This window comes from Sprattus sprattus (genome assembly GCF_963457725.1).
Source record: "Sprattus sprattus genome assembly, chromosome: 4".
NCBI classification, from domain to species: domain Eukaryota; kingdom Metazoa; phylum Chordata; class Actinopteri; order Clupeiformes; family Clupeidae; genus Sprattus; species Sprattus sprattus.
The window spans coordinates 3,263,275-3,334,204 of record NC_137923.1 but is presented as its reverse complement, the minus strand read 5'-3'; the positions used below and the strand labels follow the sequence as shown (position 1 = coordinate 3,334,204).

At 42.9% G+C, this 70,930-nt stretch overlaps 6 protein-coding genes across 10 annotated transcripts in view; 3 read left to right on the top strand and 3 right to left on the bottom strand.

Annotated features, from left to right (window-relative positions):
- Positions 1–4,919, bottom strand: part of wnt9a (wingless-type MMTV integration site family, member 9A) — a gene marked incomplete at its 3' end in the record, with an annotated part of 18,617 nt that extends 13,698 nt beyond the window's left edge. Inside the window, exon 1 of the mRNA XM_080836632.1 lies at positions 4,804–4,919. Coding sequence (XP_080692758.1) covers positions 4,804–4,895 — 92 coding nt within the window. The 5' untranslated portion in view covers positions 4,896–4,919. The remainder of the gene's footprint in view (positions 1–4,803) is intronic.
- Positions 4,920–15,640: 10,721 nt separating this feature from the next.
- Positions 15,641–28,397, top strand: wnt3a (wingless-type MMTV integration site family, member 3A; the record flags this gene model as incomplete). The annotated part of the gene is made up of 4 exons (XM_080836502.1): positions 15,641–15,725; positions 21,198–21,439; positions 27,427–27,692; positions 27,918–28,397. Exons 1-4 carry the CDS (start codon positions 15,655–15,657, stop codon positions 28,395–28,397), a joined length of 1,059 nt encoding a protein of 352 aa, XP_080692628.1. The 5' UTR covers positions 15,641–15,654.
- Positions 28,398–45,952: 17,555 nt separating this feature from the next.
- arf1 (ADP-ribosylation factor 1) lies at positions 45,953–49,413 on the top strand. Of its 3 annotated transcripts, none has more exons than XM_080837330.1 (5): positions 45,953–45,998; positions 46,986–47,169; positions 47,331–47,441; positions 47,526–47,650; positions 47,755–49,413. In XM_080837330.1, exons 2-5 carry the CDS (start codon positions 47,025–47,027, stop codon positions 47,914–47,916), a joined length of 543 nt encoding a protein of 180 aa, XP_080693456.1. In that variant the 5' UTR covers positions 45,953–45,998; positions 46,986–47,024; the 3' UTR covers positions 47,917–49,413. The 3 variants fall into 3 exon arrangements, with proteins under 3 accessions (XP_080693456.1, XP_080693458.1, XP_080693457.1); XM_080837332.1 differs by having other exon boundaries at positions 45,960–45,998; positions 46,989–47,169; XM_080837331.1 differs by lacking the exon at positions 45,953–45,998 and adding an exon at positions 46,009–46,084.
- A 1,038-nt stretch (positions 49,414–50,451) lies between these two features.
- Positions 50,452–57,798, bottom strand: cUnh1orf35 (chromosome Un C1orf35 homolog). Its single transcript, XM_080837324.1, has 8 exons — positions 57,376–57,798; positions 56,089–56,239; positions 55,932–55,977; positions 55,748–55,833; positions 55,173–55,245; positions 54,912–54,997; positions 53,495–53,626; positions 50,452–53,019 (listed from the first exon to the last, which is right to left on the bottom strand). Exons 1-8 carry the CDS (start codon positions 57,470–57,472, stop codon positions 52,755–52,757), a joined length of 936 nt encoding a protein of 311 aa, XP_080693450.1. The 5' UTR covers positions 57,473–57,798; the 3' UTR covers positions 50,452–52,754.
- guk1a (guanylate kinase 1a) lies at positions 56,754–64,804 on the top strand. 3 transcript variants are annotated; one of them, XM_080837327.1, is made up of 9 exons: positions 58,614–59,037; positions 59,358–59,381; positions 60,790–60,903; positions 61,001–61,042; positions 61,665–61,761; positions 62,067–62,205; positions 62,298–62,382; positions 62,507–62,592; positions 62,709–64,804. In XM_080837327.1, exons 3-9 carry the CDS (start codon positions 60,792–60,794, stop codon positions 62,742–62,744), a joined length of 597 nt encoding a protein of 198 aa, XP_080693453.1. In that variant the 5' UTR covers positions 58,614–59,037; positions 59,358–59,381; positions 60,790–60,791; the 3' UTR covers positions 62,745–64,804. The 3 variants fall into 3 exon arrangements, with proteins under 3 accessions (XP_080693452.1, XP_080693453.1, XP_080693454.1); XM_080837326.1 differs by lacking the exons at positions 58,614–59,037; positions 59,358–59,381 and adding an exon at positions 56,754–56,821; XM_080837328.1 differs by lacking the exon at positions 58,614–59,037 and having other exon boundaries at positions 59,251–59,381.
- Positions 64,805–65,667: 863 nt separating this feature from the next.
- On the bottom strand, positions 65,668–70,226 carry ipp (intracisternal A particle-promoted polypeptide; the record flags this gene model as incomplete). The annotated part of the gene is given in 10 exon segments (XM_080837321.1): positions 65,668–66,117; positions 66,686–66,906; positions 67,471–67,593; positions 67,727–67,864; positions 68,100–68,267; positions 68,606–68,761; positions 69,013–69,232; positions 69,459–69,670; positions 69,859–70,213; positions 70,215–70,226. Coding segments are annotated over 10 exon segments (1,830 nt in total). The 3' UTR covers positions 65,668–65,892.
- Positions 70,227–70,930: the final 704 nt, after the last annotated feature.

Genomic DNA, 70,930 nt, shown 5'->3' with positions numbered 1-70,930 from the left:
ACTGCGGTCTCCATGGCCTCCACCGATACCAGAACCTCAAGCCTTTCGGATGTGAGTGGGCCAAACACATTTTAAAGACATTCCTCGAAGCAATAATAGCATATAATCAGGCTGGGTTGCATACAGCTACACGGCATGCCCATTCACACACAGTTTGTCTAAAGCGATTGTGTAAATGGGGTAAACAAGCTTGAGTCAATCAGATATGTGGTTAGATGTTTTGGAATATGTATGAAGCCATGCAATTAAAGGCTACCATTATACTTGAAAGTATGTGTGTGACTGTGATGCCGTGAAACCTAGGAACCAGCTAACCTCTGTGGGCGCTGTGAAGGAGCTCAAGAGTCAGGAGACTCTATACAGTTCAGTAGGATTGTGCCACTTCAATTTGAGGTATCTGTGAACGTCTCAAACCAGCTGAAAGCAGGAAATGTAGAGTGGTAAATGATTTATGTTTTGTTTTAGGTTGTTTTGTTGGACAGCTGTGATGCCACTGCATGTTGTTATACATCTGAGGAGAGGATGAAATTCCACAAAATCTCATTTCATGAGACAATATGTCTCTTTGGTATTCTGTGTAGTGCATTGTCTAATTTGAAGAATTAACTCCAGAAGTCCTCTCTTGTGGATCCTTTTTATGGGGTTTTCCTTTGAGCTGAAGCCAAAATAATCGCACATGGAAGTAAATCAAAAGCATACTGTACAAAAATGCCCTCAACCACAACTAACGTGAGACCAAACTATTTTTTCCTGCACTGTATTCTATTGACACAGTGTCCGGTGCCTTTGGATATGGCTGTTTTTGCTGCTCATTTCCCACTCTCCTAGGGTTACATAAAGGCCCAGAAAGTGCTGATTGAGGACCAGCCTGTGCTGGCAATAGTGACTGCACCCCCCAGTGGAGGCTGCACACATTGCACGTGTGTGTTCCCAAACAGCTGAATGACTGTCTCAAACCTCAGACGGGTCAAAACCTACGGCCTTCAGTTCACACACAGCAGCGCATGAATCTTAACACGGGCCTAACAGACTGCTGCGTCTCGCCCTGCTGTGTGATAGAGCCGGGGTCCGACCCGAACAGCTCGATCTGAGCGTGCACACCGGGTGTCCAGCCCATCATCAGCACCTAGGGAATATTATCATCAGAGGGCAGGGGGGCTGAAGGATCCTCTTTCAGGGGTTGCTTTTGCTACAGGATATCCTGTGGAGTTAAGTTTGGGAAGTCCCTCCATCGTTGCCCCTCCCTGCCCTGTGTGTCAGGGAGAGTAATGACGCCTTAAGACCTCGTAATGAGCCACTCGCCACCACCGTCTGCCAGGCAACACCAGCCCACACCAGCTCTGCCTCCGCGCTAATCACACAGTCATTATACTCAAAACCGCCAGCCTGCTACCAGCTTCGACATGAAGGAGAGGGCGTTCTAAGATCCGAAAAATGTTAGCGTGGGGATCACTGGTGTGTCCTCGGGGCGATTCAAGGGCTCGCTAAGTATCTCTAAGTGAAAACAGCCAAGCCCGCCGCCCGTCTCAGAGAAGAGGTTTAAATCTTAAGTTAATAACAGTGCAAAAGTTGAAAGGGCGCACACAAGTTCATTTGGACGAGATTGAGAGTCTGACACATTACAGACATGACAGCAACCACTCTGAGAAAACAGGTCACATAGGAATGTTTCACACCCAAAATTAAAACTGAGTGCCATCACTCAAGCAGCAGTAACAAGAATTACTGACAAAATCCATTAGTCTTAACTCCCACCCTGATTCTCTCATCCCCACCTCAATGCACTTGCCATGTGCAGATCCACATGTGTGAGTGATCCCCAGCTGGCCCCAGAGCGATCCACATAGGCATGCCAGCGCAAGACCCCAAAAAGAATCTCCTTTCACAGCAGCATGTGCCTAAAAAAGTGGAGCCGTTCTCAGCAAGTTTCATCTGTTCCCGTCATCCCCGAGCCAGCTGAGGTGTGCGCTCTTGCGGGGCCAGACAGAAAGCAAGCGGCCGTGATTTCTTCCTTGAACACTTCCAGGAATTTCTCAATTACGCCTTTTATGTGCTATTCCACCCCAACCTGCTGTGCTTCCCATAAGGAACGGCGCTCCGCTTCCAGAGACGTAACCCCCCCCAACGTTACGGGACCGGGACCGAGGGTGAGCACCTGCCACAACAGGCAGCCGCGGGGGGAAAAAAGAGCGCTCGCATTCTTGTGGCCGGGATGACAATTTGAGTGGCTGCTTGACTACGCAAGGAATCCCACCCCACCCTCCGAGACGCAGGCCACTGGCAAAAGAGACTGTGTTTATGTTACACTTATGCTCCACCGCACAAGGGAAATTGGGTATGCAGCATTGACCCTCTATTTTGAGTAAATCAGTACCCTGAGGACGCCTCACTCACACATACACACAGGCAGTAGAGTATTTATTTGAACAAGTTGTGTTAGTGTTTGTGCCCATCAAAATGTCAGAGGCTTGGATTTCACCCTGTCTCTCTAGCCCTCTGTTTAGAGGTAAATCAACTTCAGTTGAACAGGGGTCGGGTGGGGTGGGGTGGGGTGGCGTAGAGGTTGCTTGGTTAGATGTGAGTTTATGTCACTCTAGACTCTCTGCTGGGCTGGTCTGGACCATGTGTTGGTCCTGACTTATTTCCCCTCTGCTGCGAGCACAAATAACTCTGTACAGGTCTCTGAGGCCAGATGTGCCACTCGCTGACTGGAGAGCACTCTGTCTGACGTCTTCATAGGGGCGATCTGAAGTGCAGTTCCTGACTCCAGAGACAAAACACACTTCCCTCAGGATGCAAATGGGGTTTTCATGGTTTGTTTTCCTAACCTGATGAAGTGAAAGAGCAAACCATTTCCCCCGAAAGTGCCCAAATTTGAAGGGCTTTGTAACAACGAAACATCATCCGGATGGGAGTCATACCAACTCTTTGTTTAATTGCTCAAGGAGAGGTTTTTTGCGAGAAAACCACATATACTCTTACTGCGTAATTAGTCATATCAGACAGTTGTGGTGCCTTATTTCCACAAAAAGCCAAAGCACATAAAAACAGTCTTTTGTCAGGCCAATATTTTCAGCTATGCAACTACCTTAATCCTTCAAATCTGAAAAGAATAGCCTACCGCTCCTTACTAAGAGATATTCCACCCATGACAATGTTGGTTCTAAATGAACTGCCTTTCCAGTGAAGGAATGGAGGAATCATGAGATCCAATGTAGAACCCCCGCAGCCCATCAAACCGGTTTACAACTCATAATGTTCTACAGGTCCTGAGGGAGCCACTCCCCTGGTTGGTCAATGGAGCAGCTCCTCTACTGAAAACACCTTCCGATTCCCCAACAACAGGCAAGATTGCTTCCAGTGTAACCCACCTAAAGTGAGTGAATGAAACTATTCCCTGTAATTTCAGGTCTTCAACACAACGCTTGAAACGCCTCTGAACTGAATTTCAGAGCATCATCCAAATATGCGTAGTAGCTTGGGAGTTTATCTCATAAGTGAGGGTTCATTTTGTGGGCTTTGAGGGATGTCTCTTGGCTACAGTAAGCGTTCCCTTGAGCTCCAAGATTTGTGGTCCTTTTAAGTGTGTGCTTGTTGAAACAAGTTGAACTGGCTTTGTGATAGCCATAAACCTTTAAATGCGGCTACTAAATTAGATCTATTTTATAAGGCCTGGAGATGGTATCTTCAAAAACAGTTGTCAACATAATAGGCTGACCAGCCCCCACAAACATGTGCACAGACGTTCCCCGCTATCGCATCTTGAATGTCCACCGTTACTTAAATTAAAAATGGTTGTAGTCGACATGATTTATGGACAAGATGGGGAAACTGTAAATTCTGGATACATTCTTTCATTTCTGTTTAAACTGTTATTAAACTTAGTGGGAGCGTACAGCGGATGCCAGAATTCTCAGTCCGTTGTTTATGCTGGATGGTGAATATTCTCTGCGAGCAGAACAGACGTTTCGGCCACCAGTTCAGCGAGCTGCATTTCTTTATTGTTACCAGCTGTTCAGACTGTACCCTCCACTCACCTTTTCCTTCACGTCTGCGCTCGGAGCTGACTTACATTATTAAGTTACAAGTACCTCGACAAAAGAATCACATGACTGCTGGTAACAACCATTCAGAATGCATGTCTACCTAAAATGTGCTTTTGTTTGCCTGCAGTCCATGAAACACACAGCTCCACACTGCCGAACCCTGGGAGCGTAATATCCCGTTATAGCCCACAAAGTTCTTACGCTAAAATAATTCATATTAGCCTCTTTCCAATGTATTGACATTTTCCAAATGTATATGAAAGTGTCCTCTTTAACCATGCTCATTTCAAACCATCAAAGTGTGCTTGTTTTTCAATGTTTGTTTTTTGATGAATAAACAAACAAAGTGGCATGCTTGCGATCGCTTAAGGCAATGGACGAATTCTAGTTCATAATCAACCTGCCGCCACCCGCTGTCACTGAGTGGACTACCACTGCACTTCAACTATGTTGCAACGGCTGCGGTGCCGACAGAAAAAAACAGCTTCATGAATTAGCATTTCTCAACTACATCCTTATGGCAACAGACCCGCAATTTTTATGATGACACGTCAAAAAGTGAAGTTACAGAGAGCAATAAAGTCCTGTCGTTTACGAATCCGACAAGTGTAAGGAACTGCGTTCGGAATAGTATAGGCTACTGTTTATTTTGTTCTGTAAACTCTATAAAGTTTAATGTGGGTATTTCCAGCGTTTATTAATTAATTTATCAGCGACACAGAAGCCAAGTTTCGAAACAAGTGTAAAGGGTGCCTACCCGAAATAAGCCGTAGTCGGTCCAGGCAAGCTGAAAAGGTACACTATAACTGTGAATGATAACCATCCCAGGAGTAGGTGTCCATCCAGCATTTTGCAACGGCTCTAGGGCAGATCATTTCGTTTCTCCTGAGTAGCTGTGTAAAATCCCTTGTTGTGAGATCGGCACTTCTTATACAGTGAGAGGATGCCTGCGCTCCTCCCATCCAGCAGAGTGCAAGGGGAGAGAGAGAGAGAAAGTTGAATCGAGGGAGAGAGAGAGCGCGCGCACTAGGTAGCTTTAGGAGCTTAATTTGAGCATCGTGTTTGATCATAGTTAAATAATGAAGCGTTTACTATTTCTGGACCAAGTACAATTGCTGTGGTGAAAACTGCTTCTAAAAATAAGCAGCCCTATGAAGTCACGTGTAGGTAATTTTACATATCCTACATAACAGAGTAGGATTTGAGTTTTAGATGAAAATGACCGAGGATATGTTTTTAGGATAAATCCAATCCACAATTTTGACTCTAAGAGTTGGGAGTTAAGTTAAGTCCAATTGGGACTGTGATAGTTCCTGCATGACAACTTTGTTCCAGGCTGACTGATCCATTGAGAACAGTTTTAAAGTTTGATGTCGTTAAAATCTTATCTCTATGAATCACAGATTACCTTAGTTTCTATCTCTTTTTCTCTCCTCTTCTCTCTGCCTTTCCCCTCTTTGTCGCTCACAAAACTGACACCACATATATTTCTCTAACTATTTCCATATTTTTGTCATGTCATCAGTTTTTGTTTAACCTGTAGGTTCAGGTTTATTGTGTGATTTTCCCGGTGCTCACATTGACTCAATACAAAAAATTTACATGATGTGTATTCCTCCGGCTCTCATCACTGAGCATATAATATCTGATTTGACAACAGGTTCTCTCTCTCTTTTGGTTGTGGTCCAAAATGACGTTCAGTCAGCATACAAACTCCAGTCAGCTGAGACAGATTGTCAGTTTGGTATGTTTTAGAGTAGAGGCGGGGGGGGGGGGGGGGATCCCTTGTTGACTCCAGGTCAAGGACAGTTTGTCATTTTTTTGACAAGGATGTATAGCCTCACATCTCCACAATGAGTGGTGCCAGTGAAGGGTCAGTCATTGCATAGGCTATGGACTCGCTTACAGCTGGGAGCTGCTCTCCTGACGCACAGGCTTGAATTCATAGCTGTTGTATGGAAAAGACATACGGCCAGTTTTCATGCCCAGCAAGAAGGTAGGTACTTACCCAGACCAGTGACCAAATACCCTGCAGCGACACAGACATTAGTCTAGATTTCATCACCAAGCACTGGGCCCTTTCTGTAGAGGTAGATGAACTTTCAGACACATTTCCTTCCCCTTGGAATGACCTGGTTCCTGCTCAGTTTAGGTCAAACCACAAGGGACTGCGCCAACAGAATGTGCATAGTCATATGATTACATTTTTCACCATTATTTATCCTTCACCAAGGTTAAACATTGTCCAGTAAAAAGTCAAAGATTAGTTTATGTGTTTGTTTGAAGTGAGGAGACGTGCTTCAGGCGGTGTGACGGTACTATACTGGAGACAGCACTGAATCTTCCTATTTATGAGCCAATTTGCTGTTCAAAACTAGAAGCGGAGCAGCTTGTTTTCCCACAGGCTAATATTTCACAACAACTTTAATCAAGTTTAAATCAATTTTGAAAGTAAAATCTGGAAAACTATGTTGATTAGCCTGTTCCTTGCATGCAAATGGTTTTAAATCATCAAAAAGAACCTGATGACCCATACCCTATACAATCTCTATTAAACGAAACACGTGAAAATAAGTATTTAGATGCAGGTTAAGACATGTGATTTGGTTCATGATTGTTCAGCTATATTATATTCCTTTATCCCTTACAGAGCTTCAGTGTCGACTGACAAGCCAGTCAGGTTGTGTAATTCATACACTGTGTGTGAGTAAACTGTGTTTCAGCTGTTGTGATATATCCCTGTTAAACATGATGAATGGTGCAAAAGCAGAAACATTTGTACTTCCCCCCCCCCCCCCCCGCCCCCCCAACACAATCCATCTCCATCCCTCCTACCCTGGTGTATATTCACCTTTGTTTTGGCAGTGGGTTGAGAAGGGAGATAGGGATCTGCTTTTGGGAAAGGTCCAGCGCTCGCTGCACTACACCTGGGGTAGGGCCTGTGCCAGAAGGAGGGATGAATCCTATTCATCCCTGAAAAATACAGTAATGCAGATCTTTTCATTGCAGAGATCGTGGTGGCACTGGCAGGTGGGCTAAAGAAATGCTCTGCCAAGTTTGTGTTTATTGAAGTTCCAGTTCTCTGGGCCACACATCAGAACTGCAAGATAAAAAAAAGTGTGTGTGTGTGTGTGGGGGGGGGGGGGGGGGGACTGGCCACATGCCTTAGTATGCTTGTTCTCAAAGGAACACCCTTGAGTTTTTCCAGTTCATTTCTGATGATCGAGACTTTATGATTGATTTATGATGTGAGTTCATTGCTGATGGGTACTTAAATTCCAGGTGAGGTATTAGCTGTTGGGAATAGGAATTCAAATGTTGCCAGATTGAACCCTTTTTTGGCAGCATTGCTGATCGCCACTCATTCCAAATACATACTTCTCTTTCTTACCCTCTGCTCCTCTCTGAGCTGTCTGTCAAACTATCTCCCAAGCTTATGTTACACTCATCTGACTGTGTGACAGCAGCTGATGAATGTTTGTGATGTGGTAAACTCTGCATCTGCTTTATTCAATGCTAGCCAGCTGCCAGATCACAAGAGGATAATACCTGAGGACTGTTCTCAGGATTGGGGAATTTAGGTGTCACTCAGGTTGAGAGGCAACCACTGTACTGTAGCTAAACCCGGCAGCGTGCAGGTGTGGAACCCGAGGGATGATGAACGCCTCTCTGTGCTCTGACGGTGCCGTTCCCCATCTTCAGCTATGTTCTGCATATCGGGTTCATATGCTGCCATGTTTGTATGGATTTTTCATCGAGCACAGAATTGATACAGTCAAGAGAAGGACACATGCATATTTCACTTAAAATTTTTGGTACAGGGGTTATGGAGTTTGCCTCTACCTTGCCATGGCTATCCACTAGTTGGAAAGTTGTGAATATGTTGACTTTGCCGTTGGTATTGCACAACCATATCTATTCTACATGACAAACTGTTGCACGCATTTCACAAAAGAAGCACAGAAGGTAATGAGAACTCCCGCTCCTGCCCGGCTCCCAACCCTTAAACCTCGCTCCAATTAGCCGACGCCTGACCTCACCCCCGAATCGCATCCTTCTGCATACGAAGAATGAAAATCACATCCGACTGACTGGCTCACCACCACCACCACCACCAGACTGTGCCCCAGACATCATTTGTGGCTTGGGGTTGGAGGCTGACGGTGCGTCTGCACCGCTGGGCAGTCTCAGGCCTTGGCTCTCACGAATCCTGGTCCACCATCCAACAGCACACTGCTCGCTCCTCAAACCCAGCCTGTACTGCTGAATCAACACGACAAGCTCAGCTTCAAGAGGGCCCAGTCCTTCAAGCTCAGCTTCAGAAGAGCCCAGTCCTACAAGCTCAGCTTCAAGAGGGCCCAGTCCTACAAGCTCAGCTTCAAGAGAGCCCAGTCCTACAAGCTCAGCTTCAAGAGAGCCCAGTCCTACAAGCTCAGCTTCAAGAGAGCCCAGTCCTTCAAGCTCAGCTTCAAGAGAGCCCAGTCCTTCAAGCTCAGCTTCAGAAGAGCCCAGTCCTACAAGCTCAGCTTCAAGAGAGCCCAGTCCTAGTCTGTTCTCTACCTGTCCCAATGTGGCCATGGTTTTCCTGCATGCTGTCTCTGACACCACCCGCGGGAGTGAAAGAGAACTGGTGTTGGGGTGAGAATCACTGCGATGCAACACTTGCAATGCTCGTACTGTCAAGCAATACGAATGTCTGATCTTGCCTTTATCCACTAAAGGTGTTTGTGGAATGTGTTCCATCTCCAAACTGTTATTGTGATCATCGGAGATATCTGATTGACAGATCCCATTCCATTTGGGATAAATACATATTTTAAAGGGGAACCCCCAAGGTATGAGGAAGGGACGACTCTGAATGAGAGGATTTGGAGTGTAAGGACTAGTTCAGGCCAAGCAGGTAAGCTATTGTTGTTGCACATTTCCCAGGAAAATGAGGAGGAATTCTCGGGCTAATATGCGCTTGCCTGTTGCGACATGTCCGTCCCTCTATGACTTTGTTGGTATGCCATAGAAATACCATCAATATTTCAGTTAAATGTCTCAAGGGATGATAAAGCTGGGGACAGACAGATTCCTCTGTTGGTTGCCTCAAGAAAATCAAGAATTGCATCGTAAGGGAAGTGATCTTAATGAGGTAACTACCTTGTCATAGGCTGGTATTTCAGATTGGATTATTTAAGGATTCTCTGGACCTCTTGAACTACGGGTTAAACCAAATTTTATGTTAGTTAAATATTAAAGACGGGGTTTGTAGATGAAATGGTAAGAGAATGTCTCAGGTCTTTCCATGTATGCCTTGTCTTCCGCTTTTCTTTGAATTTTCCAGGACTCATCAGAGTAGTTAAAGAATGTTGGCTCTGTGCGGTAGCCACAAGACTGCAAAGAGCAGTTCATGGTTTTGCTTTGCAGATCGCAAGCACCTCTGGTGGGTGATGTACACAGACTCAAACACATCTCCAGCCGTCAGTGTTTGCCTCCAGTCGAAGAACTCCCTGACACATTTAAGCACACATTGTGTTTCACACACATGCGGCATCACCGCAGACACGCCACAGTGACCTGCCAATAACAACACTGCGCCTCGCAGCACACCGCCAGCAGCATGACTATAACTCAAACACCTGAGCATCGGTTGCTTTTACACAGGAAGCTGTGTGGTGGAACATGGACAACTGCTTAACGCTGAGGATCAATCGCCCTTGACTTGTGGCGTACGGTGGCCAATGCTGACCTAGTCTGACCCAGGGACCGGGGGGGGGGTTTGGCTAGGAGGAGAGGGCTGGGTTCCCTCTGTCAGGAGTGTGGTTGATGAAAGCCTGTGGGTGGTGAAGACAAACTCAGTTAGTCTTTACCAAAGGGCACCCCCTCACACACACACACACACACACACACACACACACACACACACGTACATCTCCCCTTGGTGCCATCTCTGACCTGCTCGTGTGCACCCTCCCCCTCTCCTCCCTTCCCTTATCAGACGAGTGACAAGTGAGGGAGTGACCTCGTGAGGAAGAGCGCCCTGATCAAAGGCCTGACACAGATAAGCCATGGAAGGAATGATCCATCTCACCCATCCTTGTCCCTCTCCGTGGAGAATGCAATCCGATGAGGGACTGCTCTAAATGGTCTCTTGGTCATTCCCGATATGCGTAACCGCAACATTCAGTCCACCCTATTCCATCAGACATGTTGTGCCAAGTGAGATTAGCAGGGTGGGAAGGGGTATTGTAAAAGAGGTCAATGACAATGCAAAAGCCTTTGGAAATGCCAACTTGACACCAGTCTCTCCCTGTATGGAGGCTGTGAGGCAGACCGGCGGGGAAGGGATGAGAAGATTTCTAGGTGTGTGCTCCAGGGGTGTGTCTCAGCTCACCAACTTATCAAGACCGAGTTCCCTCCCTTTCCTTTGGAAACCTTTCAACAGCAAACAGGGCTGAGCAAAAGGAAGAATGGCCATGTTTAAACAGCAGGTTGTGCTCCTTTGTCTCACATACTGTTTACCAGCCATAACGTTGCTACTGGATAGCTTCCAAAAACAGAATATGCTGGCCACATTTTAGCACACAACATTAAGTCAGAAAATGTCCAAAATGTAAAGTTGTTTTCAGAGTATGTCAAGACACTGTCACTCTTACCTTTGACAAGTCTGAGGGCAGGCGCTCATAAACCAAACCACAGGGTAAAAAAAAGTACTGTGTGAGGACAAATGTTTTGTTTGTCACAATACGTCAAAACTCAGATTCAACAAAAGATCACTAAACCCAATCACATTTAATCAAATATTGATTTAAGGTTCCTTTGAAAATCACCGTCACACAGTAAGTAATGAGTAATCTACAGTACATAGAGCACTTCACCCAGCACTGAGTCACTTCCTCTGCATGCTGCTGAATACTTTACAAACTTTCAGAACAATGCTGACATCTAGTGGCTAGAAATGTAACTATATTTTCACTCAGTACTCTATAACGCAAAACTTAAATCTTCATCCTCAGCAGTAAAATAACCTTGTAGTCCATGCATCCAGGCTTGTTCTGAGCTGATACACCGCTATTAGTGGTGATGCTTCTTTATTTGACACTCTTTTTTACTTGTTTTGTACAGTTCCTCATCATCAGTCCATCAGAGACATGGATGACTGCAAATCTTTTAAGACACCAAAGTTTGCAGTATTGCACTCTACAGGGCTATGCCAGTGACCACCTACTATAACAGTCATTAAAAAGCTCTAACATGACACATTAGAATACTGGAGGAATTAATAATGTCAGTTGGTCGCAAGAGGGTGTATTTTTAGGTTTAACTACAGAGAACTGTTGGTGTTCAGCTGATGTGAAGGGTGGTCTCACTCAGGAAGCTGGGCTGGATGCGGCCCTGCCTTTACATCATGCTGGGTGACATCATGGTCCCGGGTGAGGTCAGTATAGGCAAGAGGGCGCATGGACGCACCATAATATTGACACAAAGTCCATCTGTTGCCTGCAGGAAAAAGTGAATGGCGAACAGGAAAAAAAGTCTCTGCGTTGAAAGAATGAAGATTTAAAACCCTGGAAAAAGAGGGCGAAAGAAGTCAACAAGGAGTTTGATTTAACACAGCCCCCAGCCCTGACTTCTGTTATTTCATTACTTTCCCATTTTCCCCCATGATGGTTGATATAAAACATGCAGAATAAGAGCGTAATGAGCATTCTGACCTTATGGAAGGATTGTAGGTGTAATATCAGACAGAGAGGTGTACACAAAATAGAATATATTTCTGACCGTTGCCATGCTAATGGCTCAACAAGTAAAAACACATTTGATGAGCCACTGTAATAAACCATCAGTGTGATATACCATTCACCTTTCAGGAGGACATAGCAAATTAACCTCACACACACACACACACACACACGCATGCACGCACACACACACACACACACAAACACATGCACGCATGCACGCACGCACACACACACACACACACACACACACACACACACACACACGCACACACACATGCACACACACACACACGCACGCACACACCCACACACCCAGGCACACACATGCACGCACACCTGCATTCGTGCCGTCGTGCTACTCCAGGGATGGTTGTTCCAGCCCACAAAGATTCTTGGAGCTGAGGTCATCCAGACTAATCAGGAAGCTGAGTAGGCGGAGTGCCCGGGGTCACTGGGTACACACACACCTGCAGGCTGCAGGTATTACATTCCTGCAACTCTGCTCTGTTAGTGTTCAACGCAGGTGAGCCACACAAGGAACAGCAGAGGTTCACTCCGTCACACAAACACACCCCTTCTTACTAACACTCAGCACACACAGCACTGAGTTCACTGAAAAAGAACAATTGGTTGTCTTAGATGGTGTGTTGTTTAACTGTTGCTGTCGCTGTTTAACACATGGTTTTCATCACTGCATAAAATGTGCCTTTAACTTTGGCCACGGTGCCAATGGTGACGGTAGGTGGGGAAAAAGCCGTGGCTCACACTTCCACCGACCACTCTGCTTGCACTTGCTCAAAGTACATAATAAATGTTGCTGCATGAGAGCTTTTTTTCACTAAGCCAAGTCCAAACATTTCTGTAGACATTAACTAGTGAATGGGAGTCATTGTAAAAAAAAAAAAAAAAAAGAAAAGAAAAAAACGTCTGATTCCCTACAGATTAACTCTTGGTAGTGCTGGTAGTTGTGAATGGTCATCTCCAGGAACGTTAATGAAGGGGGGGGGGGGGGGGGGCCTAGAATGATATGTTAGAACAACCCAACAACCCTTGAGCAGGTACTACCACACTGGTGTGTTGAGAATGTTGTAGAATAAAGGTCCTGAGGAATATATGGGTCCATCAAATGGAACGTGGAATTTTACAGTCTTCCATTGCCATCTGCCAAGATGTAATGGGCCATTAGGGTATAAGACAAATACCTGAAACTCTTGGAATATCTAAAAATATCTAAAAATCTGAGTGTGTTTAAATAAAAAGGTAACCTGTTACCTAAAAAAAGGATCATTCAGAGGAAGAAAGTCCTTCATGTAGTGATGCTATTGCTGCTATCCCAATGACTGCACAGACTAGCGTGACAATATACTATATACTGAAATAATAATACACTAAAATGAGTTACAGCCAGATCTTATTTGGAACAAACGCCAAGCACACATGTTCATTATTTTCTAGAGACAGATATTGCCCGAAAGCATCTGTCTGCAGCAGGCTTAGGCTCCAGATGGTGAAGCCCCCTTAGAAACAGATGAGCCCTCGGTGGGGCCCAGTCTCACCCATTCTAGTATGATGCCTCAAGCCTGCCTAAAATAACCACTGCAGCATCATTAGCTTCATGCTTCATAGCTTCAATAAATCAATAATTGCAAACTAGTTTTTTCATCTCTTGTCTCTGCAAACATATGTAGTTAATGTGTGACACAGTTTGTCTTGGTCAGTTTTGTTTTGGTGTGTTTGTCCCTAATTCAGTAAAGTTTCTTGTACTTTTTACATGTAACCATGTAGCCATTTGTACCACTAGATGGCAGTGCACGCAAAAACGACTTCAATATGACCTAACACAAGATTGCGCAGACAGCCAGGACATGAAAAAATTAAGAAAGGCATTCCACCGTTGCTAAAAAAAATTATGACATTCTGTGATTTTACCATATAATGTTCAAAAGCTTACATGTAAGAAATAAATGAGGTGTAAGCAGCTGCGAAAGGACGAATTCTACTGAAGGTTGTAGGTCTGTGGTTTGGCTAAATTGTTTAAAAAAAACTTAATGTGAAGTGATACTGCTGCCTCAAGACAACATAGGCTGCATTGCCTGTATACATATATATTTTTCTTTATGCAAAGATATTTTAATTTAAAAAAAAAAAACATAATACACGTTTAACTGTAATGCAAAAACAAAATCGCGATATATTTTTTTTGTAAAAAATATAATATGTTATTCTTATTATTTTGTATTTAGTGGACATCACAGAAGCCGTTGTCAAATGAATAATACGAAAGGAAATGGTTTAGGCTACTCAGGAGTCGTTGGGGAACCATACACCTGTTCTGCTACTTTCAAAGAGGATATCTAAGATATGCATCAGTGTTATCAATGACAGAGACACATCCACTTCCTATTCTCACCTATCAACAGCCTCTTGACACTTGTAAGATACACAACTGTAAGATACACGAAACAAACCGAACCTTTTCCTAAACAAAAGCAAGTGATATTGTTTCCCTCCAAATTCAGGAACATGACGGTCATTTTTGGGTGTTCACAATGAAGGAGGAACTCGCCTATAGGCTACCTTTCAGCAGCCCACAGGAGTAAAAACACATGTACACATGTAGTCCAAAATTAAGAAAAAAATCACACAGATATTCACAGTAAATTTAACAGATCGACTGATCAGGACTTTTGTTATTGTAACAATGCAATGGGGTGACATTTTTTTTTATTCACTATAAGACCAGATAATAATAGGCCATTATAAACCTGTGTATAATAGAATAATATTTGTATAAATGTAATATTATATATTATATTATATAACATAATATTTAAGCTTTTATTATAACACCTATTTCAATTGGGCAAATTGACTCTAGTTAGATATTTCATGCCAATTTATAACTAAGCAAGATTTTGTACAACAGCCGGTTTGAAGGGTGTGAGGGTGGAGCTTCCGACTGCCGCTTAAAGAAGTCAGCTTTAATGTAAAAAAAAATATGTACATTTGCTATTGACGTATAGACGAACAGACTATGACAAAAAATAAAGTCAGTCCCGTGATAATGCAATGTATTGCAAAGAAAATGCCGTTCATTTTATTATTGAAGACCATTTCTAAATGTGAACACTTCATTCTCTTAATTTTGTTAAGAAATCATCTGTATTGAATTATTTAGGCACATGACATTTACATGGTCAGGCTGTAACGATGGGCTGTAGCTCCTGAAAGTAGAAAATAAAGTTTTAGAGCGCATTCAATTTACTGTTTGTTAGTAACAAGATAACCTCGAAAACGAAAGGGAAATGAAGGAAGATACCATCAAGATTGAGAAATTCTCAAGCAATTCACACATTTTTATTTTTGCATTTTAGCAGCTTCAAACCAGGGAGTGAAATCCGGAGAGGTTGTTATAGCTACCCAATCCACAGGGGTTCTGCTGTCTATTTAAACCTTACTGCCCCCCCACCCAGCCACCCCCCGCCCGCCCCCCTTCCTTTAAACAACATTATATATCACACAGAGCATGCCAATGCCCACACGTCCCAATGAGTATACTAAAACACTATCTTCTGAAAATTAGCTCATTCTTGTGTCTGTGTTCAGCCTGACTGACTCAGGGAAAGAGAGCGCAAAGGAACAGTATCATCAGAATTTCCCCTGTGGCAGTACGTGCTGATTGGGTCGCAAAACCTAGGTGCTTTTAACTTTTAATATTTGTTTGCCCTGTTCTGCCATGACTGGTCGCAGAAGACTATTTGTCTGAATCGTCTTTAGGAATTAGGAGAGAAGTATTGGTCAGCGCTAATTTGTTTTGCCTCCTCTCATCGAAAACGTGTGTGCGCGCGTGTGTGCGTCTTTTGCGAAACTTTTTAAGGATGATATACCTTGGATGTTTCCTGTTTCTCTTTGGGATTACGCATGTCATGGCAAGTTATCCAATCTGGTGGTAAGTTTTTCTAAATTTCTACTCTGATATTCTCATTAAATTACAACAGGTTAATTCAAATACTGATCTGCTTGTTCTCAACATTAAACGTAAATTGCGATATATTTCGTTTGTCCCTTAATGACTTCGTTGAACAAATTTGGCTCGTACAAATGTGGATAAAACAACGTATCACACTGGGATGCCATATAGGCTATGTATCCAATAAGAGTTTCTTAATAATCTTAGTTCTCTATACAGTAATGAGTAATGAGTTGATGGAATCTTGTAAAGGCAGCATGTGAGCTACTGACGTGAATGGTATCAAAGTACAGTAGGAGCGCAAGGATGCTGGTATCTATATAACTATGATTCACAACTGCTCAACATTTAAACTTTGTCAAGATTTTACCTGAGATAAAAGTGAGTGTATGACAACCAACGTCCATTTTCAATATTTTGTTAAAACACAGCAACAGGTGCTGAACATGTGGACCCCCTTACATATATTGTTACGTCCTCACTCATATGGATATTAATCTATGGTTTCGTTTCGCAAACATAGCCCCTTGTTTTTCTGAAAGGGATGCTTTAGATTTCATAATGGACTGCATATAATCTATAACTAATCCTTGAAACTGGTTGGTCCTGGTTGTTCAATTTAGAGTCTCCCCAAAACTGTCACTATTTCATTAAAATGATGTGTTCTATTCAAACATTTAAATTAGCCCCCCTAGTAAACACAAAACCTGATGTACAATAACTTGTTCTGAGTAAAGTTAATTGTTTAACTGCTGGTGTATAACCATTGTGAATTATACCTGTGAACAAAGCCTGCTGCTTTTCACAACCTATTACAAACAAGTATTATAAAATCAATCATCTTTATGAATTAGAAAACATGAAGAATTGCTCTAAAATATAAGTTTGGTCTTAATGGTACATGCAAAATTCATAAGAAGGCCACAAAAATGGTATGAAACTTAAACATAATTTGACATTTACTCATATCACAGACACTTTTTATGATTAGCACAGACAACTAACATAGCCAGGTTCGTTCAGTTCTTAGTGACTGTGTGTGCGCGTTTGGATGTTGAGAACAGAGGCATGAAAGAAGGAGACAATGGGTATCTAGCTCCATTTTAAAACACTGTAATTGACCACATCATTAGTCACTGAGCCAGTCATCCCAAGCTCTTTAATTGTTGCTTAGCTTCTGCTCTGGGGAGCGGGGGGGTTCAACAGGACTTCTCTCTCTCTCTCTCTCCCGAGCTTGTTCGTCTCATAAGCGGCTTAATCTGCACTGTTAGAGACAGAGGAATCAGCAGCACAACCACAGTCTCCAACAGTTGGTTATCTAAGCTTTGAAACCACCAATCTCCCGTTGATGAAAGAGTATTGACAACACATACTTTGATGTTCATGCAAGTGGTACTTTTTTAGTTGAAGGTTAACACAAGTAGTTTATATCGACTTTGTTCTATCTTGTTTTGGGAGAAAAAGATGTCTTTATTTGTTTGGATCTGGATAACCACAGTGCTGTTCTTATTTTTCTTGTCAAAGCCTTTTCCTCTGTGTCTCTCAAAGAACTTTTTTGTCTTTCTTTTGGAGCCCGGGTGACATCAAAAACCCACCCACATAAGTGACAAGCAAGTTGGCAGGATTCCATTTGGTCAAAGTATCCAGCCTCTGGCAAAGGAATAAAGTCATCAAGTTTGTTTATGATTGGCGGTTGGGTCACTGCTCTGAATCAGGCTGGAGTGCAACATGGATGGCAAGGAAAGGGAAAGTTGACTGGAAAAAGCTCTAGCACATTTACAACTGCACCCTCAGTTCAAGCACAGCTCTCCCCCAAATCTGTCTCTCTGTTTAGATAAGAGCGCGGGACTGTAGGGGATTACTCAACTCTCATCTTTGCACCTTTTGTCAAGTAGATATCAGTAACAGCCACATTTGCATCCACCACTATCATCGGTGTTTGTTTGTGTGTCCAATACTATGATCTTCTCGATCTTCCCATGTGATAGTCTCTGCTTGTTTCAGTCAGATTCTGGGCTGATCTAGCACTAACTCCAAGTGGCCTATGGATCTTCATCAGTGCCCAAGTGTGGGTCTTCAGTAAGGCAGGGTCATGGATGACGTTCTACCGACCTGACATGGTGTAGCCTGACTGAGCCCCCCCCCCCCCCCCCCCCACACACACACACACACACATACAGCTCGCTTCCTCACCAGCACCCCACCTCAAAAGATAAATACCTGGAGGTGAAAGCTTGCCGCACATTCCTTCTCCCAAACACGCTCTCTTGATGTCAAAGTCGGCTCTGTGGCCCCAGGGCCCAAGAGTAAAGTGGTAATTCTGAGGTGCTCTTGCTTGGGCATGCAGAAGTATGCATTAAACCTGGGCTGGATACACTTCAGATGGGGAAGGAACAAATATAACAGAGACTAGAAAACAGCAGGATCCCTCTGCCTCTCTCTTTGTTTTTAATTACAAGGGATTAGGAGTTTTATGGAGTTGACAAAAAATAAGACTCCTCCGCATGGAAGATGACAGCCAATCTGGTCTTTGTTAGACTCTAGAGCTGTTTCCTCTGACAAAACAGTGTTGTTATCTCTCTGTTACAAAAAGACTACTACAATACTCAACAGTGAACGAGAATATATATATATATATATATATATATATATATATATATATATATATATATACACAGTATATACGAAAACAATGCAGATTGACTGTGTACTGTGTGCGTGTGTGTGTGCGTGCCAGCGCGCGTGCGTGCGTGCGTGCGTGTGTGCGTCTGCGTGCGTGTGTGTTTGGGATGAAGTCACAGGCACAGGCTCACCTGATCTCGGCTGAGAGTGATGCTCTGTTGTTGTATTTTGTAACACTGAGCCGTGGCATGTGGTGACACTTGAAGCACACTTGTGCTGTGTCTGTAACAGTACACTCGGTTTAGGCACGGCCCTTGCGTCCTTTTAAATGATCATCTCAGTTTTTATCGGGCATGACAGACAAGCAGCGCAGCGCAGGACAGCACGTGCCTCAGACAGGTTTCCTCAGCCGAGGCTTCGCAAGATCCACCTGCGTCTTTCACTCAGCACGCCTGACGTCTCGAATTCATCAGGCCCTGGCAGGGTCTCAGCCGAAGACGAACCCACAGAGTGGTGACTCCAGCAGTCGTCACCGCCGATTAATTATCACGTTTGTCTTGGCTGTAATGGGCCTGGAAACCGTCCACGCCTGAAGTCACGCTACGCCACAACACAGCACACCACATCATGCTATTTTGTTTTCGCAAAAGGGCAGATTGGAATTGATTTTTAATGCAGGATTAAAAAAAAAAAAAAAAGGCTGTCTTTGTTTAAGTTCAAAGCACGGGATGCCTATCACAGGAGGGGGTTTCATACCACTGGTCTGGAAGTTTCGGAGCAGCCTGAGTTGCCTGAGGCTGTGGACTGTCAAGGGCCAAAGAAAGGTCAATTCGTAATAGGAGTTACTTAGTGAACAAATCTTCATATTTTCAGCTGCACCCTGGCAAACAGAGAGCAGGGAGGAGAGTCAAGAGAGAGAGAGAGAGAGAGAGAGAGAGAGAGGAAGAGAGAGGGAGGGAAAAGGGAGAGACAGAGAGCTATTTCAAAGTCTTTTGGTGCTTGTTCCTTCTTGTCCCTTCCGTATTTCATAGATGATAAACCAAAAAGCTTGTTAAGCTCAGTGATTGAGAAACCCTTCCTTTGCAAACCTGACTCACCGTTCATTCATTTGCTCAGCGGATGTATACCGAGCACTACCAAATGGATAAAGTCGAGTACTTAGAGCTTGGTTATGCATTAAAATACTCAAGTAAAATCAAGGAAACTGTTATATTCTAACTATAACTATAAATATAGCACGTCAGTCTGTCTAACAGGTGAAAGATTTGACAATAGATCTCACATTTAGCAGACAACGAGTCATATATCAATGAGTCAATGAGCCAGGTTAAGGTCTGTGGCGCCACTGACACCAGCCCCCCCTGCTGAAGAGAGACCTCCGTAGGTGCAGGACCCTCGCTGTGCCTCAGGGTCAGGCCGTGTGAGTGTGTGTTGTAATTAGTGATTAGTCCTGAACATAGCTGCTGAGGTCAAGAGACACAGAGCTAATTGAGTTGCCCAAGACTGCTCACACCTGTTGAGCAGGGCAGCAGGGTCCGACGGCACGGCAGCACCAGAAATAACGGAGCCAACTGGTGGCCCTGACTCATATCCTCCCATGAAATCCCCAGGAGTTGAGCTGATGGATTTGAGGTTAAGTGGGGGTCCCTGGCCACATCTGGAAGAGAAAATGCTTCTTGCTTTGATTTAAACTCTAAACTGGGATGTTATAAATGTATTATATATGAAGGATGGAATTCGCTTTTCATTGACTTATACACTGTGGTTCTTGCATCAAAACTGTGAAACACAACAATTTTAACAGAATAATCTTTCTGTAGCCATACACAATTGCCTTTACCCCTATTGAACACATGTGTGCTTGATCATGTTTGTAGATTCATGATAATATCGCAATTTAATGTGTTTTGTCCTTTTGCCTGTTTTCTCTTCTTAGAGTTAAACACGAGCTACCTTTGCCGTTCCCTGTATCCCCTTCGATGTATGTTACGCCCTAACATCGGCAGTCCATTCATGAGCCATGTTAAGGCGATCATAGACTGACCATGACTTGCTAAGGGGTTGTTTTTAGCATTTAAAAACAATGCATTACAGGTTTTAGAAAAAAAGCCTGGTCTGATGACATACCAGAGTCACACAGAGCGAGAGGCCTCCTCTTACCTCCAAGTAAGCTTCACTCAGTCAGAACGCAACCAAACAGAGGCACAACAGTATAATTGGAAACCAACAAGCATGTTCCCACTTGCAGCATCCCTCCTGCTTAGAGCCTTCAAAGGGCAGCCAGGTTCAGAATGATATAACTCAAGCATCCTCTGATGCTAAGCCAGGCTAACATTCACCGTCTCATTACTCAAAGCCAGCGGCCCGCTGCTCGTGTGGACACTGAGACGGTTGCGGTGGCCTGTAATAACAAGGTGCCTTCCCCCTTGCTGTGAACCTTTGGTCTATAAATTGCTCTTGGTTCACCTGGGTCTTTCATGTCAGCCCCCTAGGACTGCTTAACCCGGAGGAGTGAGGGCTGCATTTGAAATCCACACATCAAAATGACAACACACAGACAGAGACTGACAGAGACAAAGAAAGACAGAGAGAGAGAGAGAGACATATATATATACATGTATTATTATGTGTGTGTGTGTGTGTGTGTGTGTGTGTGTGTGTGTGTGTGTGTGTGTGTGTGTGTGTGTGTGTGTGTGTGTGTGTATACAAACATATACATATACAAAGAGAGAGATAAATGTTAAAGTATACCCTCTGACACCTCCGTGACTCACCTCCCTCCCACCCTCCCTCCCCCCTCCCCTTGTGCCCCTCTGTCTGTCCATCCAGGTCCCTGGCTGTGGGCCATCAGTACTCGTCCCTGGGCACTCAGCCCATCCTGTGCGGCAGCATCCCCGGCCTGGTGCCCAAGCAGCTGCGCTTCTGCCGCAACTACGTGGAGATCATGCCCAGCGTGGCCGAGGGGGTGAAGATTGGCATCCAGGAGTGCCAGCATCAGTTCCGGGGCCGCCGTTGGAACTGCACCACCATCAACGACAACCTGGCCATCTTTGGACCGGTACTCGACAAAGGTAGTCAAGCTGTGTGATAATTAGGGCATGTGAGGGGGAATTTAGGGTTAGGGTGGGGTGGGGTGGGGGTGGGGGGGGGGGGTACACTGACCTTTAGCTGTACAAAATTCAACCTTGACTTTATCACTAGACTCACTCAATGTTAAACTTTTTAAAATAAAGCAAATCTGCAGACGAAAGAACAACGTTTTCACCAAATGCGTTACGTATGTCTACATACAGTCTGATACATCGCTGAAAATAACCAGGCCATACTGTTAGACAGACATTTGTAATTGACTTCTGCAGCATTCAAATTATGACAAAGGCTAATGTGTGCGTAATTTCATACAACAGCCTTAAATATTTCACTCCAATCATTTATTTGGCACATTCAAATCCAAGTGTAAACACACACTGACAGATGCACTCATCTGTGACCTCCTTGAATTGATGTAGCGATGTATGTACATAGTCAGGGTGGAGGTCCTCTTTTTTCTCCCAAAGGGAATTCCCAGCTATTGTTCCTCATACATTGGAAGTGACTCCAAAGTCAATCAGGCAAGGGTGCTGGCTCTACCAGTTCCACCCCAACATCCCTCTGGCCTGTGAAGATTATCTAACAGAAGTTTGGTTTGGGAAGAGTATCAGAATGAGCCATACTTGGCTTTAATCAATTACAGATTTGTTGGTAATTGTTCGTAATGCAAGCCTGAGCACAGACCAGGATCAGGGGTAAGGAGGGGTTCAAACAGGTTCATTTCTTCCCATTGAGACTCATTTCTTAAACCACTGTGTTAAATGTCATCTGGTGTCAATACACATCCTGAAAGTGGAAGGTGGTATCCTCTCATCCCTGACTGGTTTCAGGTCTGTCCTTGTCACCTGAAGAAAAGGGCTCTTTCTGTTGTAAATACCAGTGTGTTTGTCTGTCGCTGTGCCTCTGGCATGTGACTACTGCATGCCCCTTTGCAATGAGTAACCAGCCAGGGAAGAGAAGGATGCAAAGGAGGAAAGGAGGGGGTGGGGGTGGGGGGGGGGATCTAAACCTGTCAAACGGTCTGGGGAAAAAGACTGATGTTTACTGTGGCGGGAGGTGGGGTTAGTTGGGGCAATTGCTTTTAATAAACTCTTGAGCAATTGTTACATTGATGGAGAAGGCTTGAGCTCAAGTAGGTCAGTAATGATAGGGGTTCACAGCCCCAGCCCATTGTGGTGCAAATACCCTCGCATCTCCCCCACCGCTCCCCTCCAGCCTAAATTGCAGGAGCCAGGAGTGGAAGGAGGAGGAGCTGAGCCCGTCTCTGGGGTCTGGGCAGCTTTAGTAAATCATTTTGATTGGATTAAGGTCACTGAGGCCCTTAATAGTGTGAGAGGTCAAAGCGGCTGGATTAAGTGCCTTTGTCAAGGGGTGGCGAGTGTGACTGTGGCCCTCAGATCCTTTTGAGGGGGCTTAGAAGAAGTAACTCTTATTGAATTTCATTTCGTTTGATGGATGCTCCTGTTTGGCCCCGCATATCAGCATTGTCCCGCCGCGGCCGTGCCTGTTCGTCTGCCGTCGCAGACGGATGTGTGTTTGTTTCCTCGTGACCTTTTTGTCGGGCCCTGAAAGGGACAGTGGACTTAACGCCTGTCTGTCGGCCCATTACTGCCAATCTCTGAGCTTAAGTTATGTGAAGGGCACTCCTCCAGAGGAAGCGGTGGCTCTGCCTTACTGCGGGGCCAGGGGCCCCAGGGCAGCGCAGGAGTGTGTGAAGGTCCCGTGAGAGCTGCTATTGCTTACTTAGTGGAAGATCAAAGATGCTGAATGTGCTGAAGTGTCAAAAGGAGGGATCTGAGCGTCAGACCGGTGAAGGGTGGAATCATATCTTGCGGTATGTAATTATAATGCGGTCATTTTCAGAAAGACCTTAGGTGGAAACTATGCATCATGAAAACATGACAGTGTTTTAAATCATATTTTGGTGCAGGTTCTGACAAATATCAGATTGATCACGCCCTCTTTTTCTCTCTCGCTCTCTTTCTCTCAGTCTGAGTTCCACATGCTTTAGCGAGAACATGCCATGATTTGACTTTGATTTGATTTTGAAGAGAAATAATGGACTGACAATGGAAGGAACAGAACTGACACAGACGTAAACCACAGACAAAACCTGAAGGGCTCTGTGTGGGCACAGAAGGGGTGAAGGAACAGAACAGTAGTACCGCTGGCTTTTGTTGTGAGCTGGCAGGTTTCTCCCCTGCCTCATCCCGCTGCTGTCTGTCTGTTTCACAGGACAGCCCGTGGCGGTGTCTGCGTCAGCGTTCATTAATTTACATTAACCAAAGTGTCAAAACACGGCCCTCTGGAATCTGCGCAGGATGAAAGGGGAGTCTGTGCAGGTGTGCTCTGGAGGCCGGTGCATTTCGAGGACCTACAATTGCCAGACACTTAGAGGTCTTATAAACAAGTATCCTCAGGAACCAGTTTCTGTACTGCTTGCTCACTCACCTAATACTTTCTGTACACCTCACACAAGTCCAACTTCCAAATGCAATTTGAGTAGATCTTGTTCCACAGAACTTGAGTATAAACTGCCACTGGTACGCTGAGGAAAGCTTGAACTATTTAGTGAACACGGATTGACAAAGTGTAGATATTTACACAGAGGTGCCGATCACACACAGAGCAAATGGATCTGGACACACACACCCAGGTTTTTGCGACGGTGCTGAGCAGCTCCATTTCCAGGCCCCTCTGCTGATCTAAAACCCACTCTGCAAAGGTCATGGAGCTGATGACCCCTGACCTCAAGAGTAGAAACTGTTACAATTTAGGATGTGCTAAGAGCTCCTTGCTTTTCATAAAATGCATGTTTCTTCATGCTGGGGGGAGGTCAGCACATCGGTATATCATTAACTCTGGGTAAGAAAGAAAGAAGGGGGTGTGGTAAAAGGAGTTGATGGGGGGACCTTAGCTCCACTCCCTGCTGGGCTCTGCTCGGAGCACAATATCTCTGCAACCATGAGATTAAGCCAGAGAGAAAGCGCCTTTCACCATTCACACGCCCTTTAGATTGTTTTATTAAAGCATCTGAATAGGGATTTCCCCATCTGCCGACAAGCAAGGTCCAACCAATGCATAGTTCTCTGTTGCTATGACTTAACTTGGTCCTCACTAATCACTGGCGAGGGCAAATTTCATATAAAATATCTGGGCCCTTTGTGGGCCTAACGCGCCGTGACAGTGGCTGCACAATGGGGGATTCAAGCCCTCAGCAGGTAATATGGGCGACTCGCCATGCAAGGGTCCGGCTAAGAGCATCAGAGGGTGGGTGTTAAGGGGGGGAAGAGGCGGGGGGGGGGGGGGGGAGGGGGTGGTGAGGAGGGAGGTGTGAGTTAGTGTCACAAGCAGTCAGGCCAATCAGGCCTCCCGGTGCATTCCTTTCTCAGGTATGCCTCGTCCTGTCCCAAGGTGGCACCTCTTTTTTTTTTCTTCTTTTTTTTCAAGGGGTCTTTTTCTTCTTCCCTTTCTTCTCATCTGCCCAGATAATCTGCTTTTCCTCCCTGCGCCCCCACCCGTCCCTTCTTAGCTGTCCCTCCGCTGTGCGGCATCATTGTCAACCAGCCACAAGGAGCTGACCCACACTTTATTGGCTTCCTGATAATAAAAAGTGGGTGACTGAGTGGTTTTAAATTGAAATTGTATGGTGGCCTTTCAGACAATTCACACCACCCCTAGTGACCGCATGACCAGGGCTGGGAAAGATAGAACTTTACCACAACAGATGTATGTCATCAGAACAACAAAGAGAAATACAGTTTTTCATAATTTTTACATTGACAGTTATTCTTTTAGGATTACATTTAAATATCATCAATGCCCGCCATTTTTTAAAGACAAAGACTTGTGAGACAAATATCCATAAGGTTTGGCGGAACAGTAAAGGCGTTGAGGTTTGGGGAAGATGCCAGTAGTCAATCTGCTTCATCTCTCCCTGTGCCCCTAATTTCTCCAACTAGTTGAAACCTGCAGTAAAGGAAGAGCTCCCTCTGTACCAGGTCCTTCAGCCGTTTCTTCCACCTCTCTCTGTGCAAGACTGCACAAGATCCAGAAGTTTATATCGCAAAACCTCGCCAATCTCTGCCATGTCATGGAAAATGTCAGAGGCAAACAATAGCATATGGATGGAAATTAAATAAAATACTTTATCACCTTGATTAATTTAATGAATTCACCTTTAAGGCTAGACTCCTTTTAACTTAACACAAAACCTCAGCAATGAATGTCTTAGTCATGGGCAATGACACTATTGCCCAACATTTGACGATTTAAACGTTTTAATTTGAACTTCAAAATTACAGGTCCATCCTCTTCCCTGCTGTCATCTCATCACCACTGACTCATGCCTTAGCTATTCCAGACAGAGCCCTAGCTACCTTATATAGTCAAAATGGCAGCCTCTTCATGCAGAGCTATAAAGCAGGGCAAAACATCTAACCAGTTTGTGGAGCAGAACAGCTCCCTCAAGACACAGTTTGCGTCTTCTGAGTTATACATTTGATTTCATTTTTATATTGCGCTATTAACGAAGAGCTTTGCCTGGAGACATTCATATAGCAACAGTGGCATGGAGCTGACAGGGTAACCACCTGAGCAGAGGCGGCCTCAGAAGGCCTGCTTGGACAGAAATAGAATGAATGGGAGGACAGGGAAAGCCAAGTAGGAAGGGATGAAGAGAAAGAAAAGCGAAAGAGTAGGGGGAAGAGATGTCGCTTTTTCTTGTAAGGGTGGGGTATGCATTAACATATGTAAATGGGAGCTTTACCAGGCCTTGTTAAAGTGTCATGGCATCATGACCAGATGTAATGGTGATGTGCAGTGAGTACACCTCACTGTTCGACACCTTATGAGACATGCCAGCGACAGATTCTAGCACCCGTGGGTTTTAGCCTCCTTGCCCGAGGTTGCGAGTTCTAGTCCAGTACGGGACTGTGCTTGCCTACACGACGCAGGTTACACAGACATCAAAGGAACAAAGACAGAAGGGTTCCTTGGCATGATATATGGGAGGTCTTCAGAAGATGAGGCCTGAGGCAGCATTTCTCAGGGATGATTTGCACTGAACCAACACATATCATGTGGGGAGGCTGGAGCTGACACCACCAAAACACCACATTTTTAGGCTAATGCTGCGGAGAGCTAAATAGCAAAGGCAAGCCTTCCCAACGTGGAACCTTCAAGAAGTGCAAGACCTCCAAAAAACATTTCCAATCATATGATTCACTAATGACAAACATGTTTAGTCTAGACAAGAGAGGTACTTCAAAACGGTATAACCAAGGGCATAAGGCCACCAGAGTTAACTTTGCTCGGGCTGTTTGGATTGAGTGCCATTTTCTTTCCAGTTTTCACAGACATTTTTTGAGCATGTGAGTTTAAGCATTGTGCCACTGCGCTAACTTTTGCTTCATGAACTTCCCTAAACACCCCGTTCCCCACAGTCCTTATGACGCAGAAAGCTGAGACGTATCAGCTGGAAAGGGAGTTTAAAGCTTTTTGAGATTTTCTCAGTATATCTGATCTAGGACAGCTTTTTTACTGGTTATTAGGTGCAACTGTAATGTAGTCAGAACTTCTAGGGTGGTTCCTGGCAAGAGTGAGAGAGCTGATTGCACTTGAAACACCTTGACCTAGATTCAACAGGACCTGTGCAAACAAAGCTGCAGTGTACAGGCACATGTCAGTGCTACTGTTGGTTACTTTTTTGCTCGTATTACCCTAGATGTCTGTGCCCATGAATGGTTAAATAGTGTTTGTCTCAGGTCACATTCCACATTGGGTATGGATGGCAAACAGGGCCACTTGCTTCTGAAAATGAGCACACCTCAGGATGATGAAACACTGATCTTGCAGATTATGCCATTCGTTTAAAGTGCTTTTGGTTTGTGTATATTTGCTGCTACAAGACGTCCATGCGTGCAGCCGACCTTAATGCTCTCCCTCTGCCTCCTCTCTACCTATCCAGCCACCAGAGAGTCTGCATTTGTGCACGCCATAGCCTCTGCCGGCGTGGCCTTCGCCGTGACGCGTTCCTGTGCCGAGGGCTCGGCCACCATCTGCGGCTGCGACACACGGCACAAGGGCCCGCCTGGAGAAGGCTGGAAGTGGGGCGGCTGCAGCGAGGACGTGGAGTTTGGCAGCATGGTGTCCCGAGAGTTCGCCGACGCCCGGGAGAACCGGCCTGATGCTCGCTCGGCCATGAACCGACAAAACAATGAAGCTGGGCGGGTGGTGAGTTCTCTAACCAACACATTACTGCATCATCATGTTCTATAACCAGCAGTATATGCTTTTCATATATACATGATAAATTATGTCATATATCTGAGATTAAACCATCTTTTTCATCATAGAATGTTTTACCCTCTTGTAATTCTTGTTTTCAGTATTCTGTATTCAGTCTCAGATTATCAGCATTTCCAGCCTTTTGACTCGTGATGTTCTCCTCTCCCACAGTCCATCGCTGACCATATGTACCTGAAGTGCAAGTGCCACGGCCTGTCAGGCAGCTGTGAGGTAAAAACGTGTTGGTGGTCCCAGCCTGACTTCCGAGTGATCGGCGACTACATGAAGGACAAGTACGACAGCGCCTCCGAGATGGTGGTGGAAAAGCACCGGGAGTCTCGTGGGTGGGTGGAGACTCTGAGGCCCAAGTACACCTTCTTCAAGCCTCCCACGGACCGGGACCTGGTCTACTACGAGAACTCGCCAAACTTCTGCGAGCCCAACCCTGAGACGGGTTCCTTCGGCACGAGGGACCGCGAGTGCAACCTGACCTCCCACGGCATCGACGGGTGCGACCTGCTCTGCTGTGGCCGAGGCCACAACACCCGGACAGAGAAGCGCAAGGATAAATGCCACTGCATCTTCCACTGGTGCTGCTACGTCAGCTGTCAGGAGTGTGTGCGCGTGTACGACGTCCACACCTGTAAATAAGGACCTGTAAGGCGCGGTGGCCCTTCCCAATGCCTGACCAAAACGAAACTTCATTGTTGCGTGGAGGCCACCAAACAGCGTGGGCATCAAACACCCAGGGGGACATTCGGATGAGATGCGTGTGGATAAAGAGAAAGACAGACAAACACTGGTCAAGTTAAGCTGACTACTTCATGGATTCACCCTCCAAGGACCAGGCAGTCACCTAGATGGTCCTCCTGGACATGTGTGAGGCTGAATGTCATGGAACGCCATGACTTTCTGAAGGCATTGCAGTTTTGTCTCTGTGAACAAGGTATGGTTTCATTTTGAGAGATAACCATTCCATGTGTGAGTAAATGAAGGGTGGATAAGGAAAACAAGACGGTTGTCCACCTTGGGAAAGTAGAAGTCACCTGGACAGAATGGGCCTCAAACACAAGGAGCAACTTAATGTGATATATTCCAATGGTTGCATAATCTTTGTGATCAAAATACTGCTGATGAAAACTGCACTGACAACATAGCATCTCTTGTCAAACCATCAGTGATAGCTTAAGTTCGATTTCACTACTCTGAAAGGTACTGAAAGCACATAATATGCTTTTTTATAAAATATTTTGTGAGTACAAGGTAGTTATCAAAAGGTGCCACTATATTAGCGTTAGCTTAAAGACGACACAGAAAGCACAATGTACTCATTTTACCTATGTGAGTGTTATCAAACATGTTGACTGAGTGAGTGAGTGTCTCTGTTTTGAGAATAGTGTTAGCTTTATACTAACCTTTTGGTAAGAATGCACTTGCACCTGAGTGAATGTAGTGTTATTGCATTTTTTTCTGTGTGTGTGTGTGTGTGTGTGTGTGTGTGTGTGTGTGTGTGTGTGTGTGTGTGTGTGTGTGTGTGTGTGTGTGTGTGTGTGTGTGTGTGTGTGTGAGAGTGTTTGTGTGTGAGTGTTTGTATGTGTGTGTGTGTGTGTGTGTGTGTGTGTGTTAGTGTTTATCTGACTGAGTCTGTCTGTCTGTGTGCATGCATGTGCGCACGTGTCTCTGTGCTTGTCTGTCTGTCTATGTATCTACTTACTGTGGTTCCGTGTGTGCATATGGGTGCAGATAGTTGTGCTTTTGTTTCTTTATTTCCCATGACCTGTAATACCTGTTTCATTGATAAGTACAACGAACAACAAAGAATCTTCTTCTTGTGAGACACTTTGGACCCTTCTACCAAACAGCTTGATTCAGATGCATGAAAATACTAATACTTGATGCCTACTACAAAAGTGATCCCTTATTAAGTATGCTGCAGTAGTTTGACCTGACACTCAGATTTATTGAAAGACCATCAGGGATTTATAATGGTCTGTGTGAAGGGTCTGCACTTCATGAGAGGGAGCAAAGAACTTCTTTTTTGTGGTTGTGAAATGAAATCAGTATTAGTGTTGTTCCAAAATCCACTGTGTGGTATTAAATGGGTTGAATAGGGATTACCACACTAATGATAATGGCGAGGAATTCCAAATTCAAATATTGACTTTGTTCTTTATCAAGCAAATGTTTTCATGTGATGTATTTCTGAACTACTACTGTAAATCCTCATACGAGTTCCATACATATCAAACAATCGTCAACAATAGAATTCTGGAATTGTTAGATTGCTTAAATGTTACCTTCAGGATCAACAATTATCTTCATTCACCCAAATCATCAATGGCAGCACCATTGAAATTCCAACCATGAAATGCTGCTAACGAATTAACTGTGCGTGTGTGTGTGTGTGTGTGTGTGTGTGTGTGAGTGTGTGTGTGTGTCTGGTGTGCACGTATGTTTACGGATGCGTTGGTTTAGATGTATGTATTTTGTGTTTGTGTATTTTCTTCTTTCTATGAAAGATGCTGTGTAGCCATAGTTTTTGACTAAAATGTGAAGTTTTCTACTAATTCAGTTTTCATATAGCTATATGATTTCCAAATAGACATAACATAAATGAAATGTCTGTCACTATCACTTAAATCTAGTGTCACTATAACACATTGTTTGGGAAATACATGTTCTTCAGATGTACTGGGTAAGCATTTTGGAAGGGTTTTTGAAAACTACTGATTGCTTTGACAAATCAGAATTCTCATTTGAATAAGTATCCTTCCGTATGCTACTTTAAATTATTCTAAGAAATACCCTCTTAAGTATTAGCATTATACTGTTGTTGTGTGGCAATTGATCAAGAGAAAGGTTACACAAGAAAGGTGCACTAAAGACAAAGATTCCTCTCACGGTGTATGTGATTAATGTACAACATGTGACAGGAATCTCAAACTCTCCAGACATTGGTGTAAATACGTCCAGCACTATATAATGCAACAGTATTGTCTACTGTATGAGACTGTTGTGTAACCATAGCTAAAGTACATGCCACATCTATGGGCTTAATGCATGTCTGAATCATTTATGGCCCACAACAATGATCAGCTCATAACTGAATTTACACTATATACATGAATCGATTCATTTGTTGGTCAGACCCACGCACACTACTACTGATTTTTGCTGAAAGGTGTTGTTTGACACAGACTTTGAACAAACTACTGAACTGATATAAACTCCTGACATTAGGAAATATCAGACCATATGCGCTCTATGTTCTCCCCATCAGACTAGCCGTTGGTTTTGTTGTTTTTATGTGTTTTGAACATCAATCTGCATTATGTGCATGGTCGTTAAATCCAAAGTTTTGTATAAATTACTTGTGTGTTTCTATGGATTTCTAAAGTCTGATTTTGTATTATTTATTTGACCATAAATGTATATATTAGGAAGATTATATATTTGCTGACAAAGATCCCTTTCTGAACAGTGTTTTTTTTTTCTGTGTAGCACTGTAACAGTTTTACCTCAATGCCCATTTTGTTTGTTTATATTTTTGTTGATTTGTTTTTTTCTTTACTGACAATAAGCAGACCACACTGTGTGTCTCACTGTCTTCAATAGAGCTATAGATGTTAACTTTATAACAAAATAAAAAACAAAACGTACATAATATTTGTCTGGAACACTTTCTGTTTTTGGTTTTCCTTTTTTGACATCTAATATTTTAATACCAGGTACCAACACCAGAGAAAGAGAGGGTCACAAATAGAGAGGGGGAAATAATAATTTATAATAATTTATGTTGACAATGGAAATTCTCCTCATGGTTCTGATTGATGAAAAAGCATGAAACTCACTCAGGATTTACTTCCATCCACAGTTCATTGATATGCCAACTATAAATGGGAAGTTTAGGATGACAAAAGCATCACTGTTTTAGGCGTCCACTGGGATGAGAAGTTTAACAGGATAGCAAGATGATGCAGGTGTGCACTGGGATGGGAAGTTTAACAGGATAGCAAGATGATGCAGGTGTCCATTGGGATGGGAAGTTTAACAGGATAGCAAGATGATGCAGGTGTGCACTGGGATGGGAAGTTTAACAGGATAGCAAGATGATGCAGGTGTCCATTGGGATGGGAAGTTTAACAGGATAGCAAGACGATGCAGGTGTCCAGTGGGATGCACTGAATGATACAGTGGGAAATGATTAGGTCGAAAGAAAGTGCTTCATTCAAACAGGTCAATATAGCCACATGCAGTATGCAATTGCTAAAAGGAGGAAACATCTGACAAGAAAATGCTCTTTCTCTGTTCTATCTTACAATAAACCTTTATTATCAATAAACCTTTATGATCTTTGCCATAACCTCTTAAATCTATTATCCCCTTTGACACCATTGGAGATGTGTGTGTGAGATGTGAGGTGCTTTTTTATTCTGAGTCTGAACGTCCATTTGTACCTGAAAGTCAATTTGGACCACATGTTTGGTAAGAATTAGTGTGATTTTGAGTGGGTAGCATTGTCATACATTTAGTTGCAAAAGCGTTGTTCCTTCACAAGACCAAGGAAATACAGTGCAAATAAATTCTGAAAACATCACTGAAGAATGATATGAAACAAAAGTGGCCAGATGAAAATCTGTAAGAGATGCCAGTCATCACATTAAAAAGTTGGGCACAGTCCACACACGGGACAATGCTGTCATTCTCCGTGGATTTCCCCCAAAACAAAGTTCATGTTCCTAATAATAATTTGAATCTTTTGAGTGGCCACAGCGAGCTGCTGAGCCCTTGAAGGGATGGGAGAAAACGGAGAAGAGACGTGAGACGGAGGAGAGACGTGAGACGGAGGAGAGACGTGAGACGGAGGAGAGACGTGAGACGGAGGAGAGACGTGAGACGGAGGAGAGACGTGAGACGGAGGAGAGACGTGAGACGGAGGAGAGACGTGAGACGGAGGAGAGACGTGAGACGGAGGAGAGACGTGAGACGGAGGAGAGACGTGAGACGGAGAAGGAGAAGCGTGAGCAGCGAAGGATCGCTGAGTTGAGTTGAGTTGAGCTGACTGCAGTAGATTATTGGCCTGACGTGAATAGAGGCCACCAACACTACAGCTGAGCCGGGACCCCTGATAACTCATTCATTCTCTCACAATGTCCCAACCAGTGGCCCAGGCTGAACTATCTATAACACCAGTATCCCAAAATATATTGACACACAGCCCCCTCCTGGGTGCACAGGGGTGGCTCCCATTTATGCCTCTAGCCATGACGTTGGTATTCATACTCTGAGCTGATGGGAACAGCAGTTGGAACGCCCAATGGCATAAATGGCTGACAAAGACTATACGCTATGGTGGCCCACCAGAGTGCAGACAACTAAAAATAACTGGATTATGCTTAGGCAGAAAGAAGGCCATTGCTGATTTGATGTCGCTGATTGTGAAATAGAGATTTGAGAGACTTTTTTTTAGACAAAGTATAAAGAAAACCAAGATAAAGAAAAGATCTTTAAAAGATTAAGAAAATATGGCATTGAAAGGAAGTGTTGCTGCGGCCAGGCCAAGTGGACTGTTGTTATCTGAGTATCACCAGAGCACACGACCTGAGGAGAAGGTACCTCTCCCGTCTGGAGCTCCAGGCCCCAGGGGAAGCAGATGCGTGGCGGTTCTCGGGTGAAGGGCTTCCTGTCACCGACTGACAATAACCTCGGCAACCTTACCCCTTTCACACAGACGGAGGGAGAAACCAACACACACCAAATAAAACAAAAGAAACAACACACAAAATTCACAGGGTGAACAGAAACCCAGCCCAACAGCCTCCGCCGTCCTTGGGCCGAAGGAAATTGTCCCCCTTCCATCCAGCAAACCCACCAAACAAGCCTGTCACCAACGTGAGATACACATTGTTAGCAGATAGTTGCCATAGGAGGCAACACCAGCCTCAGTGTGGGAGATGGCACCAGGAGTGTGAGAACTTTGACACAGTCAGCCAGCCAAGTGGCACCACCCAATAACCATATAAATGGGAGACAATGGGCCTAATAGCAATCAGTGTCCTCCGCCTCTTTTTATGCCTTGAATTTGCTCCTGTTGGAGAGAGAGAGGATTCCACTGGGCTGTTACAATGGAGTCTCTGTGCATTTCAATAAACCTGTCTCCCCTCTGAGGAAGAGACAGAGCCCAAATACAAAGTGCCTCTTACGCAATGTGGAATAGCCAGAGAAGCAACAACAACAACAACAACAGAAACAATCACTCAAGTCACACTTCTGCTCAAACAGTCCTTTTGTATCACTCCACCACAGGCTTTTGATCTCAAAGCTTGAAGTTGGCAGCTGCATATTCACATCATAACTAGGATAGTGTACCATTTGCACTGGATTCCTAGGAATACACTAAAAAGAACCTTGGGGTATAGTTGTAACATAGACCTATACAGACATTCGTATACTTTATTTTTTCAAAGTTACCATTCATGTTCATCGTGCGTACAAATAGTTAAATATCAAGGTGCATATTTTACTTCTATGGTAAACTTTTTTTTTGCGTATTTGGTGGGTAGCACAAGCACTGTTCAGTTGGAAAACTGTGTAACATGTTCTGAGATGGTAAGCTACCTCTCCAAGGTGGCAAATAGCACAACATAATTGTGGTGTTTTTACTGTATGATCTGTTTTGATGGCTTGTCTATTTAGATATGTTTGCCTGAAAGCACATGGGTCTCACACATAGAATTAGGATTAACTGAATACAACTGAGCTAATGACTAGAGGAGAGGTCATTTGCCACCATTCAGCTATGTTTTTACAGGAATTTCATCTGTCTTTTGAGACACCACACCTACGGTGGCAACTCGAACAGCTTGTGCTTCATTTCTAAGGTAAGAGAAATGGCACATGATCAGTCAAAGCAGTGTGACATTCAACACAGTTTTCAGGGCTTCTGCTGTCATCCATAGAAATGAGTGGAGTCATAGTCCTGAGAGAAACATAACATTTTAAAGTTCTCAAATAATCCTCTGTATTCATGTATATTTTTAACGTGCCAAGTTATCATCATAAGTCTGAAAACATTGCATTCTGTAGGTTACACCTTCATAATATAAAGACAGAGCTTCAATAAAGGAAAATGTGTGAATGTGAAATAAACACGCAATTGACATCACTATGACGACGAGTGCATAGAAATGTCTCAAATTATATCACCAAAACATTCAGTATTAGGTGTGTCTGGTAGAAGTTTTTACAAAATAGTTTTCTCTCAAGAACAGTGCACACTGAACTATGTGAAAAGTATCCAGGCAGGATGGTCCAGCACAGGTCAAAGTGTTGCTGGTTTACAGGGCTGCGGATGGAGAGGCCTCAGAGAGCTGTTTCAGTAGTGTGTGGGTTTTTTGTTGTGCACGAGACTTTGAAGTGAGTGTTTTGATGTGCGTATGCATGTCAGCTCAGAGCCAGGGGCTTTATCTGGCCCCAGCAGAAGCAGGCTCTCCACTCTTCCACTCCTCCACTCCTCCACTCCTCCACACGACACATTACACCACAACACAACCCCACCGCTATGGTGCTGCTGCCTTTTGGACAGTCTTGAGCTGGATAGTTTAAAATGAATGTTAACAGTTTGAAGATAAACTTTCAGCTACAAATGTAGTCCTTTGCAGCATAATCCTGTGTCCTACATCAAAGTCCAAATATTTACTTATGTTTGCTATATTGCCCAGGGAATCAATCAACTGATTATAATTCTGGCTATAATAGGTACAAATAAAACACTGTGCAGTACTCATCTTCTGTGGTGACATGAACCCACGTGACAGTCACAACCACATTCTCGAATAGACCTGTCATGAAGACACACACCATAAAAAGTCTCTGTCACACAGCTATTGACATGCTCTTTCTCCTCTGCTACACAGCTGCCTGGAGAGTGCCACAGACGTCAGCCCCTGCGCAGCACAGCCACCTGTGTGTGTGTGTCACCTGCAGGTACTGAGGCGGGTCATAAGGCTGCCTCTCCCGAGGGGGAGACCCATCATCAGAAGCGTGTGACGGCACCTGTGAAGTACTCTTACTTTGTTTGAAGTGCTTGTTTGTATTGTTGAGGTGAACAAAAGAATTTTGCCACCTTTGTGCTTACAAGGGGACATTAGTCATAGGGAGGGGGGGGGAGAGAGAGAGAGAGAGAGAGAGAGAGAGAGAGAGAGAGAGAGAGAGAGAGAGAAAGAGAGAGAGAGAGAGAGAGAGAGAAAGCAAAGTTGAGCAGGGGTGGCTGCTCACACGAAAGCAAGGGGGTAGGGGAGGGCAGAGGTATACGTTCCTTCCCTCGAGGGAGGAATGAACAGTATATCCACAGAACCACTCGTCTGACAAATAAGACCAAACGGCCAGGCAAAAGATCACAAGGAGAGGGACTCGCTGTCAACGGTTCAGGTTACACACTAGAACAAGAGGGGATGCCATGTGGTACATCACAAGCAGAATTATCAATACAGCCACTGACAGCCTAGCATTATCAAACAGCTATCACCTCATTACTGTTACAGACAAAAATCAAGCAGGGTGCAAAATTTAGATCTTAATCTGTTTGTTTTCCAGTCTTAATGTTCAAACCGGGTACAATTTAATTTGATCTCGGCACAGACTACAGTGCTCTATGGAGTCCCTCCGCAGACTACATATCTAAAGTCTCCAGAGAGAATTTTGGCAATCCCAAACTAGGAGGATAATACTTGGAAGGATAACATATACCTTAGACAGTTGATGATCACATTTTAAGAAAAGCAACGTGGCGTAGTGCACACCATACAGGACACTTCACAGACCCTCATGCTGTTATTTACTTCTACATTTGCTCCCATGCATTGTGTAAGCTATTTGAACACTGGACATTTTACATTTTACACAAACTGCATGATGCACTGTTATGTGATGAATTTGTACATGATTCAAGAAGAACAACCTCTTCGTGACCACAGTGATGTCACGTCATTGGCTGGGAGGAGTAGCTCCAGACCCAGAGCAAAGAGCCACCGTAATTACTGTACCCCGTCAGTAAGAGCCAAGATGCTGCTGATAACGGGCTGGCCACAGGCAGGTGAGCTGAAGAGTCTTGCTTCAGCTAAAGGGGGGGAGGGAGGAAGGGCAGAGGTTGACCAGAGGTCACACAGACGGGGGGAGACAGAGCAGGGGCAGGGGCAGGGTTGGGGGGCGCCTGTCACCATTTCACCTCATGCTGTGGTGTGCAGGCTTTTTCAGTAATGACAGGCCTCAGATCCCCCCCTCTTCTCAGAATGTTGAATGTTTGGTTTAGTTTACGGACGAAAAAGGCCACCAGCCTTTAGGTAGGCGACATTAGGAGAGACTTTGTAGGAGAACTTTATTTTAAGTAGAAAATTAGAAAATGCTGTTGTTGGACTGAATTCACCACCTATTGCTAATATAAACCTGAAACATATGTGTGGACTGAAAGAAAGCTAAAAGTGATGAATGATGATGTAAAAAGTCCTCCATTAATCTCTATGTGTGTGTTTGTGTGTGTGTGTGTGGGGTGTGTGTGTGTGTGTGTGTGTGTGTGTGTGTGTGTGTGTGTGTGTGTGTGTGGCTGGCTGCGTGTTGGAGGGTGTATCAATTTCAAGGTGGCTAGCAGAGGGAGAGGAGGAGTAGGGTTATCATTAGCTGGGACTGGAGCTGTCCTCCGCTAGTTCCAGTAATTACTTCACAAAGGGTGGTGCCTGCCTTCCCACTGCTTTTCCCACACTGCAGGGCAAGCAGAGAATTCCAAGCACCCCAGACCTGCAATCTCCTCAGTTTTACCCAGCAAATTACTAAGTAGTCCCATTCTTCACAGCACTGTAATTGCATTTTAGTGCTGTTTTTATTGATGCCGGCCAGGCCAGCCCCCCTCTCATGCTGAGAGGAATGAGCGTGCCTTTTAGAGGAGCAAGCATGCTAAATGAATGGTAGCACTTGTTTAATGAAAACAGAGGGAGACTTTTTTGTTCCTCCTCACTCACCTACCCACTGTATGTAGTTACTCAGTTATTACAAGGGTAATTACAAATGTATTCATGTTTACTGATGGTCAGGCTTAGAGGGAATTGTGAACAAGAAACAACAACAAACAGCTTTACTTATAAATAAAGTTGATTTTCTTTAACTCAAACCTAAAACTTTCAATCTTTTTTCAGGTTTTGATTTCCTACATGTTATTACTGTTCTCACTGGTTCATCAGCCTTGCCTCCACAGAAGTACTTTAATTTAAAAAGATTAGGTCCGGCAGATATTCAGCAGTTCACTGAGGCCTTATTAACTAATGCACTCAACACAACCACTGAAGTGACAGATAATGCAGACAGTCCCCATTCATTCTCCACAGCAGGGCATGTCACACTGGGAAGTTTACATGTGGGTGGCTAACTAGAAATTTAATTTGGTAATTATATTTTCTCCTATTGCAGATTGCAAGCTTTGAAACAAGTAACAAAAAAAATGCTATATATCTATGCATTTTTTTTTTTTGGTATGTATTTATGTATGTATGTATATCATGTTTTCCATGTGCACACTTACATAAATAGGGGACAGCAAGGAACAAAAAAGGCATCTTAAGCCCTTATGGTTAATTCAGTTTAAAATGTTAATGCAATTTGATGAAAGTTCACAATTGGCTGCCTCTGTCTTGCAAATGGACTTAAAATGTCTCCACTCAAGTGCTCTTTCCCACCCAAACACAATATTTCTCTTTCTCCCCTTGAAGAATTCATTAGTCTCCATGTCCGAGCAAAATTGGTCCAGATCCCTTCACTAAACATCTCATTACGGGATTTAAAGACACCCAGTTGCATTCTTGGCTCCGTCAAGCTGTTCTTCATGTCTTAGATATAGTTACTTTCTTTTCATGGAGTCCACAAATTCTCAACGTTCCTCTGCCGGACAACCACACAGTTGCTGTTTGAGATGAGAAAAGGAGAAAAAGAGAAAAGGAAGGAAAATGGCCTTGGGATTAGTGGATCTGAACAGGATAAAAGGATAATGGATTCTTGGTGTGATCCAGTTTAGTTTGAAAGATGGAGGGTCTTAACCAGGATTTGAGACTTTACCCTGCTTTGTGCCATTATTTCGATCCAATGGCATTTGTTCTGAATTGCTAGATTTTGGTGGTCCCAATTGCTGACAACCATAATATAAAAACACACACGTTCACTAGGAACACAAACACACACAGACACAAACACACAGGCGCCCTACTGCACAATCGCACTGTGCCATCATGAAGAGTTCTTTCTTTGTAGGCCACATACGGAGAGCATTGTGCCTACACTTTTGTCTATCATAAAATCAGCCTTGGGTGTCATTTGAAGCAAATGTACCAATGCTCCCATCAATGCAAGGGCATAGTGATCATCACAAAGAGGAGGTCTCCATGACAGAAACATCCTCTGTAATTACAACGGCCCTCCTTTCCCATTCATCTGGCCCATAATCTGTAAATCCCACTTTCACTAGTATCTCCGACACCTGTGACCCCATCAGGAGTGTCAGCTGGCCTGTCAACGAGGTTCAACAAAGCGAAACAGACAAGCTCCCCGAGACTCCACCGCCGAGCGCATCAGCCAGAAAAAGAGAGGCCACAGCAGCCTGGCAGCTACTGAGGTATTTTGTTTTGCCCTAAGGTAGACAGGTGCACTCAAAAACAACACAGAGAAATATGCGCAATGCCCCCGCGCCAGAGGTTCAGATGTTGGATTAGAGACATGCAACAAAACACTAATTTCAAGTGACACTAAGATCACTGAGATTCCTCTGTACTTACTGGTTCATAGAGGAAGGGTACAAAATATGCGTAACGGTTTATATAATCGTGTCACATTTAGGTTTAGTGTTTATGTAGAGGGTAAATAAACAACAGTCCCTTTTAAGGACGTCAGAGATTTACTTTCAGATCAAAAGTGTCTGTTTTCTGATTTCAATTCTTTCTGTGATCGTGGTGGAGGACAGCTCTGACCACAGACTGAACAATTAGAGTTCAGCAGAAATCTTACTCCAGAAGATGATTCGTACCCTGTTCAAACACTTTTGGATGGAAATGTCACATCCCTAATCGTTCTTGGAGAGGAGTCAACTTCAAAACTAAAAAAGAACCCACGCCCAAACTGCCGTGGAGTCCGAATCAAAGTTTCCTCAGTGCCCTGCTCTCTCTCTAATCCTACAAGGGGAATCCAGAAGCTGCCTGTCAGTTTTCTGGATGCTTTAACCGTGACTGGAAATAAAGAAATGAGGAATGAGGATGGGCTACAAATCACCTAGCATCAAAGTGACAATGCAGGACACCATGCCAAGTGGAGGTGCCTTTGATGCCCCCCAGTTGAATCAGGGCCTAGTCTCCGCAGAGTCTGCTTTGACAGGCTGTAAATACCAGACCATTATCCAGCCTAAGGATGGGTTAAGTTTACACTCTCTTCTCGCTAGCCTCAGATGATTTTGTTTAATGAAGGTATAACCAGGGCTGGGGCATGTAAATCCTCTGTTTAGTGCCCTTGTTAAGACACACTGTGGGGGAAATGAGCGTAGGGCATGGCCCTAAGGAACTTTAACATGAAATATTCACAGGATGGCCTGCATCTGTGTAAATTCACTGTGAGAATCATTTATTTCTGTCCGACTGGTTTTGGTGAACTAGCATCATGCATGAATTTCAAGCTTTGTTAAACATTGCATAATTGTGTATGATAGCCTTCTTTGTATTTGGTTTCTTAGATGATCTTGGTAAATAACGAAGTGAAATATTACGAAGTGAAATTTCCAACAATACAAACACGGCAGACTACAACAGTCAGTCAGCTCTATTTGACATTGTGTCAAAACTACCACCAGAGGGTGCAACATATGCCGGCTAATTGAGCATCCAATTAACCAATTAAAATGATGATGACAAAAAAATAGGTATTGGAGATGATTTATTTACTCTCTTTCTATTGCATCATGGCAAGACGAAAAGTAATACCTACAGAATTAGACTTGCTTTTAAGTGTTATGTTGAACAATTTTTGTTATATGGCAAAAGTGCAGTAGTTTAAGATGTATAACGGCAATCAACATCATCCCAATTGCCATACTCTGCCTAGAAAATTCTGCGTTGCTAGAGGCATGCCAGAAAGTTCCTGATCTGACGACATGGTCCACATGGAGAATTAGCGTAGGGCGAAGCGCATTTCCTTATGTGACCAGGGACGAATGCAAAATGTTATGTAAATCCCCTTAACGACCTTTTCAAGCCACCAACAATCGCCACACAAAAGTGATTGGCAGCCGACACCGTGGGGCTCATTTATCTGGTGCCCCAACCCGTCTCGCTCCACATCGCCCCCTGCTGAGAGAGGCGTGGGGTAAAGTGCCCAGCGACTCTGTTTGCCAATGGGTAGAGCCAGCATGGACCCTCTCATGGCAACCACAGGGGTTGTCGTCATAATGTTTCGTTTGTTTCCTGCCCCGCACCACCTCGGAACTTGGCCCTGGGCATCTTCGGGCAGATTGGGTGCAGGGGGAAGTATCCACGCCTGTCCTGTGTTCCCATGCTGCCGGCCTCGCCTGGGCCCATTGTGCTCCTCACAGACGCGCTCTTGTCTCCAGTGCCTCTCCTGGTGCTCACAATAGAAGCGCATGATATGGGCATTGTCATTGTTCTCAAGATTATTATGATGTGCACCCCTCGCTCTCCGGGGAGGGTTTGCTATAAATCCACACACACTGCCTGCCATTGGTTTCGTCTCATAAGGGCCATGCTTCGCTTATGAGGCCAGAGTATCCTTTTGACAGGCACAGGCACAAGCACACTCAGACACACACACACACACACACACACACACACACACACACTCCAACACACACACACACACACACACACACACACACACACACACACACTCAGACACACACACACACACACACACACACACACACACCCACTCAAACACACACACACACACACACACACACACACACACACATAAGAACCCTCATGCCAAGAGCCCGCTGTTCTCAAGCCCCTCACTGGGAGGTTTTCTCATTTCCAAGCTCCATCTCCGGGGGGGTGCAGTGGTTCCCTACTGAGCCACAAGCCCCACTTCCTACTGCGAGGCCTGTTTTGTCCCTTGGCGGTCTTCCTCCATTCAAGTCCACCCTGACCAGCCTAACTCCTCAATGAGGCCACCGGAGAAATCCAAGGCTTTTCCTCCGTTTGTCTTTGAAATGACCAGACAACTAAGTAACGCCTCTGAGATTGATGACTTACACCATAGTTTGTGCCAGTTCATTTGCTGGCTCATTCTGATATCTATACTTTTCCATACACTTCCTAAAGCAGTGATTTCACCTCACTGTATTGGAACATATAAAAGGAAATGAAATAAGAGAGAGAAAGAGAGAGAGAGAGAGACAGAGAGAGAGAGAGAGAAAGAGAGAGAGAGAGAGAAAGAGAAAGAGAAGTGTGTGTGTGTGTGTGCTTTTGGAGGGATTTTCTGAAGATGTAGGCTCCTCTGTTATAAGACCTACTTGGGCAGACCTGTATCATTAGGTTTTACAGAGGAGAAGAATTGGATTACTGAATCGTACATGAGAGTTACTGCTGCCATGGGGGGAACCTATTCTTTGACAACAGCCCAGGGTATGTAAAGACCTGATGGATGGTGATGAATTGTGCAAATTATGACATGACCTGTTTCTATTATGTAATTGTTTGTATGAGTTTAAATGACACCAAGAATCTTCTACAAGAACCGGTTTTAATATTTTAACTGGCATGTTGAATATGATTAAATAAGACCTAAATGCAGTAGATGTATTTATTCATTCTGTATTTGTTACATGCATAATCGATCCATTTGTTTGCGTCATACACTGTGGGTAGTAGCTAGTGTTTACATCCCAAACTACAGAATCATAGGCAATAGTTTGTGAGACTTGCCTTTATGAATTCACTAAAGGATGTGTCTCTTGATTTACATCTAAAGATGCTGTCTCGTCTTGATACCTGAGGCTAAGTTTGCAGGTGAAAAATGATAATAAAATGGAACATATAACTTAAAGATGACATTATGCCATGCAGGTGTGCCTGTTACATTTCAGCAACATACCCTCTGTGAGACAAATCATCTAATGTCACTTTTTCTATCAGGATTATCATTTTACCTAGAAACACTGCTGCTATGCAGTGCTATGCCATTCTATTTTTTTCCAGTTTCATGAACCATGTAATTGACGTATTATTTGTATTAATATTCAAGTTTTTCGCATTACTTTCAGCTGCACGTTTCTTCCTTTCTGGGGGTAAAGGTATTGAGGAGCTTTCAGTAAGACCTGTCACTGACTTTTGTGACAGAGCTTTATACTCAGGAGTGTCCTCTGTTTTAACAGACCTCCCAACTAATACAGCTGTAGCTATTTGTATGCTTGGTGAACATGACTTTCCTATATATGAAAACATGTTGTCTTTTTCCAAGTTTTCTTACTGAATCGGCACTGCTTCAGTGGACAAACATGCAGGGTCATGATATACAACATCAGAAAGCTGCTAGAGCTGTTCACAGGAGGTCTTAATGAAAACTGGAGAATTAGTGATGTCTGCTATCTACAGAATAAAAAAGTAGCACAAGCAACGCTAATTTGAGCTGCTTATTAACCTCAGTTTAGGCTCGTTGACGTTATATTGAGCAATAAATTGATTGTGCGAAATATTTAATAGATCAGAAGAACACTGTATATATTGTCTGAGCATTCATGTATTTCAAAATATATGATGGTTTATTAACACTAGAATCATTCCAGAGGTGTGGTGCTTTGGGTAATTACTTATATTGAATTATGTAGAGAAAAAAATCAATACAATCTTAAACAAAGACAAATAGACTACAAGGAACCCTACATATAGTTTGACTTCGTATGAGATTAATGGTCCTTAACAATGAATCATTACATCAGTTTTACTCAATACAAATTAGTTAAAACACTTTATAAACAAATCATTATTATTGGGCCGCAAGAACTGCTATTGGAATAGCTTAATCATTCATAGTCATAAATTATTCATTCATATGTCAATTTTTGACATATTTTAACCATTTTTTACATTTGGATGCTGTGTGTCTCTTTGGCCTATGGGAGGCGATAGGTCACCTTTACTGAGTCAACAAGGTGAATGTCTGAATGTATTTTTGACAGTCAAAGGTCTATGAACACTAACACAATATTCCACATTTTTTTGATTGAAGTTGGTGCTGTGATGGTATATTTTCCACATCTCATATAAAAAAGTAATAGTTTGCATGTGCAATTCCATTTAATGAATCCAAATATTTCTCGCAATAGCATTATATAAAGGCCTCTTTCAATGGATCACAGCTCTCTTTGGAAATCCTCCTCCACATTTGATGAACATTTTGTTTTCTTTTCCATTTATGATTTAGGTTTTGGTAGTTTACAATTTGGGCTAATGTTGCAAAATCAAAGCACAAAGCAGTTGTTTTAAAGAATACACAAACATACATTCATATTTTGACTCTTGACCAGCATGTCAAACTGAATCTATAGTACATGCAGTGTGCAAACACATTTGCACAGGGCAATGAATTATCTAACAAGGACAGAGATGGAGGCAGATATTCTGATTCTGGCACCGCTATCTCCTGCACACACCTCAGGTTATAAAATTATACTTATGCACATATAAATCATGCCAAAAATGGAAAGAAGAGTAACATTTTGCCAGCACATAAAAACCTCTTCTTAACTGTGATACTAGCCATTGTGATGAGTATTTTCAGGGCATAGCTGGCCAAAAGCACAAATGAAGGTGCCATGGTCAGAATCATATGCAGGTTTGTTGTGGTCCAACACACACCACAGTCACAGACACAAGTGGCATGTCTTCCAACTGTGCTGCCACTGGCTAAAGATGACATAAACATCAATTATTTACTCATGTTTAAATTGCTACAAGCATGTGGCTGTCATCACACCATCTGCAGGCACGGGATACTGAAAACATGCCACTTAGAATATTGTGATATTTTTATGCAGACTTCTGCTGTATTCTAACAGGGTGTGTGAAAATGTGTCAAATTTGTGTGCATCTCTGTCACATTAGCACCTTGCATGAAGTTAAGTTCTCAGCATACAAGGGCACTGTGTGTTTGTACGGTCTGAGGGTTTGATTCTTGTGCCAGCCAGGAGGAGACTCAAGGCTGGGTCGATGGCCTCCACCCCCAGAATGGCAACAGCTGCTTTCCTTAGACCGTGAGAATACATCATAAAAAGCCAACTGTCTGAGAGATCCATGTCCCTTGCCCTCAATTTATTCTGCTAGCATTACAGGTCTACCAACATGAATATGTGCCTTTGTATGCATAGGAGGAGCAGCAATATCACGTCCAAGCAGTTCATTAAACTACTAAGAGCACCTGGAGGGCAAGACCCGTCATGCACAGAGACACGGTGGTTGTGTAATGACAGGCTCAATTCATAACTATTGCAAGTTTGAAAGATGCACTGTGTTCATATGTTGTGGCAAGGAGCTGTGTTACATTGTTTTGCATATTTATTTGTTTTGGTTGGCAAATCTGTGAGTCTAACGGCCTCTAAGCCTACTGAGTAAATCACTGTGTGATGTGAAACCTTCCATCAAGCTTACCTCTTTCAGAATAGTACGCCTGGCTATCCGGATATCTAGAGACGCATGTCAACATAAAGATGAGAGTAGTCTGCAATGCCTAACAAAATAAACACCTTTGCTCATTGATCGCAGGCCTGATATGAATTTAATTTCTTCAAATAGTAACCTGGAATTAAAAAATAATTTTAAGTGTAAAATAGGCCTACAATTTATAACACGTTTTAAATGCACATTTTTGCAGTTGCATTTACAGTTAAGAATATAGATTTGGTAGCTTAAAAAAATATCTATCTTAAAGTGTGAAAAGGGCAGAGTAAGTTAGGTGCCATGTCACACCATGTTCAGTGCATGTTGCAGTTGCATCTTCATTAAGAAGATAAGTTAAGCAACAAACCTCTAACGACATGAGGATGGATGTTTCTCAACTTCAACAAAATTGGTCCTCCACCCCACAAAGAGGTACTAGTGATGAGTAGACAGAGTTTCATGCTTAGCTGCTTACGGACGTGTTGACGTGGCCGACAAATCGCCATTTTGAGGAAGGGAACGCCTTGAAATCCATACAAACAGAGGAAACAAGCAAATAGTAAGACAAGAAATTATTTGTAGAAGAATATACCTACACTGTATTGAAACTGGTACAACATTTGTTCAAAAGCTCTACGCAAGGGGGTATAAACAGTCTTGAATGCCTATTTGCTACCTGGCGTTAAATGTTAAAGTCGCGACTCGTTACACGTCTGAGATTTGTTGTCTGCAAGCGGGTTATGCTAGCTCGCTAGCTTTACATAGTCTTTGACAGTATCGTTTAGGTACGTTTAGTAAACAATGTCATTGACCTAGAAAGTAACCGTGTGAACGTGGTGTGAAAATGAGATTTCGTTTCCGGCGTTGATGGATTTGGTTTGGCAATGAGCTACATAACATCGGTTATAAGCTATACATCAGCTAGCGAGCTAACGTCATAATCTCAATACATTGGCTAACGGTAGTTAGCATGCTCTGCTAGAACCAGTGGCAACGGAGCTAGTTCCGCAAGCGAAAACGGCATTGCTTCCTTTCCTTACATTCTATTATCTTACAGAATAGTTGAGAAACGTTTGGTGGCTGATTCAGACAGTAATATAGTGGCATTTGAAATAAAACGGTGTATTAGGTATCAAGCTATATGAAGGTTGCATTCAAATACTAGCAAGCTAAAGTGAGCTGGTCATCATTAGTGAATTAACTCTTTGAATACTCAGCATTCTTGGTTTGAAATAGGGTGTTATAAACTAGAAGCGTGCACATTACTTTACCATTATTTTAGACCAGTGTGGTGATATAACAACTAAGTTATTCCGCATAGCCCTGTACAATCTGGCTATCTTACTCAGAGCTAACGTTAATTTACCCTGCCATGAAAACCTGCCGTGAGTGAAATAAAGCGAGGCCACCTGCTCTGTAGGTCATGAATTTTAGCTAGAATGATTGCAAATATGTTTCCCCCCCTCTCAGCTTTGCAAGATTATTGTGTAGAATATGTCGTGTGCTTGTGGTGATGTGTTTGTTCAATTTATGTCTCCCCACACAGCAGATTTCAGAGGAGCAAATACATCTTTGAACCTGAACCATGGGTAACTTATTTGCCAGCTTGTTTAAAGCCTTTGGCAAAAAAGAGATGCGAATTCTCATGGTTGGTCTTGATGCTGCTGGCAAAACTACTATTTTGTACAAGCTCAAACTCGGTGAAATTGTCACCACTATTCCTACTATTGGTGAGTCACTCGAGTATTAAGACCTTAAAGATTGTTATACATTGTCCGTACATTATGAAAAATTGATGAATTAATCATGATTTTTTTTTGAGTAATTCTTAAAATTACAGATGCCTGAAATAATCTCTCTGTGCAATTGTACTGTTTTCTCTGTCCTACAGGTTTTAATGTAGAAACTGTGGAATATAAGAACATCAGTTTCACAGTTTGGGATGTAGGTGGTCAGGATAAGATTCGACCGTTGTGGCGTCATTACTTCCAGAACACACAGGGTAAGCTTTGCTAAAACTTGAAGATTTTTTTTTTTTAGGAGAAAAGTTGAGATGAGCTGCTCTATAATAAGCTTTCCTCTTCAGGTCTTATCTTCGTTGTGGACAGTAATGATCGAGAGCGTGTCAATGAAGCTCGCGAGGAACTCATGAGAATGTTAGCTGAGGATGAGCTCAGAGAAGCAGTTTTATTAGTATTCGCCAACAAACAGGTATCCATTTCTCGCCTCTTTGCAGTGTAGCCATTGTTGAACTAATATTTAGTGCGATGCTCTGTGCTGCTACCTCGTTTGAGAGAATTGTGTCTGTTCCACAGGATCTCCCGAATGCCATGAACGCTGCTGAGATCACAGACAAACTGGGACTGCACTCCTTGCGCCACAGAAACTGGTACATCCAGGCCACGTGTGCCACCAGTGGTGACGGCCTGTATGAAGGACTAGACTGGCTTTCCAATCAGCTGAAGAACCAGAAATGATGACTGTGTGTCCCATCTCTTATTTGCTCTGTCTCCTCCTTTCCATCTCTCTGGCTCCTCATGTTGGAAAATCAAGCTACTATGGGGTTTAAAATGTAAGGGTGGCAGACGCCCCCCTCATCTCATGTCCGGTCACGGCAATATTTTACTAGTGAGAAGATGAACGAGTTTTAGCCGTCAGGTCTCTTATTTAATGTAAATAGTCTTGTTTTGGTATGGGGCTGCCTGATGCACTCATATGCAATATGTAACTTACTCAGTATTTCCTAACTTTTGTTATTTAATAACCCTTTAACAGGTGTGGAAAAGGGAGAACAGCAGCAACCTTTCTAAAGGAATCAGTCATTTTAAGCACTCCTCTCTCTGTTAGTTGATGCCTTTATGGATATAATCTCCTCTGAAACTCATGTAACATTGCACATGTACTGAAAAGAGGAGCAGTTGTAATCATTAAAACTAAATACAAGATGCCAGTGGATACTGTACAGACACACTACCTGCTACTTTTCCTTTCCTTTAATTATGACTATCATATAAACATAATGAACTATGAAACAGTTGTTGATACCGTAGTTACACTGTGTCCTGTTAACAGCAAGTGATCTTTTTATGATCCAGCTACAAATAGGACTTCTAGTCGGAACCTATCAATTGTTGAGCTTTATATATCATTGGATGCTATTGAAAGGTGTTTTGGGGTGATTTCTATGCATTTTACGTGTGGGCTGTCAAGGTTAGGTGAGGTGTGATGGCCTTTGCTTCACCTGCTTTTGTGTAGGAGAACATCATTGTGTCTCAGGTTAATCATGTTCTGCCTTGTTAAAGAACCTGAATGAGCAAAACTGCATGGTAGTGAAGGAGTGGGTGGGGCTTTGATTGTTTACATTTTTAGCCTGCTCAGTGCTCATTGCCCTTGATAACTGGTGCCTAAGACTTATGGGGCCCCTGTAAGATTGGTCAGTTAACACATCGCTATATATAAGCATTGCAATGAAATAACCATCATACATGTTGTTCAGGGTGATCACCTTCGTGGCTGATTTCTCTAGGCCTCCATGGCTTTTCTCATGCCTTTTCTCAAAATCAGTACATGACCCTCAATGTGGAATGTGGCATGTTTATAGCAATATGAAATATCTGATTGATTCTACCAATACAGTGCTAGAGTGTACTTGTTAAGCTACTGGGTATGGTCTCCAAGTCAACTGTTACAAGTGTACTGTTTGATAGCTTTAGATACCTATTGAATGATTTATCACATTACTATAAGATTATGCGTGATGCAGAAAACTTGAAGCAACAAATCTTTTTGTTTTTTTTGGTCTGACAAACAACCTCTTGGAGTTCGCTTTACATTGCTTGACTTGGAGTTCAAAACTGTGTTGATCTTGTAGATTGTCTGTTAGTGTGATTCCTTAACATGAATGATTTATTTTTTACATGTCAACTTTTCTCAGCTTTGATTTTGACAGAAAAGCACTGTAATTAAAGCAGTTAGAATAATGGTGTGTTTCAATGGTTTTGCAATGCAATGGCAAAGGCACGCAACTGTGATTTACAGTCCTGCTCCTGGAGCCCCTTCAGCTGCATGTTTTCTTGCGCTTCATACCTGACTGAACTCATCAGTAGTAGTGATGGGGAATAATGGCTCTTTGAAGGGAGCTGGATGGTATTGCTCCTTATGGCTTTACAAAAAACTTTACATTTTGTAGGGGGTGGGGTTTACTAGGTTTCTCTGCAGAATAGTCACTATAGGATACTGATGGGGGTAAGATTTGAATCTGACTCAAACGGACTTTGACATCCCAGTAATATAATGTTATTCTGCATGTGTGGACTAGGTCTGGCAGACAGGAGGATGAGGCTGTGGCTGCATTCACACAAAATCCTTTCCACAGGGGGTTGTGTGAAGGTCCTAATCAAGGGAGGAGTTGTGAACAGCTGGGGGATCAAGACATTAGGTTGTCAGGGCAACTTGAAGGGAAACACCTAATAAAATTGCAAACCCGTTTCCATTAACATAAGTCACATTATAGGGCTACTCTATGCGGATCAGGGGTTAATCCAGCCCCCCCTCAAACTAATTGATTTCTTCGATTTATAAGATTATTTGTGGATTTCATGCATTGCCACTCAGGATTTACCATTTGAATGGTCAAAATTTGCAGAGATGGATCCGTGACACACCACTGCTAAAACACCAGTTTAAACGAATCAAAAGGTACTCACAGTTCACATCTGATATCAGTTTTTGTAATAGTTCTTAAGTGAAGTTGTGATCCCGCAATCAGACTAATATTGATAGGCTACTACACGCAGGCCTATGAAGACTTTAAAAGCACTATGCAAACATGTCTATGACTGGGGAAGTGGATCCACAAAGAAATTGGCCAAGTAAGGCCTAGCATACATGATGACAAAGTAGAGTACTTAACCAGTTTTACTTAGTTTATTTAGTCGTTTAACTGAATTGACCAATAATAACCTGAAAATATGCCAAATGGAGACAAAAGGACAGACAAGTAATTTCACCCAACCTGGAACTCAAATTCCACAAAGCATCACACAGCATCTTAAGTCAGAGGACATTCTCTATGGCAGTATCAACCCCCATCAAGGGCCATTTCAGCATAAACCCCTCTAGCAAAGACCATTGTTATGCTCTAGGTTTACAAGAAATATGACATTCCTCTAGGTATACTGAACTGAAAATGTTCTTAGTATTGGCTTTACCTCAATCAAAAATCGTTGTGGCGCTAATAGGACCAACATGGAATAGCTTGCAGAGGTACTTTCTTTTACAAAGGTCAGATGCAAGAGGTGATTTGTTTATTCTGCACATACTCGGATCAAAGATACATTCAAAACCCTGATGAATGATTATTTACAGAGATATACATGACCCTGATAGATGTTTATGAGCAGCATGATTGTGATTTTGATGAAGCCAACATTTGTGTTTTTGGCTGTAATACAGTTAAGCCGAACACAGCTTTTGCCTTCTGCTTCTCCATGAACCCATACATTCTATGGGAAATAGATGGGCATCACACTGGGGCTCTAAAACCAACTCCCCCCAAACTAATTATTTGGACACAGGCTTTGTACTAAGAATAGAAATAATTTTAGAGGCTAATGTTTTCACCCACTAGCTGTGCCCCGTCATCTCTGGGCTCAACCTCCATTGTGGCTGCCTTCCCCCTTTCTCACATGGAGCTATTCTTCTGAATGACTCCTCATGTAAGCGCTGCTGCTGCGCTGTATAGTATCATGGAGCCCCCTCTACCTCCCACAGGCTCCCATCCTCACCTCACACCCTGCCGCCCACCGGCTCCTAAACCACCTCCAGGCGACAGACACCTCCCTGCTCACAGAGGCTTTTTAATAAGTGACAAATGGAAATGGCTGGGCTCTGTGTGGTCAGCAGGGCCTGCCTGCCCAGGCGCCAGGGGGTGTGCTGGAACAAGAGGGAGGGAAACCAATCTAGGACAACGTTCCTTTGGCCTGATTAGGCTGCCATGGATAATGCAGCCAAGCCACTAACGCATGGCAGGAGAGTATGATGGTGGGAAAAGGAGGGGTGCGCTCCTTCTCATTCTCTCTCTCTTACAGGGTGGCTTTGTTTCGCCCACTCCCGCTGCTCCATCCGCTTGGGTTTGTGTGTGGCGCTCCTGTGCTACTGGGGCTGTATAAAGGGACCGGCCTGGTTTTTTGCACTCTCTCTTTTGTCTGTGCTTTGCTCTTTTTTAGTGCAACCCCAGGTGCCAGCCAGCAGAATGCCCCCTTTCACAGTGACTCAATGCAAATGCAAACACTACACTCTATTATGACCATTGGAGTGCATTCCAGTGCTGTCTCACCAGCCAGGGAGCGCCACTCCGACTTGGGACAAAGGGACAACTCTCACTAGATTGATTAAATAAGGGGAGGGCCAATACAAGGTAGAGTAGCCCTATTAACACATTTCCATCCAGACGCCATCATAGCATAGTATTTCCCCCGCACATTTTCCATCCTACATCAGACTTCTTAAAATCAGTTGACAACTTCGATTTTATTTCTATGATACCGTCTGGTCTGAACTTGAGTTCATAGGTCAAGTTTTGCATTATGCCCCACTGAGTGTTCCATCAATGTCTATAGAACCTAGTAGGCTAATGGAGATGTATCCTAGTCATCTACAGCAAATTCAGAGTAAAAGACCGCTGTTACAATCACTTAAAATGTAACTGAGTGACTTATAGACATTGCTCTTCATGCCAGGTCATTTTGCCAACATTTTCTGTGTTTTATGATATTGTAAAAACTCAATTAGATTCATCATTTTATATGTGCACTTGCTTTTCAACGTTTGGCAGCCCTAGCTAAATGCAAAGCATTACACAATTTCCAAAGGGGATGCATTTACTGGTGTTCATACTTGTTTCTACACTTTCCCATCAGACTGAAGACCCTTCACCTTATCAGCGGCCACATTGAGGCAGGTCTGTGTCACTTCAGGGCATCAGATACCTAGACACCTGACCAATGTCGTTTCAACTCTGTCTATACGTTGACATGATGGGTAGGAGATCTTGGGGTGATGCACAAGAAAACCCTCCTAGTGGGCCTTGAACTTTGGTATGACTCCAAAGAAATCCAATTGCTGAGGCAAGCTTGCCCAACCTGCAGTGTCTCTCTAAAAAAAGTGCAGAGTTAAAGCATCTTGCTGCAGTCTGTCACTCTGGCTTTCTCCATTGGTGTGTGGAGGATGGAGGGGTTTGTGTGTGTTTGTATGTGTGTGTGTGTGTGTGTGTGTGTGTGTGTGTGTGTGTGTGTGCGCAAGGTTGACAGGGGCATTAGTCGTCTGAGTCCGTGTCATGGCGCCGCCGATGGCATTGTGCTGGTGAGGCTGGGGGGGACCTGCGCCTGGCACTGCGGTGAGGGTGGTGAGACCCCCTGTTGGATGAGGACTCTGTGTCATGCTGTCGCTGGCGTCGCTGGCCAGGAGGAGAGTGGGGGGGGCGCTCGCCCTTTGCCCCCCCTCCTAAATGGCTGTCATGGGGCCTGGCTCCACTCTGACTGCTCCATGATGGATTATGACTATGGTGGTCCTTTCTCCGCCTGTGAGGCACAAAACACACCCAGACAATCAATGATTGGGAAAAGGGAGGAGGAGAATGTGTGTGTGTGTGTGTGTGTGTGTGTGTGTGTGTGTGTGTTTGGAGGGCAGGGGGGGGGGGCATGTGCAGAGCACAAGCTAATACTAATAAAAACAAATTATTATAATGTGATAAATATACAAAATCTGCACTATCAGTAATAAGAAGTTGTTTGAAGTTAACATCTCTAGGTTAGCACTTTCACAAAAAAAGACTACTTGTCAGGTGTCAAAACCTGAGCAGAAGACCATATCTTTCAGTCTTTCTAAGTGCTTTAAAGCAAGTCATCAATTCCACACTTGCACTTTACATAACTGTGTTTTGGCGCCCTCTAGTGCTGAATCAAAATGTTCACTTATTTCTGTTTCTTGCCGCCACTTATTTCTGTTTCCTGCCACTACTTGGTGTCCTGGAGCATAAAGGCATGATCTGATTACCTTTTATTGTCATCGTCTGAGTCTGACGAAGATGAATCTCGTCTTTGGCGCTTCTTCTTCTCTTTTTTCATCTTCTTTTCCTTCTTCTTCTTTTTCTTCTTCTCCTTTTTGGCCTTCTTTAGACTCTCGTGCCTATGGGTGATTTCAAAGACAAGTTTATGATTGGGGGAATGATTACCACCACAGAGGATTTTTCCAGCAAATGAGTTGAAGAAATGTACACATCTTTGACTTAGTAAACATTTACCAAAGAGATGGAAGAGATTGCATGAATTCACACCAATCTCATGATGATAAATCAAACTAGAAAATGCATTTCCTGAAGGAAATACCAGTGCATGAAATGCAAAAGTTAAGAAAGGAAGAAGAAAAGAAAGAAAAGTGAAAGAAGGAAAGAAGAAAGGAAAGAAGAGTGGAAGAAGGAAAGAAGAGTGGAAGATGGAAAGAAGAGTGGAAGAAGGAAAGAAGAAAAGAAAGAAGAGTGAAGAAAGGGAAGAAGAGTGAAGAAAGGAAAGAAGAGTGAAGAAAGGAAAGAAGAGTGAAAGAAGGAAAGAAGAAAGGAAAGAAGCGTGAAAGAAGGAAAGAAGAGTGAAAGAAGGAAAGAAGAAAGGAGAGTGAAGAAAGGAAAGAAAAGTGAAAGAAGGAAAGAAGAGTTGAAGAAGAAAGGAAAGAAGAGTGGAAGAAGGAAAGAAGAGTGAACAAGAGTGGCTCTGGATAAAGAGAAAAAGGAGATAAAAATGGAGTGAAGAAGAGAGATTGAGTGTGAGAGAAAGTAGACTGAGAGGGATAGAGAGAAAGATGGAGAGATGGAGAGAAAAAAAAGTAGAGAATGGAAGGTGTCTTAATGTTCCTAGTTACAGTTAAATTGAGAGGGACAGAGAAGAGGTTCCTTGGATTTGGCGCAGGTGTCAGTGAAGCACAGGTGCAAGCCAGTTTAAAGACCCTATCATGATGTCATAATGGCCCAATGTAAGTCAATGGGAAAATTTAGATTCGTTTTTATTTAATATCTTAAAAAGTATAAAGTTTAGAAAAGTGAAAAATACATAGCATAAGTGTCCTTTACAAGACCTACGCAACAAAGTTTGAATGAAGTTTCTACGTTAAGCGGTTCGGGCTGAATTAATCGCAGAAAAAGGTGAGAAAGAAGAAGAAGAAGAAGAAGAAGAAGAAGAAGAAGAAGAAGAAGAAGAAGAAGAAGAAGAAGAAGAAGAAGAAGAAGAAGAAGAAGAAGAAGAAGAAGAAGAAGAAGAAGAAGAAGAAGAAGAAGAAGAAGAAGAAGAAGAAGAAGAAGAAGAAGAAGAAGAAGAAGAAGAAGAAGAAGAAGAAGAAGCCTATGAATAACAATACAGGGCATTTCATGCACTGTAATAAAGAAGGATTTTTTTGTATTCAATTCAACAGTAGCAGTATTCACCTCTGTTCTGAAGTGTCTTGATCTTGGTTTGTGCCCTCTGCAGTCCTTTTGGAAGAAGCTACTTCAGGCCCATCAGATTTGTGGTGCTATAAAAACGCTCTTGGTTATTTTCCTGGCATCGCAAATACCTGATTACTGCAGTAGGTGTAAGTATATTATAAAAGCCGGGGTGTTTGACGTCCTACCATTCATTTATATATTAATTTATTTATACCACCGATTCCCAAAATTCTTAAAAAGACATGCATAGACAAATATTACCGTGAAAACTGAGAGTCCTAGTTTTGCCGCCTCTTTCTCTTGTTGGGAGAAGACAATATTTCTTGACCCAGCACTAACCAAAGTGAAAAGTAGAAAAGTTCATTGTTGGTTAAATATACTAATATAATCATTCAAATTATAAAAAGGTCATTCCTGCTTCCTGACCGAAGAAGTCTCTCATGCATTCACTATAGTTAATCAGCAGAAAAGAGTATGTTTCATTTTAAATAAATGGCACAGGCACCCCTTATGCACACTGTTCATGTTTGACATATGCCAGTAATAACAATTAATCCTCGTTTCCCTCAACCAGGGGTTTTCTGTGCCATTTCTTGGGCTCCCCTGTCTTTGTGTGCTCCATCTTTAACTGTTCTTTATATCTGATTGAACTCAACACTGGCACTCTTGACTAGATGAACACACCTTTTCAAGCACTTCAAGAGCATTAGCAGAAGAAACAACCTTTTCAGTGTGCTGGAGGAGGCCCCAGTAGCAGGGTTGACATACAACATACATACAGCATACACAGCCAGTGGATAATCTGGCTGAAAGTAGGAAATTACAAAACCACTTACATGGAGCTCCCCAGTCCAGACACTCTATCCACATCTTTCTCTTCTCCATCTCCTCCTCCCTCTCTTTTGCACACATCGGCGAAATCCTGTTGGACATAATACAGTATTTATATTGAATATCCATACATGGGTCTAAACTGAATGTTGAAAATAAAAAGTGACCTGTACATTTTCTGGCACAAACCTCTTTAGTAAGACCAGTTGGTTGTTTCTTTATAACCTTGTGTCCCCTGATAAATAATAAAAGTGAATTGGTTTCAGTGCTTAACTTAGACCAGGATGACAATCTAACAAAAGAAACCCATACACTACATGAAACAAAATTAAAATATGTTCCTTACATTGCTGCCATCATTGCCTCCCTCTCAGCCTCCCTTACAGCAGCAAGTTCTTGGTCTTTAGATAGAGGTTCACCACTCTTTTTATCTTTGGAATACCATGACAGGTCTTTTCCTTTCTGCCAGCGACCAACAGGTGCCATAAGAGAATTCCCTGGAAGAATAAACAAACGTTAATTGGACGATGTAATTCTGACCAGGCAAATATTTGTTTGAGCCATGCTTTAGACCATCTCTATGACACCGAGCAGGTTATTTTAAACGGCAATGCAAATACTATCGGCAAAATATACCAGACATAGGTTCCCAAACTTTAATGTAACCGTGCTACTAAGGTGCATTGAATAACATCACTGTGCTTATTTGATACAGTGAAAGTGTGTAACAAGAGGCAGTGATTTTTGGGTTGTGATTTTATTTGTTACAATAGGCCTAGCTATAACCAGCATAACCTATCATGTAGACTACAAAACGGGACAACTGGAAAATACACTGTCCCAAAGGTATACATGTCTACGACAAAGGCCATCATTCGTCAACCGAATCGTGAATCGACCACCCTCAGTGGAAGTTTCGCCGTGTTGGCATCGCTTATGAGTGAGCAACTTGCTGCTTGTGCAGCTAACGGTACACTTGCTGGTACTTGCGACCTAGTAGCAGAAGGGAAACTTAGGAACAAAACAACCCATTACACCCCACAGGAAATGTGATGTGAGACATTGCATTTATCAAATGGGTAAGTTGACCTCATCAATCAAGTTTTCTGACCGTATGTCTAGTCAAAAAATTATGACAGACTGATCGAGCGAATGCCTAGTGTTAAGGACGCTGCTGGCAAGAACCAAGGTTAGTTTCCAACAGCTTGTAGAAAACTACCGTTATCCAAGTGACCTTTCTGTTCACAGTGTTGTGAAGGGGTACTTAGAAAAGACGTCAAGATCTGTTTAGTGATGCATACCAAAAGGAATTAATGCATCTATCACGTTACTGAATAAATCGAAAGGCTAACTTAACTCTGCAAGCTGCTAACAGTTACCTTAAACCTACCTAGCATTAACTTAAAACATTGACCCATTAAGCCAAATATTTACGTATTAAATGACACTTAACCACTGAACGGTATGGATTTGTCTCGGTTTACAATCAATCATTGATTGCTTACGGTTGAAAAGTACAGAATAGTTGGCGTGGGCTAACATAGCTAGAAAACTACAGCATGGGAGTTAGGTTCCGTTTACATACCGCCCATCGTTAGCTAGCGAGCTATCGCTAACTAAGCTAGCTACTTACCCAAGTAGTTCTCTCTGTGTTTATCGGTTTTAACATCATCCCAGTTGAATTGATCTTGGCCACCTCTGACACCCCCAGATCTCGAAGAACCAAACATGTCTTGTTTAATCTTATAGTTATTAAGTAGAGAAGTTAATATACTGGGGGGGGTTTACACGTGGAAGTGTACTGCTCTGCAGAAGGCCCACTTGTCGTTTTCATCCGGGAAGTTTTTTTTCTTTCTTTACTGTGATCACCAGTGGAGCGGTGATTTTGTTTTTTAACGCGGGCGACCAAAGAAATTTAACTTAACATTTATAACAACTCTAGCTCTCAAGGAGATATAGAGACCCTTTGTTAGCGCTCTTGGAGTAGCTGACAATGTGCCAGTCTTCTTTAGCTAAATACAGTGGTAAATCCAGACATCTTGTAGATCAGCTCCGTGTTAAGTGGTCACAACCATAGACATGTCTATGGTCACAACAACCGATTTATTTTGGCCCGCTGTGATGACGTCGGAATCAGTTTTTAATGGCTCGCACACGGAAGGCAGTGACTTGCCGGGACTAGAGGCGGTGGAGACGTTGTTCATATGCTTGAACACATACTTTCCTGATGTTTATGAGATTTTTCTCCCGTAGTGTCTCAGGTAGGTTTGTTTAAGAAATCATTCATTGTACAGCAGTCGTAGACCTTAGATGGTCTACCGGGTCTCTTCACCATAGGCTGAATGCTCCCACTTGCTCTTTTCATCTCGATATCTCTTGCAAGTTATCTCGCAGGGCACGGGGTTGTGATGTTTTAAATACTCTTTATGGAAGTGAATTAGGTCTACTTATATCAACCAGTGATATTTGTTATGTAATTATTCAGATGGTCTGGAATTAGGTCTGTTTATCATCCAGTGATGTTTGTGTAATGATTCAGATGCTCTGGTGAGTGCCATGTGTCTTGAAAAGTGTAGCAGGCTATCAGGCCGAAGTGCATTAGCTGACCTTAAAATGAATCTTTCTCGTATAGTATAGCTGATAAAACATAATAGAATATTTTCTTGGAGATGGTAGAACTCTCCTAATGATCAAGCTAACAAGACAGCTACAAATTGGTTTCTCATGTCAAGGGTGATGTGAATCATGTGCTGAATGGCCTACAGTTCATTAAGATTTAACTGCAGATGTTCTGTAACCAATTAGCTGAAAAACGCTTTAGCCTTGGTTTAAAAACTTGATTGTGACAATGTTCAGTATAGATCATCAGCATAGTCTCACTAATGCATTTGCTGTTATACACTAATGTCACAATTTCGTGCTAGTGTCATTAAATCAGATGCTAGTCTTTCCTCCCATTACATTACACTACTGCTGTCACCAAGGGTCTGTATAACCCAAGCACTGTTCTATACTGAATAAGGCATAGGTGTCCAGTGCATATGACCAAGCCACTTAGCCGCATCTCTGATTTTGACATGGCAAAGGAGCCATCTTGACCTGTCGAGAATGCTTCTGTCATCTGCAGCTGCAAAGGAGTAAAGCTGGCTGTGCTCGGCTCTGCACAAAGATAAGAAAGAATGATTTGCAGCTATGTGTTGGATTACCATGTGATCTCAGTTAAGAAGGTTTGCGGAGCAATGCTGCTAAAAGTGATCAAGTATTGCAGAATCTAAAGCCAGGATACAGACCTAAAGTAAGTTTGCTGCTACTGCAGTTGTTGTGTTTTTTTTTTTTATCAGTATAAAAAGTATTACACTATTTAATCAGTGGATTACGACTGAGACGTCTTTTTCTCTTCCATATACTAGGGTATCTCTGTGTGTTGTGTTGACAAAAAGTGTATTGGCTAATTTATCACTATATAATTCAATCTAATGAATTGATATATTAAGCCTTACAGTTTAGGGGAACACATCTAACGTAGGAGTTGACTAGAGAGCTAGGGAGCCAGAGTTGTCCACACGTCTTATGCACTAGACTGTAAGTGTGTGTTTACTTGTTTCCCTTTCCAAGGAAAGACAAAAATTGATTTTGCTGGTAAGATATACATTTAGACAAAAGGTTTGTTTAAATGCGACTAATGTTTGATGCGTTTGCCACTAAGATTGCTGCAACAAAACATACAACAACATAACCATAACCATAACCATAACACTACAGTGGCCCTTAAGATTGTTTTTTCTTAAGCCTGTACTGGACTGTTCTACTCCTTGTCAATCAGTCAATAGTGTACTTTTGGTGTACAGTGTTAACTTATCAGAGTACATTTAGTGTTCAGGTAGTGAACTGATGAAGGCAATAAAGTGAACGCATGAAGGCAATATCCCCTTAATAACAGGCAATAACAGGTTCTGAACTCATGAAGGCAATCTATTTTCTTTTCTGTTATTTTTTTTAGGGTCAAAATTGGACACCCATTTGGCCATCTCTCAAAACGGCTTATAGAGTACACAAATAGGGTGTACATGTTTGTGACTGTTCTATAGCGTATAGGCTAAAACTAGATAAGAGCTCTCTGGTTAGTTTCTGTAAAGATTACTTTCCTATTTATGCTATACATTAGTTCCTGTAATGATTGCTTTCCTCTAGGGGTAGGAATGTCTTGGCACCTAACGATTCAATTCCGATTCAGAGGTCAACGATGTTCTGATTTCTTCAGCTAAATGTTGTATCTCCGCTTATATGGATAGCCTACTTTGGCAGCAATCAAAAATCTCAAAATCAGATGCACTGACAGGCAGTCATTACAGGTCATAGTCCTGATTGTTGTAGGGATTGTCGATAGGCTGGTTTTGCTGAAATCTGATTGGAGGCTTGCTTGTGCCCACGTAGTGAGTGGTTACATCACCACTTGTCTTGAGTGTAGTGCTATAGTCATTGAGAAGCTTGTTCCACCCTTATTTGCTTTCAACTCTTCCACTGGAGGTAAGAGAAACTACGTGTTCCTTCTCAGCATACTTAAGTTAAACATGGTGCTTCTCTAGTTATAAAAAAAAGCCTCTTTCGGCACTATTGGAGCAAAGAATCATATGTAAAATAGTTGTGTGAAATCTCATCATTCTATTAAGGGTAGCTGAAATTCTATGCCATTCTGTGTATAACATTTTCCTGACCACAGCTGGCGAGGCTCTAATTAGTTGATTGTGTTCCTCTCGACAACCACCCTTAATGACTCCTTCTGTGTTGATTGCTGCTTGTTTGAACACGTTGTGCTTGCCAATTGCGCTGTTCCGATGAATTTGACTAAGCTGAGTCATCCATCCGCTTCCATAAATGCCCACAGCGTTTGAGCACGGTTTCATCTTTTGTAAATGGATCTGTTGGTCATTTGTGTGACTCACCAACTTGCATTACATAGCCTTTACAACTTGCTTTCAAAAAGGTTCATTTGAAGTTAGACCATTCTTGCTTAACTGGTTCTTCCTCTCATCTCCGCCCTGTGCAGCGATGGCAGGACCAAGGCCTGTGGTGTTGAGCGGCCCCTCAGGAGCAGGGAAAAGCACACTGCTGAAGAAGCTGCTCAAGGAGTTCGATGGAGTTTTTGGCTTCAGCGTTTCCCGTAAGCATGACGCCCTCAGTGCTCCCCACACACACTCTCTTAGGGGATTTGTTATTGTTGAGTGCATAATCACATTTTACTTTCTTTCTTCCATCAGATACAACAAGGAATCCTCGCCCAGGGGAGGAGAATGGCAGAGGTAAGTGACTAATCCGTAGGTTATATCTTGTAAACTCACATGTTTTGGTGCAGTGTACAAATTGTAACTTAACCTTGGGTCCGGGCTGTTCTATATAATTTGTCACTCTGGGGTCCTGAATCCTATATCGTCGGCTTCCTGATGAAACCTGCTATGTGCATTTATACCTTTTTTCAGGAAAGCCAAAAAACTGAGTCCACTCTGATGTTTAATCTCATTTCGGCCAAAATGGTGGATAGCAGGTTTCATCAGGAAGCCGACGATATGCATCCTATGCATAAAGCATATTTACACTTTATTTTATTGTATTGTATGGTGCTTTTTGTTGTGTGTGTCTGACATGGAAGATGTGCAAATTGTAAAACAGTCAAAGAAAATCTACAGTGAACAAAACGTTTGCATTTTCCTCATTTAAAAGAGGAAAAATAAAAACACTTATCATGAATAAAATTATAAAAACTGCATACATCAAAAAAAAATATCTCTCTGGTGGAGATGCTTAGCCAAAGTATTGGTTTAAAACGCTGAAACTGTCCCTACGTACTAAATATCTAGTCTTTTGATTTATATGGGTTCATCGTTGCCCTTACACGTATGTGTATGACTTTTCCCTCTGCTGCAGATTACCATTATGTGACCAGAGAGGTGATGCAGACCAGCATTGACAATGGGGAGTTCATTGAGAATGCTGTATTTTCAGGGAACATGTACGGAACAAGGTATAGAAAATGTAATGCCAGTAAAAAGCATTAAAGCAGATTAAAGTGATTTAGTTTATTGCTATTGAACACTTTTGCTATTATGAGTCTATTATACAGTTTGGAAATATATGATCTGTGCTGTAAATTGAAAGATAGATGGATACTTTATTAATCCTGAGGGAAATTTAGGTCATCCAGTAGCTTATACACTAATGCACTTATGCAACTCACAGACATACATACATAAATCACATACACATAAGAAAAACATGTTCACATGTTCTGTGGTTGTATATGTTAATATTCAGTTGTATCTCCCTCAGCAAAGCTGCCGTGCAGCATGTGCAGGCCAAGAACCTGATCTGCGTGCTGGACATTGACATGCAGGGGGTGAAGAATATCAAGAGGACAGACCTCAACCCGATCTATATCTCCATCCAGCCCCCATCAATGCAGGAGCTGGTGAGTGCACATGAACCGCAGTAATGTGGCTGCTGTTATCGGTCTCTTGATTATGTTTCATCATATGAAATCATTCTTTGGTTTCTTTGTAGGAGAAACGTTTAAAGGATCGAAAAACCGAATCAGATGAAAGTCTACAGAAGCGCTTGCATGCCGCATCTGTTGACATGGAGCTGAGTGAGTAGAAGAGTTTTCTATTTGCTCCAAAATTAGGTATTCCAAAATGTTTTATTTATTTGCAGAAATTGTATTTTAAAATAATGTGTACATAAAATAAACTTAAAATGCTTGCACCCTCAAGGTAAAGAACCTGGATTATTTGATGTGGTCATTTTAAACAATGATCTTGACGAGGCATATGGGAAGTTGAAAGAAGCTCTTCTTGAGGTAAAAGAAAACTGTCATTGTATCAAATGTATAAACATTAAGCTAAATGCTTTTATCTAAACATGCCACCGTCATCCTTTGGCTAAAACATCTTTTTCTAATTCTGTTTTCCTCAGGAAATTAAAATAGTAAAAAATACAACCCAGGTCTAAGATCCCACACCAGCCTCCATTCCCCTGACCTGACCTGTCCATTCCTATCCCACGCGGCTAGAGGGCCCCTCTCACATGAACATTCCGGCACCAAGCTCCCAATCACAATCAGATTCTCAGCTTCTGGCAGAAAAGCAAGTTAGATATGTACACTGATAGAATGATATATAATGATACAATGTAATGATTTTTTTTCCTGAACTGGTATAGCCTGATAAGCCTAACTCTGTGGTGTCCATGCAGGGGCTGGTGTTCATTTATGTGGGTTTGGAATATTTTGGCTGCAGGGCTTGGTGTAGTTTACACATTCCAAGTACGCTAAGCATGTTTGCTACCCATTAATCCCAGTAGATGTCATACAGATAGGACATTTATGGTTTTCAATTTATCTATCAGAGTACATTAAAATGGAAGTGTGGGGGGATGTTGGTACACCAAGACCGTGCTTAAGGTAAATAATGTGAAAAAGACTTTTAGTGCTTATTTGATTTCTGGCCAATGGTCCATAATCCCTTCTGATACATTGAGGACAACACGTCATCGATTGTCATCTTTTCTACGGTTGCTACCACCATAGATTTGACCTGCTATTGTTTCCAACAAAAAAAAGGAAGTGACTTAAGTGATACAACATTCTATCATCATTCTCTGATGTAATACTTGTCTTTTTCAAAGGAATCTCTCCCTGGAAAATCAACCGTTTGTGACCCTTGTTGCGTATTCCAGATATTGTTTCTGTGATGTTCCAACATGCTGCCAGTTTGACCCTAAGTTTGTCTAAGGACTGTCATCTGTCCCATATGAATTGATGGAGTCATGATTCACAGCTGTACTGTCATAACTCTTGTGTTTACCACGTGTCAATAATGGGCCATAAACAAAGTGTGCATTTCAGTAAAAGACCCTTCCACTCCTATGGCAGCTATGAAACACAGTCAGAAGTCGAGCCATCATGCTATTTCATATCAAGAAGCTGACTTCATTCGCTCTCAGAGCTAGGCTCTGGATCGATGCAGTGGTGTGCTGCTCCTGAACCCACACAAGCCTACAGATATGAGGCTCCTCTCCTGTCCACTCTCAGCCTCAGCCTCAGTGTCATGTAATTTTTAGTCTTCAGAGAAAGACCCAACATCTAATGTAAATAGAGATCTAAAAGCTGATCATCATCTTCCAGGCGTCATCTTTGCCACTCCTGAAATCATGACTGAGGTGCTTTTTTTTTTTTTTTTTAGGTTATTTTTTAACGGTTGTAAAAATGTGGTTACTATTTATTGGTTAAACTGTTCATATAACAGGAAATGATGTGTAAGGACATTGGATATAAGTGTATGAGTGTAAGATGTTTTTCTTTTTCACTCTCTCTCTCTCTCTGCCTCTCCTAAACTTAATCATGATCTGGCCTCCCAGGTTTTTCCATAGTTCAAAGTCCATCTTGTACATTTATTTTTTAACTTAAATATTTGTGAACACATTTTTTGGTTGTTTGATTTTATTTTTGTTTACTTGTCTTTGAGACCTCAGGCTCTATTGTCATCAAAAGATATCATACTTCTTAAAAAGTTGTGGTGCCATTATTTTAGATAATGCACCTTGTAGAGAATGATCTCGCATCATAGGCAGTTGGTTAAGTAATGGAGCAAAGAAATGTATTGTTGTCTGAATGAAGGAGAATTAAAATGAATGAAAACTGAGCACACCTGGAATCCACAATACTTGAAAGTGGCTATATTGATTCCCACAAAGTTCTTTTTTTTTTTTTGTAACCAGTGTCCTAAGAAACTTTTATACCCTTAGTTGTTCTTTTTTACCAAGTGTTTGCTATTAAGAGCTTTAGTGATATGAAGTGCATTAGAAACTAATACCTAGAATTAATTAATTAAAACTAGCTTCAGGCCAGAACATGCCTCTTATAGCAGTGCTTTTACATTGTTGAATTTATTCCTTTCTATACACTGAAGTCCTTCTTCTGTAGTGTGTATGTTCTCTTTCGTGAACAAAAGCCAAAGCTGGCCATTGACATTATAAAAGTCTCTAACAGGATGGAATCTAACTTGTTTACCATACGCACGTCTTAATTTTGTTTGTTTTTCACAGTACAATTCCAATTAAAGTCCCAATTATGAAATGTTTTGTGAGATTTTTTGATAAAAGGGTAATGCACACTTAAATGTGTGGAGTTGACTTGAAGTATTTTAATTTCTCTTTATGTCCTTAATTATCACAGCAGAATGTTTTCCTCAAATGCTTTCACGTAGAGGATGGTATGGTGAAGTTTGCAACATAAATTAACATGTGAGAATAAATGCAGTGGTCATTCCCATTTTTGCTCTGTTCCAATGGATGCAGATGGTCACTCCACACAATCCTTCTCTTCAGCAGTACCATCTGACCAGTGAGACCACAGCCGGTCTTAAAATGGCCCCAGAGAAGAAAAAAAAATCACACACAAAACACTGGTGGTCCAAAATATTATTTAAATTCATCCGAGAGGTGCACCGTTGCACACCAACCACTCCATTATTGTAACATTCAACGCATTCGCTGAGTCTCCACAATGTGGGAAGATGTATTTCTAAGTGACACTAAACTAGCTGAAATGTTTTATGTGAAAGGTTAGATTTGCACCAATCGACAGCATTTTAGGTAGGACGTGCTGCAATGTGTTTTCACAAAAGGCAACCTCCTAAACTAAGTTGTGATGGTGTTAAGCCTTCAGAGAGACCCTGTATTATTTTTTTTTAAAAGTTCATTTCAGGGTTTGACATTAGAGACGGAATAAAGCATTTGTCTATCAGTGAGACAATACACAGAATGTAGACGTCTAATAAAATACAAAGTTTAAATAGCCTGGCATTATTTTGAGATGAAGGAACTACTGTCTCATGTAAATGGAAGACATGAGGGCAACACTACAGTTCAGTGAAGATTCTGTTGAAGGCGAAAAAGGCTCTCAAATGAAATGTTTGATATTTAAGTGCTGCAGGTCTCTGATAAAACTGGTGCACCAAATAGTCATGAAGGACTGGTTTTGTCTGCTGGTTTTCACAAGGACCCATTCTCTGATACGCCTCACATCCTTGTATCCTTAAGCTGTGTGCAATCAGCCAGTCCATCTCAAGGCCCAAGTTCACACAGGCTCGGAGGCCTCTCAAAGCACAGCCACACCCCCATCGCATCTGCTGGTGATCATGTTGCCTATTTCTGTCCAGGTGTCCAAGTGGGGGTCATAGATCTCCACCGAGTCCACGGTCACTGGCGCAGAGAAGTCCCTGCTGGACACGCGTCCGCCAACCGCGTAAAGCAGTCCATTCACCGCTGCCACCGTCACTCCAGCTCGCGCCACTGACATGGGAGCCACCTCCACCCACTTCTCCTGCAGAAACCAGAGACACGATGCGCTTCAATTCAATGGGCCATTCGAAAGGAATCACATAATGCACACTCGCATAATGAGCTTGCAAATGAGGAAAAAAAATAACTTTCAGAGACCTTCTTCTTAGTGGGAACTTCCTTCCCAACTAACTGACAGAAGTCTCAAGAGTCAAGATTACTGCAGAGGCTAAAAGTACTCCAACTCAATTAATGTCCCAACTGAGAGAGAACTGGTGTTAAGGCAATGAAGACAAAGAACGTAAGTGAAGTGAACACAATTTGTTGTTATTTTTTATTGGCTCAGCTATTCTGAAGCGGCCAAATTCCCCACCAACCCGCCTTTGACCCGTAATGCGCAAAAGGCAGCCCCTTCAAATTGAACCCAAAAGCACTGATAAGCAACCAACATGGTAACTAAGCGAGACTTCAAAAAGATGGTCTCCACCATATAATAGTAGTCCCTTCATTAAGCTTTCATAAAAACAAAGCCCAGTACAGTCTTGCTTCCTCCTCTTATGTTTGGCATGATTTCTTACAGCACACACAGAGGAGTCATCATGAGATCTCACCTCCTCAGGGCAGTACTTCTCCACAGTCTCCAGTGAGCCCAGGGCCTCGTTCCAGCCCCCCACCGCGTACACGCAGTTGTTGAGGCTAGCCACGCCCACATATGCACGGCGGGTCACCATGACGGGCAGCGCGCTCCAGCGGCGTGAGATGGGGTCGTACACCTCTGCCGACCGCAGCTCAGTCCCCTCATCACTGATGCCGCCGATGACGTAGATGAAGCCTGACACAAGACACAAGACCAGTATGGAGAGCAGACTTCAGAAGGCAGGGGTTTTATAGGATGAGACATTGAGCAACATTCAGAGACTGCATATTTCAGACTCATATGTTACAGATCTGAACAGAGGCAGCAGTTTTTAGAGTACATTCCAAGATGATTTGTGTATGTTACTCTTTCTAACCACCAGATGGTGACAGAAGCCATCTTACTCTTAATTTTATCTGAGAACCAGCTAAACTGTGTTGCACTCAACGGGATGGTAATGAAGAAGCATTCTTGACCACAAAACAACTAACTCATAACTTTTTTATGCACTTCAAGTCTGTTTCACCTCCTCAGCCAACTAAACAGAAGTGAATGGAAAGCAGATACAGTAGGTGTACACACACCCACACACCGCAATGGTGTCATACTGAACAAAAACAGAAAAAACCCTGCTCAGGGGCTATGTGGACTTTTGCATATCATCTAATTTACTTCTTGAACTCAAAATGGTGTTACATTAGAGCACCAGCATCTCACTATTCAAAAAAGACCTCTGGTGAAAGAGCTTTGTGTGCATACCTTGTAACTCACAGCACCCAAAATAGTAGCGAGGTACTGCCATGGTTCCTATGACCTCCCACTTATTCTCGGCAGGATCATACCTCTCCATGGTCTTCCCAATTTCTGAACCAATCCAACCACCTTGAAGGTAAGAGAAAAAACGTGGTCGTATGAATCTTTCCTTTCAGACAAACTGTTAAATGGCATCACAGAAAAGGTGTTCTGGCTGATGCCTGTGGGCATAAATAAAGGAGTGTATGCAGATGAAAGTTACCTAATGCATACAGAGCTCCATGACACGGGCAAACACCCACTCCACAGCGCGGGAAATTCAGCGAGGCCACTGCAGCCCACTGTTTGGTCACTGGGTCGTACCTCTCAGTGCAGTCAAATATCATCGAGTCCTTCTCCCCTGTCAACACAAATCAGGCCATTCAATCTGAATTTCAAAGAAGCATCCGCACATCAGCAGAGGCATTTCTGATAAGCAGAACAAGCATCTAGCAAGCAATGTCTAAAAAAAACACATTCACACATCTATCTTTAATGCACATGCAAATGTATTTCAACTCAACCAGCGCATGTTAACACACACACACACACACACACACACACACACACACACAAACACACACACACAAACACACCTCCCACCACGTAGATCATTCCCTCCAGCACAACGACTCCCAGGCCACTGCGAGCCTGGTGGAGGGAGGAGACTGTGGTCCAGTACTGACTGAAGGAGTCGAAGCGCTCCACACAGCTCAGCGCCCTACTATCGCTCCAGCGCCCACCCTGCAGACGCGTGTACCCTCCTGCCAGCCGGCCCAGAGATGACACAGGGGGAAAGGACAAATAATAATAATAATAATAATGCATTTTATTTGTATAGCACACTTTCACATACAAAGATGTCTCAAGGTGCTTAACAGGGTCACAATAGCAATTTAAAACAGTGCATTCAAAAACAATACAGAAAAGAAATTGAAAAAAATAAAACAACAGAGACACAGCAGCTAGAAGGATCAGCTTCAGCCAACAGTTTTTGATTTGTGTTTTGAAATGATGCCACTTTCTACAATTAAAACAAACTTAAGAATATAATGATGATAATGATAATGATAATGAACTAAGAATTGGCTCAAACACATACCAACAGCATAGAGGTACTTCCGGGCTTTTCTCCTGGGTCTGGTTTTGGCTGGCTGCAGAAGGCTAAAGATCTTGTTCTCCTTTGGAGATTTGGAGACCTCTGTGTAATCTTTCAGGAGAGTCTGCAGCGCCACCCGCAGGCTGAAGTCAGAAACACCTTCAGGAAAAGCAGCAAGGAATTCCATACAATTATTCCAATCCCTACCATACTATTCCACTACCTGCAGTTAATTGGTGTTTCGCTAATGAAAGGTATATTTTGATATTTAGATATAAAACTATGAGAGTCAGAGTACTATGTTAATATGTTACTATCAGAAAGAAATAACTAGATGTATGCTGCATCTTTCTTTGCCTGTAGTGAGATGAGAAGGAGGCTCAAAGATGGAGGGTCAAAGATGCTCTTACCCTCGATGTATTTGAACAGCCTCTGCGGCGACAGAAGTGGGAAACGAACCGCATCCAGCACCTCCACCACATGCTTCTTCCTGCGGGCCACGTCCTGTAGAACCCAGTCCATGGCGGCTGTGAAGACCTGGTACTCATCCTCAATCCGCAGCTCCTCACTGCGCAGCAGCTTCACCAGCTGGTCCTTAGTCAGGTTGGGGAACTCCTCGGCTGTGCACACCTGATGTGGAAGCACAGGCTCCATATGTTACAACTCAGCATCGAGGGTTTCAACTGATCAGACATGTTTTCTAATTGCAGATATGTTGACATGACATCCTGAGAAAATGTTTTTACTGTCAGTTCGTGTCAAGTGTTGGTTTCCCTTCTCTGAGATAATGGGACTCAACAAGACTGTTGTATACATGTCTCAGACACAGAGGCTTTGACAGACAGTCACACCTCACCTCAAGAAAGTGAACATGAATGAAGTTTTCTGTGAACTCGAGCAGGTCCATGCAGGCAATCTGTTCCAGGAACTGGAAGAACCCGACACAGTTGGTGGCGTCCATCTGCCCTCGGAGGAACTCCCCACAGATAGCCACCACCTCGCTCAGCTGCAGCATGTCTGCTGCCACCATCAGCTCCTGTGCATTGTCCACTGTCACATCAATGGAGCCTGCAGGGACAGTAGAGAGACCTCTTTTTACACAAATAAAAATGATCAAATCAAAATGTTTCGAATTCATCCGACACCATGTGACTCCAATTAATATTTGTATTGATATGTTAATATCCTTTGATTATACAACCCTGCAGTCTGTACAAGACACAAAAAGACTGATGATAACATAAGTACTTGTGTACCTGTATACACAAACTCCAGCAGCTTCTCAAACACCTCGGCCTCCACGCCCTCTATCCGCACCTCTTCCTCGTGGGCTTCACTCATCGCCCCTGAGAAGAGTGCTGCGAAATAGGGCCCGCTGGCAGCCAGCACCAGCCTGTGCACCCCAAAGACACGGCCGCCGACACACAGCCGCACGTCGCAGAAGTCTGTGCGGAGGCGCATCTTGTTCATCTGGGCCAGCAGCAGACGTGCGTGCTGCTCTGAGGCATAGAGAGCCCGCTCCGGAGTGTGGCCTGACATGACCACGCCCGATGTGTCACCCATATAGTGGGATGCAGAGGCAGGCGGGGTGTTAGATGTCTTGGGCCGGCAGACCCGAGGACATCAACCTGCCGACAGTGACAGCAGCTGCAAGCTTCCTCCTACCACTCCACAGCCCAGGTGTATGCACACAGGCACACCATCCAACACTAGAACTGATAAAATATGTTTCCTCATTAAAAACATTCACAGGAAAAACATTTATCATATGAAAACTGAATTCCACAATTTCAAGCAGTTCAATAAGGAAAATACTGCATAAGGACATGTACTCAGAATAGTGTGCCTCAACCATTATAATACTCAAAAGACGGTAGTAGGCCTATTCATACGAACTTCATTGCTGAAGTTATTAGTCGATGCATCCTGCAGTAGTTCAAATATTACGGAAGCGTACAGAAAGGATTCCCTTCACTGCTCTAAATGGGCTTGGGAATACTGTTGCGATTGCGTTTTCATTTTGACACCACTTCAAAAATGGGTATTCTAAAATATGTGTATTAATCCTGGTTTTAACAGGACGTTTTCAGAACTATGGGTAGTTTCCTGACAAGAATATAGCTTAAGCCATGGTATAATGGCAATGTCCCCATCGTCCACATCAACCGTAGGCTATGGTTGTCAAGTAGAGAATCCAGCCCAACAGCTAAGACATATAGTTTTACCGTAACATTTCATTCAGCTGCATTATTGTTCACATTTTGTAATCAATCCTGTGGTGTCTACATGGGTGACAATGTACTGACCCGTAATTTACAACTCTTTTGA

Bases quoted from the DNA above. Each gene is read 5' to 3' on its own strand.
- cUnh1orf35 (XM_080837324.1), bottom strand. From the start codon at position 57,472: ATGTTTGGTTCTTCGAGATCTGGGGGTGTCAGAGGTGGCCAAGATCAA. The intron at 54,998-55,172 runs GTAATATTTGTC...GCGTTTTTATAG, and splicing joins TAGGACTCTCAGTTTTCACG to CACCACAAATCTGATGGGCC. The intron at 53,627-54,911 runs GTGAATACTGCT...AATCACCCATAG, and splicing joins CAAGACACTTCAGAACAGAG to GCACGAGAGTCTAAAGAAGG.
- guk1a (XM_080837326.1), top strand. The intron at 61,043-61,664 runs GTAAGTGACTAA...CCTCTGCTGCAG, and splicing joins AGGGGAGGAGAATGGCAGAG to ATTACCATTATGTGACCAGA. The intron at 62,206-62,297 runs GTGAGTGCACAT...GTTTCTTTGTAG, and splicing joins CCCCATCAATGCAGGAGCTG to GAGAAACGTTTAAAGGATCG.
- arf1 (XM_080837330.1), top strand. From the start codon at position 47,025: ATGGGTAACTTATTTGCCAGCTTGTTTAAAGCCTTTGGCAAAAAAGAG. The intron at 47,442-47,525 runs GTAAGCTTTGCT...TTTCCTCTTCAG, and splicing joins TTACTTCCAGAACACACAGG to GTCTTATCTTCGTTGTGGAC. The intron at 47,651-47,754 runs GTATCCATTTCT...TCTGTTCCACAG, and splicing joins TAGTATTCGCCAACAAACAG to GATCTCCCGAATGCCATGAA.